The 72,089-nt window shown below is 39.4% G+C and overlaps 1 protein-coding gene and 1 non-coding gene across 2 annotated transcripts; one reads left to right on the forward strand and one right to left on the reverse strand.

Moving 5' to 3' along the window:
• The first annotated feature begins 4,881 nt into the window (after positions 1-4,881).
• Positions 4,882-29,818, forward strand: LOC146004243 (uncharacterized). The gene is made up of 2 exons (XM_083142928.1): positions 4,882-5,431; positions 25,293-29,818. Exons 1-2 carry the CDS (start codon positions 5,105-5,107, stop codon positions 26,505-26,507), a joined length of 1,542 nt encoding a protein of 513 aa, XP_082999054.1. The 5' UTR covers positions 4,882-5,104; the 3' UTR covers positions 26,508-29,818.
• Positions 12,137-12,207, reverse strand: TRNAS-GGA (transfer RNA serine (anticodon GGA)). The gene has a single exon. It is a non-coding gene; the product is annotated as a tRNA-Ser (tRNA).
• Positions 29,819-72,089: the final 42,271 nt, after the last annotated feature.

The raw sequence follows: 72,089 nt of genomic DNA on the forward strand, positions 1-72,089 counted from the left end.
TCAACAATTAATGTCTCGGACACAATAGAGTTGCAAAAAATGACATTTGGTGTTCTAATACAAAATGACCCTACACAGAACAAATTAATGCTATAGAATTTGGTTTGCTTTGCAGACCTCCGTGGCGGAGCGGTTAGTACAGTACGATCATCCATAGACTCTAAATATTAAAAATAGTAGTAACACCACGACAAACATTGCACGGCAACAGGAATGCCGTTAGTTTTGCATTGAATGACAGATGTTGGATGCAGGGAGTGTTGGCTAATCTCTCCAGGAAGTAAGCGCTCCGAACGAACCTGGAAGCTTCCCACAAGGAACAAAAGGGCGTTCGGAAAATTGGTTCCATGCTCAGAGTCTGTGAACCGGATGCCTTCGGATCTTAACGCCACGCAACGGTGCAGTCATCCCTCTTTTTGCATCTCCGCTCCTTCAGCAAAGTCACGGGATGACTTTCATCTCTGTTTACAGGACGAAATTGCCTTCTGGCACCTCTGAGCATCATCAAAGGAATCACAGCCTCTTCTTTCTATCATCAGTTCCACACCAAAGCTTTGGAATTGCTCATTCATTGCTGATGATGTTATATGCACATGGGGAAAAGTAGAATGCAAAAGACGAAGCGCCCGAGATTTACAATCGCAAGAGACTCGTTAGGTGGAAACTGTAACCAAGGGTTTCTGCAAGTAAGAGATGTTGGCTTTAAGTCATCTTAAATGTATCCTGATCACAGGGATTAGCTCGTTGAGGCTCTGTCCTGGTCGTCCTGTATATGGTTCATAAAACGTCTCGACACGAAGGGTCCTCCGATTAAAATAGCTTCTACGAAGTATTTTAGGCATGGCATCTTCTTACTCACAATAATCAAAGTTTACAAAGTTGGTTTCTCAAGTCCCCTTTATTCTCAAATAGGGTAGATTGGATCTACAGGGTATCCGAACGGCTTTTCAATGTGGCACCACCAGGAATCGAACCCAGACCCTATGATTACAAGACGATAACGTAGGTCACCATTAGGGACATTAAATTTACAATAAAGTTTCTTCCAATCAACACTCATTAACTGCAATAGAAGAGTGAGATAAGCAAAATAACTTTGAGAAATGTATTGAATGCGTGTCTTAAATTGTCCTTCCGCCAGTACACAGGAAGGTTAATCGGGACTAGGTTGGCACGTGTTATCAGAGTCGCTAAATTGGTGCCTCCTCAGGGAACCTGACACAGGGAACCATCATCACAATTAATTTTACAAAATCTAGACTAGACATCTTAAAATGTAACAAATTATTTTCAGATAACCAAAGGGTGTAAGGCAGTGGCGTTGACTACTGGGCCATGGGAGAGGCAACTGACCACCCACATTCGGCCAATTTTTACTCCCGCACTATGGCTAAACGTTGTCTACCAAGAGAAAGTAAGTAAACTGTCCTTGCCCCCTCCAGTTTTGGCACCTAATTGCCGCTACTGGTGTAAGGTGGCATGTTTTGAGCTGAAAAAATTGTGGCCACCCTCCCATCCCGAATCTCATTTTGTTCAGAAATACTGGAGGTAACAAAGACAACATATTCAGTAGCCACTTTCAAGTTTGATGCTTAGCAAAACTGGAATGAACCGAGGCTAGAATCCGAGACCTTTGACTATGAGGTGACCGTGAAATCCTGTCTAAATCAGGGAAATCTGCATGGTTCTACTATACCTGCAAAGAGACCACGAGTTGGAAGGAGGGAAGATATACGAGTATATCGGGAGCATGATATCAGCTGCTGGTGTTCGTGACCAACCACTTCACACACGACAGCGGCGCGTTCGCAGCCATCACCTTGTCTTGTGCATTCGTCCGCTGTTTACTTTGGCTGAAGTCATTCAATGGTTTCACCACGCTCGGCAAGAGGTGGCAACCAACCAGCGAGAACGGCAGGGTTTCCAGTGCGCGAGACAGGCTTATCATGTTGTCTGTTGCTGCGACGACGTTACCACTACGCCGTCGGAGAGGCCCTGTCGCTGGTGGTATTTTGCGTCGTGTGATTCTACCTATAGATTAACGGAGTCCAAGGTTCGATACTCAGTGAAGGCGCATAATGCTTCGGATGCCATTTTTAAACTGTAGGTCCAGTTCCGATTAGTCTATCTGTGCAAAAAGTGAACTTCAAACAAATTCAAGTTCAATCCTATAGATTAACAGTGTTTTGCTGATAAGAGAAAGTAAGGCAAAGCCTGTCCTGGCTTTGAATACACTACGTCTGTTTTTTCAGAAGCGGCATTTCTGATAACAGAACAAAAGTTTTAGAGTGCGTATGAGAAAGGGAAGTGATCTATTAACAAAAGAGAATAATAATAATTTATCGCCTGTGCAATAAAGAAATCCTCAATGAAATGACATCTATGTTACTGTCACATTGGCATGAGATGCGTAGTAGATTCGATTATTTCTGGCCCGACCCTGTGGCCGAGCGGTTAGCACATCGCGCTGCGACGCCAAGGGTCCCGGGTTCGAATCCTGGTCGGGCTTGGTTGTTTGTGAATGTCCATTCATCAATTTCATCCTTTCATCACTCATCCTCATCTTCGCAAATTAGCCAAGAGGCACAAAACGCGAAGTAAAATAAACTAAAATCAATCAATCAATCGATTATTTCTGATAAGAATATACATGTTTTGCTGATTCATTATTTCATTTGTTCATCATCAATCCTGATAGCCGCGATTGGACTAGAAAGAAAAGACTGACAAGATGTGTTTGAAGTTCACTTTATGAAGAGATAGACTATAACCAAAAAATGTAGGAAATATATTGATTGATTGAGTTGGTGTTTTAAGTCCACCTTATGCACAGTGAGGCTAATTGGGACTGGACCTACAGTTTAAAGTGGGAACCACTGTGTGCCTCTACCGGGTATCGAACCCGAGACCTCTTGATTACAAAGCCGACGACCCTACCGCTGCGCCATCGGGGAGGCCCGAAATACGTTGATCGTGCGACATTAAACATTTCGCTAATTTCATTTTTGAAAGGTTGTCATATACTTGTGTAATTATGAAATGCCGATTTGATTGCGTACAGCCCATATCAGTTCCTGTACGATTGTTGGGATCAATCCTCTTCTTCACAACCAAGTCCCTCTACAAGTACAGGAACGGTTCGCCCTATTGCGAAAACGGACGAACTTTTCTTGTAGTCGTAGAAGCACTTGTTGGTGGTGAAATAAGATTAGGGCTGAGCCGATGCCGATGTATCGGTATCGGAAAGTATCAGTTAGAATTTATTTACCGATACCGACCGATACTTATCCGCCATTTTGGTCTTTCACGGGCTCCACAATAATGATGCGCGACACTTTTGCGCAGAATAATTAGGTTGGAAATTACGTAATGTTCGAAGTTCCTTTCAATTTTGCATTAGTTTTGTGTGGAAAACTGAATTTTGTGATAACATGTAACTTAATATTCTGATGTAACTATTGAATATTTTAAAGCAAAAATTTTGGTAAATTGATGTATATAATTAGAGTGACACTTACATACTAGAAATCAATTTTTGAACAATATTTAATTATTACAATTTTCAAGTATCGGTATCGTTAGGAATCAGTGAGAACATCGGTATCGATTCAGCCCTAAATAAGATCATAACAAGTCATAATATCTTCTTACTGTTTCTGATTGAGCGATTCATTTGACTTATTTTATTTCGCTTTTGTGTCACTTTTAGTTAATCACGAAGATGAGGATGAGTGATGATATGATGGAATTGATGAAGGGACACTCACAAAAAACACCCATGCCCAGTTCGAGATTCGAATCCAGGACCCCTGGCGTCGTAGCGCGTTGTGTTAACCACTCCTCCACGGAAGCCGGTGTTACTGCTTCTGGACGCAGCCGAAGAGTAGATTGTTTCCTGTACTACGAATTTAATTGGATAAGAAAACAAGTGGCGTTGAGATCGTCACATTCTGAAACATGAAGTGTCACACGTTTTCGGCTACAACTACAACCATGTCCTCCCTTTACCCTCACTGCAGCCTTGTATTCGACATAACAAATACAGATAGTACTTATATCCCGCTTCAGATTCGATGTCGAGCCCTTTGTTCTACAGTACGCTAGGATGACTACTATACCCCTTGGGCTCTGTAGGTTTGTGGCTGTAGCTGTGAATAATAAACTATTTTCCATTAGTTATAAAATAAATATCCTAGTAGGTATGCAGCCTGCGAATCACATAGCCCTACATGAAGCTCTATATACAGTCACCGGCAATAAAAACGGGACACCTAGATCCTGAAATACTAGCTTCTTTGCAAGGCGTCATGCGTGTTGCCTTCCTCTACAGAGATTAATAGAAAATTTCCATGGCAACTTCTACCACCGCCGTAGAGTTAGAGTTAGCAACACAAATAACGCCTTGCAGGGAAGCTAGTATTTCAGGATCTAGCTGTCCCATTTTTATTGCCGGTGACTGTACGTATAATTTTATTATATGTATGTATGTTACGAAATTCAAGGTCCCGTGGCCCAGATAATTCTTTTACTGGTGCATCATTATAGGAGGTTTTCGTATTTTTCTAATTCTACGTCGACGACGATCAGAATAAACTGTTGAAGGGACAATTACCAAGGAATGCTCATGGCCTGGCCGGAACTTGAACACGGAACTTTCGGTTGTGAGATCTCAACGTTCGAAACTATAAACAAAGAACCTGCTCTCATATTGTATTTGCAGAGTTCTTGTGAAACGTTGCTTGCGCATATGTACATTTACTACCTACTGGCAACCCTGCAGCATACAAAACGTCAGGCTGAAGACCCCGGCGCTAGTCTAGCGACATCTGGAAGGTGTATACCAACGCGGAAGTGGCTGTGGCCTCAGTGTTGTGGTGCCGCGGGAGAGAGTGTGTCGTGTGTGAAAGTGCTCCGCGGAGAAGGGGTTCGCCTACTTGCATTTACCAATAACTTCCAGCGACCCCACAAGAAGCTCCATCGACAAAAGTGCAAGAGGAACACGTTCGGTGCTTCAGTGACCAGCCTCCCCTGAAGAAGTATTAATTTTTCTTTTGTGTATTCTGTGGAAGACGCCGCCGCCAAAATCGGGTGCGTACACTCCATTATGCAGCACGCGGCGGACGCTGCGTCTCTGGAAGATGGGTATAAACCTTTCCTTAGGCTCTGCGAGGTGGAGCGCCCGACCGCGGGCTCCTGCGGGTTCCACCTGAGCCGCACCCAGTGGGATCCCTACCCGTGGGTGACGGGCGTCGAACCCGGGTCCGCGGCCGAGGAGGCAGGGCTGCAACCGGGCGACTGTGTCCTGGAGGTGAACGGAGAGGACGTTCTGGGCGAAAGGATTGGGCAGGTTGCCTCCAGAGTGCGCGCCAGAGAGGACCGGGTTCAACTCCTGCTTTGGAACGCGGGGTCAGATCCACATACAGCGACAAATGTAAGTAGCTCTTCTTTATTTATGCTTTATTGACACTTGGGATTATTGGGAAGGATAACAAATACCTATTGCATCTGTATATGATTTATTTTATGGTTCTTTTTAGCTTATTTTAGCCAGTCGCGACGATATGTATTACATAAGATAGTCAGAAAAAAATGGACTGGTCAAAGGGTGACAGAGAGGCAGATAGGGCGGTATACCGAATACAAGAATTTCTCAGAAGTTCCAAAGAATATTGTAAGAGGTAATAATGATAGTAAAAAGGAGGGGGGGGTCCCGAGTTCGATAGCCGGTGGGGGCACATAGTGGTTCAGATCCCACTTTAAACTGTAGGTGCAGTCCCGATTAACCTATCTGTGCATAAAAGTAGACTTGAAACTCAATTCAAACTCAAACTCAAAATGGATTGGAGGAGGAGCCAGTCGCTTTTACAGGAGCATCTTCACCCCTCTCAGTGTCACCCCTGAGATGGATGAAGATACAATTATAGACACACATGGACACGACACAGAACACAAACCCCACACGGGGTGTAAGAGGTGACCCTTTCCGAAGACAACCAAACGTCCACCTCCATTCCGCGTAGTACACACGGGACATGCAGACTAACGTGGCTCTGGTGTCTTGACCCACAGCCAGTAATCCTCTGTGGGGCGGCTCGTGTTATGTAGTCCCTATATGCTTGTAATTGTCCCTTTACCCATCTCATCATATGGCCATTCATTCTCATCTTCGCGATAAGCCAAATTTGGCAGAAAAGCGAAATAAAATAAATCAATCAACAAACCCTGCACAGGATTTTACTGACTGTAGGTCCGGGCACCAGATCCTAGAGTGTTACGTGGAAAATAAGTTGACGTTTGAGTGCCTTCAGAAAATGTCGCCTTACACCCCTACAACACCCATATCAAATTAGCCTGGAGTTCAATACTTGAAATCATTTATACTGTCTTATATTCATGTCCCTTGTCTAAGCATACCAGAAACACACATTTTGTATATCTTGTTTTTAGGTTATATCAAAACAACTTTTCTAGCTTCCTACATTAATCGCAACAGTCAAAATGCAAGAGGAATTGATGAAGTAGATGAAGGCCATGCACATAAATGACTTGTCATCAAACTTAGAGCCGATCAAAACTACTTTATATGCAGATGACACGAGTATAGAAAAAATAAGCGAACACTTAAATCAAACATCCAAAACACAATAAACAGACTTTCAGAGTGGTTCAGCAGCAACAAACTAACAAAAAATAAAAACCACCCAAGAAATGAAAGCAACAACACATCAACTGTAAGCATAGAAAATGAAAACATTCAATTTGAAAATTCCATAAAATATCTTGGCATATGGATACAAGAAAATCTCAATTGGGATACCCATTATAACTATCTAGCAGGAAAATTAAGCAGAATCATATTATATGGCATAAGAATCATGAAAGACATAACAGAAAAGAACACAATAAAAACCCTATATTTCAGTCTATTCCAATCGCAACTAACATGTGGCATTATATTCTGGGGAAATGCAACGAACAGCACGAAAATATTTAGTCTTCAGAAAAAAGTATTAAGAATTATGACGGGAAAGAAATGGAATGGACCATGTAGGGAAATCTTCAGGGAACTTTGCATTCTACCACTAACCTGCCTATATATACTTCATTTGTTATGGCATGTAAAAATGGATCCGACAAAGTTCTCCAAATGCAACAGAGCATAACACAACAGAATAGGGCCTACATCACTACAACACGAAGGAATAACTCAAATCTCGCAGTTGCAATGCATAACACATGACTATTCGAGAAATATCCAAAATCCACAGGCATCCACCTATACAATAAGTGACCAGATCATATAAAACTTTTGAACCAATTAGCCAAATTCAAAAAGGAACTAACAAAACATCTGTTGTACCATTGCTTTTACACAGTGAGTGAATTTATAAACCCCTAATTCATCAAACACTTGTGGGTTCATGGATTGGAGGCTCATGGATTCATCGACACGAGTCAAATTGAAAATGTAATCAATAGTTTCAACATAGGCCTACAATAGGCTGGATGCCATCTCACATGTCATATCTGTTATGTTACACGAGTACAATTTTTAGTAACATTTTATGATAAGTCTTACCTTTAGATTATCTCACAATATTTCATTTAATCTTTTAATCCATTACAGAACACAAATATTATTTTTATATTGTAACCTCAACATGTTTTACTGGTGTTACTTTTATGAAATAGACTGTATCACTAATACGAGTACACTCCTTCCAGCATGAAACTGTAATAGGCTAAGCAGGGGTTCCCAAACTTTTTCGTTTTACTGCGCCCTTGGTGTTTCAAGATTTTCCAGCGGCGCCCAAGTCAGAATGCAGGCTTATCTAACACTTGCAACGCTCAGTTAGTATGGTTAGGTTGCTGCCTTAAGTTAAAAAATAAACACATATTTCAATTCAGAAACATTTTTATGTGTAAAAAGTACTAAATTAGCACATATTTGGAACAATCATATCATTTCAGTGAAAATATTGGAACATTTCGCGGCGCCCCTGTAAGCTAGTCACGACATCCCACGGCGCCCACTTTAGGAACCAGCTACGGTATCATTCATTGTATCAACTCACTATATTATATTATTGTAGATATTTCATTGTATTAGTATATTGCAATGTGAACACAAATTGGCATGTCCAATATCACAACATATAAATGCAAACATGGAAATAGTTTGAGCAACCGCCCGAAGACCCCCAAGTAAGGCATAATTATAATTAGATGATCAACCAGTGATTAATGGATGAAATATCTAATGTAATCTAACCTAACCGCCCGTGCCTTTCAGTATTCAAAGCCATGCTAACTTCATAGTGGGTTTCGCTAACCACTTCGTCACGGAGGCTTGGAACACGTTTTGTAGAAGACAAATATTTTGTGGTATTAATAATTGAGATTAATGAACTAGAATGGTTGAATATGAATGAATACATTGGCGCGCCATCTCTTTATGACATCTACTTAACGTTATCGTTAAATTTTGTCTGTTTATTACTTTCTGGCCTAGCTTGAAACATTATTCGTTATCATGATAATTCCGATTGGACTTCTACGATGGCGTAGTGGTAACGTCGTTGCCTTGTAATCACAGTTCCCCGCTTCAATACCCGATGGAGGCACATAGTGATTCGGATTCAACTTAAAACTATACGTCCAGTCCCGATTAGTCAATCTGTGCATAAAGTGGACTTATAAAAGAACGTTGACAAAATAAAACTTTGATATTTATGGTTAGTTTTTGTTTCTGAAGAATGTGGAACCAAATACATGGTGGTAGAAGTTGCCTTTGAAAATTTGCTAATAAAATCCACTTATCGCCGTAGAGATAGGCAACACACATAACGCCTGGTAGGGAAGTGAGTGTTTCAGAATATACGTGTCCCATTTTTATTACTAGGACTGTGATTGGGCACCCCCGAACACAGGATGAACAAGTCTATACATATAACAGTGCTTAAAAGTGAAAACAATTCATCATGAATCAATCATTACTATCGTGTATAGTTTGGGAAAGGCCAGTGGATATAGATGTATAAAAAGTGGAAATTGTTGCACGTTTTTGTTAAACTCGCAATATACAGCCTACAATAAAATGTACTTCATAAGCGTGAAAGCCCTTCAATTGAGGGATTTATGTACATATAAATTTGTATATCATACCACTTATAGGTTATGAGTTATTACCGTTTAAAAATATTAATACATCCTTGTCACAATTTCACTACCTTCACATATAGGTGTCACCCACGTCAAAAATACGTTTACCAATGTCTCAAATATCCAATTTTTTTTATTTATTTATTGAAAGTTGTGGTAGTAGAGGAGATATGTATAATGTATATATTATATATAATATATATGTATAATAAGTTAATTCCTAATCTCCTTGCATGTACAGTATGCACGCCACTGCATTCAATATGGTGAATTGAGGAAAGAGAAATTAAGGATTCTGTTAGTGAAGGCCAATGTCCAAACAAGGTGCTGGAGCTTTGGCTTTGATTATGATCTCTGTAAGCCCCTCCTCTCCAAATTCCCCAAGAGGAATAGATGTTTGTGTGCGTGTTGTTGCTTATGTCAATATTACCCTCCCAAAATATATTTGAAGTTGGCGTTACTGATCCCATCGAATATGTAGGAGTAAATTAAACTTATTGATTGTGGTTTCCAACAGCAAGCTATCTTTCTATGGAATATTCATTCTGAATGATGCTGCCCTCTCCAGTTTATTGTTGGCAGATTAAATAATTCATTGCATCTCAAGCGAAGAAAACTAACAAAATATTACAAGAGATTAAAATAAAAAAGTAAACAATGACAACGACTGGGTTATGGGAGAAACGCCTTTCTGAATAGTTGGGTACCTGCTTCCATCCTACATGATCCTTACGACTACCCAGTAACTTGCCTTGACTAGGAGATTAACATTGACCTCGAAATGTCAACCAACACATGCTCCCAGATGAAAGCCCTCTCCCATCTCACATTCCTTATCTCTCGAATCCTCCATCTCTAACTGGTGTTGCCAACTCATGCTACAAAAAATTCCCGTAACTCTTGAAAGGATGTCTATAGGGGGAAAATAAGCTAATACTAATGTGTAAAGTGCCTAACTAGGATGGTCCACAGATGGCCAAATTGTAACTTGAAACATTACGACTCTACTTTTGAATACAGAGGTTATCCTTCTCATCCTGCACGGGCAATCAGTGGAAGTACTTGAGGCACGAGTAAACAAACTCAAGGCAATAACCGTGCGTTAACCAGGATTTGAACTCCCCTCCTGCTTAGCAGCGTCTTCCACTCTGTAAATTTATTAGCAAATAGCAGAAAGCAGCAAAGAAATTAAGAAGTTCATTATAGACTTGTATCCAGTGTACAACTTGGATTCGCTAAAAGTTATGATAACACTCAACAAACTGATTGATGAGTTACGTAGATTCTCATGCTCATAATCCATGATGTGAAACAATACAATTATAAATGTGACAATTACCGACGAGGTAGTTTTCTACAGGGCGAAGGGTGAATGGATAACCGAAATGAAGTTCATAATTGATATTCTCAATCCTTTTCCACCACTACTTATGAGATGTTATTATTGATTTTCCTTGCTGTAATTGAGTCTGTAGCAGGTTATCTCTGATACTTTCTTACGGAGGGAAGAAAGGTTATTAATTTAATGTGTGGTGAATCCTCCAAACTCATGTGATATCACATGTCGGTTAACTTGAATTACGGGGGAGAGGGAGCATATGTCGCACATACACAACATTGTCGTGTTTTTTTTTTTGGCAGGCTCCCTTGTCTCCCAGATTTAGATGCATAATTGGCTGTCATTTTGATGAAGGTTGAAACGTGAGACAATATACGCTGTCACCGTGTAACTAAGTGGTACCAGATTCGATTACCGAGGACACATAACAAGGTTCAGACCGCACTTTAAACTGTAGGCCCTCCAGTCCTCCAATCTCAACTAGCCTATCTGAGCAAATGAACTTAAAAATAAACGTTCGATCCAAAGAGAAAGCTAAATCAACAGTTTTCCAAACGTTTTTCAATGAAAATGTCAGAAGAGGAGTGCTACAAAGACTTTCTCAGCCAGCAAGAAACCAAGGTTCGAGTCTTGGTCGAGGCTACATTTCCCTTAAATTTACACGCTCTCCGTGTGCCAAAAAGATTTGCAATATTCGGTCCCGAACTGGTAGCAGATGACGACCCAGTCTGGTGGTAAAGCCGTCCAGTTTGCAACTGTGTAACCCGGTTTTGCAAATGGAAGTGACATCATGGTCAAGAGCCACCCGCCCACCCACGCATGCGCCAACAGGTTAATGCACGATTGAAGATCTATTCTTGTCGGAAAGTTGACATGTTCCGCATTCAGATTGCACATATTCCGACCCATAAAGAGAGATGCGGCGGAGATGTTAAGTGAAAGAGGAAGAAGGAGGAGAGACGGAGCAAGAATAGCAAAAAAAGCAATCGACTGTTTCCACGGGACAGATCTGGTTTCCTGCTTTGCCAAGTATGGATCTGGAAAGAGGGATATGCTAATTGGGAACAGTCCAATCTCTGCATGCAGAAGTACTCACATGGGCAGGCAGGTGCCTCAGAGCGGCTACAGAGAGGGCGTGATATCACTTGACCCTTTCTGAAACAAGGAAAACATGCTTCTTTATGTTTCCCTTCTTTATTTTATCCCCCTTTCCACCTTTTGTGTTCCTTCCCTTGCATCTTCACCTTCGTTCCACTCTTAGAATGCATTTCTTCTTACTTACTTACTTCCACTCTTGTGAATTATTTCACTTTCTTTTCTCTTCTGTTCTTTGTCTCGTTTTCTCCTTTGCTCTCGGACTTCTCATTTCACCACTGAAATTTCCAGATTCGATTCGAGCCACGGCCTGGACATGGGTGTTCTTTGTAAGTATTCTTTCATCAATTTCATCACTCAACCTCATCGTAGCGATTATTCAAAAGTGACAGAAAAGCGACGTAAATAACAAAATGAAAATAAATGTATTTCTCTCCCTTCTTTGCTTGTTTTTCTATTTCTCTCTCTCCCCATATATATATATATATATATATATATATATATACATACATCACTATGTATATTTTCAGCGACAAATGCAGGCTCGACCAGGACTCGAACCCGGGTCTCTGGCAATCCGTGCCATTGCTCTACCACTGAGCTACCGAGCCGGCCTGGCTTCACCTGCATTTTCGCTGGCGCTGTTTTACCTGTGTGAAATCGTCTCTGCAAGTGCTACTGCAACGGGATCTGTTGCCTTTGAAACACTATAGACGTCGACGTTGCCTGGTTCCTCCCAGCGTAGAGATGTCAATCCATTAAATTAGGCACACACAGGAGATGTACTATGTAGATTTTCAGCGAAAAATGCAGGCTCGACCAGGACTCGAACCCGGGTCTCTGGCAATCCGTGCCATCTACATACGTAGTACATCTCCTGTGTGTGCCTAATTTAATATATATCACTGTCTCTCACACTCACTTGTTTATTTCTTTTGCATTTATTTTTTTCTCTCTCCTCTCTGCCCGTCTCTTAAACAGTTCTACCTTCGAACACATGGCACACAACCATGTACTGGAAATTTAAGAACACAGTTTCGATAGAGATATGTTTGTCGTTACAAAGAATTACTTTTCCAGTATGATTTCGGGTTCTTTCTGAATAACCCTATTTCAAGTTCCTCCATCACATTCAGCGCATGTTGTTCGATTCTTTAAAACTTGCTGTTCGAACGGTTGCTTGTTTCAGAAACGTGCTTCCTTTTTCTTTTGGAACCACTTTCTCTTGTCAGTTTTTGTCTTCTTCGCATCAGCATCCCAATCTGCTCTAGTCCGAGGTCATATACTATCTAGCCATCTTCACGCTTCTCGGCTGGATCTACTCCATCACGGTTGCTTTGACATAACTTTCTTTCTTTTTCTTAATGTGGTTGTTAGCTCCAAGTTAGAAGAGGAGGAGTATATGGAAAGGGCCAACAAGACAGGGAAGTCTCCGCAAAACACGGCAGGATCCTCTTTTGGTCTTCCAAAGGTGACTGTGACCAATTCCTTGCCTCCCAGCAGCTCCGCTATCCTTGAGCTCCCGGCACGTACTGTTTTCCTCCAGAATAGCCGGGTGGGCGGGTCCATCGAGCCACTGCAGGAAACACCAAGGCTATTCTAGTTTCATCCACTCGGCCAACCTACTGCCTTCGAACCAGTTAGGAATTGTTTCTATATTGGGTAATAACAAGGCACTCAACACTAGATTTTTTCCCCAATGTAACGCATTTATTTTATCATCGCCTACTGTTACAGTCCAGAAAGTACTCATTAGTATGTTGACTGTTCTGAAGTATGGAAAACTCGACGTTCGGGACGGAAGTGTTCAGAATTTTTTGCCACTGTGAAAATCTCGAATTCTGCACACCAATTCTCTCCGAACTGATTGTTTCTCGCATTTCTGGAATAAAAACTATCTGCAGTTGCCAAAAAAATCGCGACACTTAGAGTACAGAAAACGTAATGATTATGACTTCGAAATTTCCGAAAATCGGAATGGGAACCAGAATTCTTTTTCACGATCCTAGTACGGACATTTCATACACCCTTGCTTTTCAGAAATATAGTACTTTTTCTATTGTGGTTATATTTGGCTGCTTTTCTATCTCTTGGGTTAATGCTGACGATGAGGATGAATGATGGACTGATGAAATGGATGTTCGAACACACACACTCATGACTTAACCACGATTCTAAACTAGGACCTTCAAAACCTCTTAGAGCTTACCACTGATCACTCACCCACATGCAGTGACGGTGATTGGGTTACAAAACTGGAAAGGGGGGGGGGGCAATGGCAGTTTACTTTCCCCTGATACATAAGGTTTAGCACAGTGCGGGGGCAAAAGTGGCAAGAAATGGGTGGCCATATTGACCGCCACTGCCCACATGAGTGGACACTAATGAGTCAAAACTCTTGACTGTGTGAAAGGTTTGTGATGAATGAACGGTAGTTAGTTTCTGTTAACATTTAAGAGAAACGCATCGCTTTCTCGGTATTGCGGGAGAAAGAAAAGAACCATAGAAGATGAATTCTGAATCTTTCAAGTTATGTAGGCATTCCTTATATTGGTTGTGAAGTCTGCAAAAGGATCACATGCTTAGTTTATGGTCAAACTGTAAGCGTGCCTAGGGATAGCATGCAGACGAGACGAGGATTTGGCAAAGTCTTGGTCTTGTCTCGAAATATATAGAGCAACAGGCATACAGCATGCTAGGAAGCGCTCTTTCATATCGTGTAGAGATCATTAAGGCATTATTCTCGGATACAAAGTCTCAATCTCGCCGTCTCGACGGTCGAGCGCACGGGAGTCACAGGATTCGAATCTACGCCTGGGTTATGGGTGTTCTTTGTGAATGTCCCTTCATCAATTTCATCATTCATCCTCCTGTTTGAAAAAAAAAAATATTCCAGCCACATGTTTACTTATTGAAGTCCCAACAGGAATGCGTGCGTCACAATGCAACATGTTCACATCGATCATTGTTTTCAGCCCGAGATGCAGCAAACGTTTACCTCTCGGGGCATTGTAATTATGCTGTGGGCGCATTGTCATGACGTTCTGACCGTTATGGAAAGGTTACCGGACGTAGCGTCTCTGTTTATACAGAGATTCGTGTAATTTCGGACTCTTGTGTGCATGCTCGAGGTTCCAAGTTCCGTGTGCATTCGTTTCCCACGGATGTCGTTATCCCATCCCCCCCCCCCCTCTTGTCGTCACGCGCCATTTTCGTGACGATTTTACATTCTCCACGATGGAGTTGGTGACGTCAGGAACCACGTTAAAACGGCCTCGGAAAGATTCCTCTAAAACCTCAAGGTTCGGGGTCTTGTGGAATGCCTCAGCAAAGGCCTTTTTGCCAAAGTTCCTCTTGTTAAAAATAATAAAGTAGAACAATAATATAAACGTCTATATTTCACAAATGGATGTATTTCAATTCCTTCTCCATCATTCCAGAAATCGTCTTGATGAAATAGAGAAATTCTGTCGTCTTGCAATCAAGATATCCCGGGCTCGATCTCCGGTGGAGGCACAGTACATAGTTGTTCCGATCCTATTTTAAACTATAGGTTCAGTCTCGTTTAGCCTCTCTGAGCATAAAGTGGACTTTTAAAACCAAACCCTGAAGAACATTCATGAGAATCTTCGTATGAATTACACACTTTATTATCTAGATTATTTGTAATAGCTTCCTTGCCCCGTAGGACTCTTTTCTATTGCAAATTTCTAAACAACGGTAATTGCAGTCTGCACTAGATTTCTCCAGACTGTTACAGGAAACAAAATCTTTATTCAGTCTCCCTCAACCATTTAGCAGCGATTAGGCAGAGAAACTGAAAAGTTTCCAGAAGGAAAATAAAATATCCTGCAGGAGAGGTGAAAATGGTTGAACCATTGAGAGTAATGGTTCTTACTGGAATGATTGTTTGATCTAGTTTAAAGTCGCATTTGTGCCACTTTTGGCTAATCACGCCGTTTGAGATGAATGGTGGTAAGATGAAACTGGTGAAGGGACAATCACAAAAAGACAACATACATCTCAATGAGGATTATACTGGCTGAGAGTCCGGCCGGCAGAGCCTCGTCGGCTTGCAACATTACAGTTACCGGGGTGTGCTACATGAAAGCGATGTGGACTTTAGAGTGTATTCAGTGAAGATCGGCCTGGAATGATCGTGAAATGAAAAGGGGAAATAACTGCAAGAAAACCAGCACTGAAATAGTGCCCGTAAGTAAAAGAAGCGAAAGAAATACCAAAATTTCGCACTATGAAAGAAATAAACAGAACTATAATGAAAGTACCATCAGTACCGACAATGGCATAAAATGTTGTTCTCATGGTTGTTTCAGAAACATAGCTCTACGGATGTGTAGCATCGAGACGAGACGAAAACTGATCGAGTTCCTTCTCGCGCAATAGGAGATCTGTCTCCTGTCGAGTATCTAAGCAGGCTATAAGCAAAATAGCGCGTCAATGCACAAACCTTTGCAAGACAAGCGACTTTTAAAAAGGTTCCATGTTTTGACGCTCCGTTTCGATGCTACTAACTCTTGAAAAATGACTTTTTTCCTGAAAATTCAGCTTTGAATCCTTTCCACAACTCACCTGGTCGATGACCCGAGAGAATCCTTTCATCATTCGTCGACAGGGAAGCTTCAAAACTTACTTCGTATTGTATCATGACTAGGGATGGACGATATCGGAAATTTGATTTCGCGATATATCGTCAAGAAAATATCGTCACAGACGATACGATATTTTTTCCGTATCGTGATACCGGCGATATATAGTCTCCACGATATCGCCAAATATCGAGACGATATATCATGGCCATGATATGTATTGCCAAAATATGTATTCCCAAAATATCGTGACGATATATCGCCGACACGATATATATATCGCCAAAATATCGTGACGATATATCGTCTAGTTGATATCGCCTTGACGATATTCTTTCAATATCGCAATATATCGCACAACACTAGTCGCGACCGTATGGAACCACGCTGCACAAGTTCACCGTTGGTACTACTGAATTATTTTTCCAATTAGGATAAATATGTGGCCGCGGTGGCTCAGTCGATAACGCGTCTGACTACCATGCTAAAGGTCCCGGGTTCGATCCCCGGCCGGTTCAAATCCGGGAACTTTTCTAACGATGGAAGCGGCCCCAGCGCCCACCCAGGGGCGTGATGCTGATTACATCACCCCCACTCACGACCGGATCAAGAAAGTGTGGGGCGTTACCCCCACACCCCCTATACGCCTTCATGGCGTGGTGCTAAGCACAGGGGAACACTTTACCTTTACCTTATGTGACCTCACTATACGTATATAACCATGTAGATATGTTCTGTGGATTAAGCCACAGAGTAAAGTTACTAAAGTAATTTTGGTTTAGGTGAACATTTCCAAGTATCATGGAACGAACACATTGGGCGCAAAGTCTCACTCGGTCTTGATGCAATCCATACTCCGTTCAGAGGCAACGTCCTCAACCCCCCCCCCCCCTTTCCTTTCTTTGGTTCCGTTTGAAGTCATTTAGAGGCTCAGACGAGTCAGTGATGCAAAGTAAACTATTCGTGCGGGAGAAAATGAAGATGTGTCTATTGTCCGTGCCACTGGGAGCGGAGTCAACGACTCTCGCCTGTAGGTTCTCTGGACGTGTTTGACATCTTCAAGGTTGGAAAGGAGGGCTTCTGTGCAACCGCACAGTCACGTCTTCGGGCAGCAGGGGAGAATCCGTGAAGTTTTCTTTTCGTTCGATTGTCTTTCTCTCTCTTTGTGGGTTTCAGAAACCATACGAGAGGTCGTGCGTGGGCTTCAAACAAACCCATCTCTGAAAGGAAAGAAGTGGTGAAGCCATGACCGTATACTGTACTACTACTGATAATAAATAAATCGTGCTTAATAAACAAGTCGTGTTTCGACTTTGACGGTTTTCGCACCAAATTTTTATCGGAAGGAGGGAGAAAGAAAGTGATGAAATGAGAAAGATGGAGCTGTGCTAGAAGTGTGGAATGCTGGGGATGGCATCCCCAGTTAAGGAAATGTTAAAAAAGGAACCATCCTACCAGGTAGGTTAATTTGCATAAACAGACATCCACCCCACTTACTGCATTCCATTCTATCAATGTCAATCGATACGAACCTCTCGCAGCTATCCCCAAAGTCCTCTCCCCCTACCCCCCCCCCCGGTAGGAATTTCTATTAGAGCACTAACACAGAGAGTAATACATGAGTAATGAAATCGGTCAATAGAAGCATAATAATAGAAAGAAAATACATTTTTCCGACCTCGATGACGGAGTGGTTAGTACAGCTCGCCACGATTCCAGGAGTCCCGGATTCGAATACCGGCCTACTCATGGGTGTTCTTTGTAACTGGCCCTACATCAAATTCATCATAACATCACTCATCCTTATCTTCGCGTTTACCAAAATTGACAGAAAAGCGACGTTAAATAACAAAAATCAAATCAAATCAAGGAAAGTTTGGATGAGACATATGAAGAAGAAATCGTAAACCAAGTACAAAGTCAAGTCGATCCGAGTAAATCACAGCCAGTGTTAGTACCAAGCATGGACGTCTGGAAGGGGGGCAAGCCTTGGTAAATGTATGTCACCTAAAAATTATTTATTTCACACATAATTTCATTTCAGTCACACTTATTTATGTCAATTATTATAAGTACGTTGAAGGAACATGATAATTCCAGACTGAAACAATGTTTTTTGAGGGAGAATTACTATTATGGGTGGGGGGCAATATGCCTCCTTTGACCCTCCGGGAAAAAAAAATACCTTGTTTGCCCCCTTTCCTGGAAAAAAATCTTGCGGACGTCCATGATACCAATGTTTTTTCCCCACATGGAGATAATTCTTAACTGCGCACTGATTTTACACTTAAACTTTCCCAATTAATAAAAAAATAATATGTAGAGTAAAAAGGAAAGTGTATATATAATTTGAAAATACGCAAGAATCAGTATTACCTTGTTCGTTGTAAGATTATTGCAAACAATGGAGAATTTGACTAATGCAAAAGTAATGGTCTCCTTGACGCGACTTACTTCGGCAGTGGAAAAATATTTCTGTGGTTATTTCTTTTCCTGTGGACACACCGCAAAAATGTCGCCTGCTTTATCATTACCGACGAGGTCTATTTTGCGTGTTGAAATTTCGGTACAGCATAGCCTTCGGAGCGGCCCGTGTGTATCCTTGCGCAGACGGCGTTGCGACCAAACGGAGCGGAGACGCCTCCGAGACTTTCACCTTTTGCGCGAACAACCTTGTCACGTTCGCGTTCCCATCAGGCGTTCTGTCGACACCCACAGGTTTCCGGTGGTGTAACCTGAGTGGAAAGAGAAAAAGGAAGCAGCGCGAAACACGAGCTTCCATAGGAAACAATCACTTCCTAATGTACCTGATGAGAGAACCAGCATCTGAAAGTTCCACGGCTTCCAATTTCGAGATCTGAAAATTTTGGAATCATTCCCCGATGGCATAGTGGTAACGTCATTGCCTTTTAGTCACGGGATCCCGGGTTCGATACCCGGTGGAGGAACATGGCACAGTGGTTCGGGTCCCATTTTAAACTGTAGGTCCAGTCCCGATTAGCCTTTCTGTGCATAAAGTGGACTCAAAACATAAAATAAAATGAATTAAATCAAGAGAGAGAATCAGTGGCGGCGATATCGCATTTGGGTCCCTCTAAAAATCGCTTTTCGTAACACTGCATAAGGTCAGAGGTGCAGAATTTTTTTGATTTGAGGGGGTTACAAACATGACTTGAAATACACACAGACTCACACACACACATATGTATGCATAATTTGCGAATTTGCTATGCTCCCAATAGCAAAAAAAAAAACTATGAGATTTTATATATTTTTTTTAAATACTGGTATAACCCAGATAAGCTAGAAGATGCTCTCATTTTCCTTTTCCATTTCTTTACCTTTAAAATTAAGTCGGAACATGTTCTCTAGCTTCACGCGTTTTGGAAATTACTATTTCTTGAAACCTTCTATTCACAAATCACTATTTTCCAAAATAGTTCAGAGGTATACTTTCCTGATGGTAATTATTTATTTCTGGAAATAAGGTGAGCGCAGAAAAAACATGTTTTATATTACTAAAATCTACCTCAACTATTTGCTCTTGCCAGACAAATTTTTAGGACGTACAGTGTGGATTGATACAGTACCCCCTTCTAAAACCTTTTCCTGCGCCACTGTGGAGTACCACGCTACGACTACCTAATAATGTAATCATTCCAATAGGGTCTCTATACAGCAGTTCTAGCTTCCAATCGACACCAGGTCGCGTGGATCTCCCTCGTGTGCGGCTTCTTGTACTCGGAAAAGGAAAATGTACCTCTTGCCTTAATATGCGAGAAAATAGAGCTAATAATAATAATGTGATGATGTCTTACATACACTTTCTGTAGTAAGATAGAAAACTATAAATAGCCTTCTCACGTTTTCGATATTGTGAAACAAAACAGAAAAATTTCGGCATGCTGCTCATATTACAGAATATTGTATTGCTAATATTATGCTTTTTTATTAATCATATGGGTTTTTTGTACACTAGATAAACAAATTGAAACGTCTTTATCAATGGAAGATTCCCTAGAATCTTAATTAACCTTAATGATGCTTTAAACTAATTTTTAATCTTTGCACCTGCAGAAGGAAGTTTTATGCGGGAAATTTTGTGTGCTCATTCGTAACCATTTCAACTCAATCATTTGAGAAAATTTGTAATTTTAGATATACAAAAATGACCAATGGTTAGATCAAACGTTGTTCCTTCATGATTACGGCATGGAACCAACCATTTGAGGGGTTACCTTCAGCTCGCACCCCCTCTATACATCGTGGGGTCTGTGTGGCCCTTATCAACCCACTGGAGACAAGATAATATTCCTGAACTCTTCATTATCAAAATGGATTTCAGAGATTTATCCACAGTTTTTACCCTGAAAGAGGCGTGTTGTAAATGTAGTACCAAAATTACAGTAACTTAAGATTGATATAAAACTTAGGGCTTGCAGAAAATGTCATCAGAGGCTCTTCCTGAACAGCACAAAGTTCTCCTTCCTAAACGGTATTCACTCTGAAGGCATATGGCATGCATTGTTATGTAGCACAAGATATACAGTTTTGGTGGTAGACTGACTATCTCGCTATCGAAAATTGCATGTTCGAATCCTGGTCTGGACATGGGTGTTCACATGTGAGCGTCCTTTCATCACTTTCTTGCAATCGCCATTTCATCCTTATCGTCGCGAGTAGTCTAAGTGTCAGAAAAGCGACGGAGAATAAGAATAATGCAAATTCAACACCGAACTGTTTTTAGAACGCGTATAAAGACAGCCTTCTCGAAGCGGGATCCAGCATAACGTGTGATTTTGCATTCGTACCTTATATGAAAGAAATCGTTCCCAGTATTACCTGAATGAAAAATACAAGTGAGAGCTTGTGTACTAAAATGTATTTTAAAATGAGCAAAATTGATTCTGAACTGCTTAGTGCTTTTCAACTTTGAACGCAGAAAACTTCAAACAAGTTTCATATTACCATTTGATACTGCACTGTGTTAGTGATTCAAAATAATATCGTGACCACTTTTCTGTGTAAATATTTTTGTGTAGACCACGTTGCTGCGTTCTCCAGTTCAATAGCTTGGCTTATACCACTGTGACGATATTTTCAATCCGCAGCCTACTTCTGCACGTTTAGAAGGGAAGGCCTCGACATCCCTTTCTGTCAATTCCCACAAGTCAAGAGGAAAGTTATGGGCGAGGGAAAGAAAAAGCATAAAATAAACATTTTTCTCCTCGAATACCCTCGCTCCCATCAAGATAAACATTCCTTCCACCTCTTAAATCACGGTATGAAGTGAAACAATGAAAGCACTCAGGCAGACTTTTGTTTTCGTAAGAGGCCATAATCACTTTCTCCTTTGTTAGATGACAGGAGTATTCCTAAGTAGATCCCCTTTTTTAAAAAAGTTAAATCTTATCAAACATGACATTTCAGTAGCTAACCGTCGTTTGCTGGATCACCACATCCTTCTTCCAAGCTCTTACGCTCAGGTGGCGTTCAGAGGCTGTAAAACGAAGATTAGCTTACCAGGTAGGCGCCAAGCGTTGACACTTTTCCTTACAAGCCATTAATATGCAAGTCAGCTTGGAAAACGTGCCTCCTCTTTCTTTTTCTGAAGAGATAAAGCCGTTGCGTGGGTGGGAATATCAGCTGCAGTTATGAGTTCGTTACCCACTTCAGCTTCACACACTCCATCATGGAATTGTTGGATTCTGTTGAAAGTGGAAAGAAAGCGACGCGTTCACTGTCGGGTGCGATGAAGCAGCACATGGCAAGTAAAGGCGTTCGTATTATTCGTATTACAAATCTTATCATCCATATACAAATATATGTTCAAGGCGATCTAGTACGCAACGTTGCGTTAAAGTGTTTCGGGATCGCTTCCCTGTAGAGGTACAGTCACCGGCAAATGCAAATCCTGCAAGGCGTTACGTGTGTTGCCTAACTCTACGGCAGTGGTAGAAGTTGCCACTGAAAAATTGCTATTAAAATTCACGTATCGCCGAAGAGTTAGGCAACACACATAACGCCTTGCAGGGAAGCTAGTATTTCAGGATATAGGTGTTCCATTTTTAATGCTGGTGACTACATTTTAGTTCGGATCTCACCTTAAGGTGAATGTTTAGTTTGATATAGTACCAGGTGGTTATAATTAAAGTGACGGTGTTCAGAGTGGTACAGCACGGGCTGTAATGAGAGTAGCAGTCTGAAACTTCGTAGATATGCTAATGAACCAATGCGCTCGCGAATTATGCAAAAAAAAAAGTTCCAATTCTCGCCACCAGGGGGGTAAAAAATGGCGCTGTAAGCCATCAAAACGTGGAATTTTCCGTAACTCTGACGTCAAAGTCGGTGACATTGCCTAACCATTGTGTGAGCTCCCTGGTTGTTGTTGGTGACGCTTGTTGCTTTTTCCTGTAGTAATGTTCATGCAATTCGAATAGTGAAATTGTAGCGATATTTTATTACAAAGAGTATTGTTTTCTGCGATTTATAGTGCTTTTCCTGTAACTATACGAAGTTTTGACTGCTTACAGCGCCATTTTTTACCCTGGTGGCGAGAATTGGAACCTTTTTTTGCATAATTCGCGAGCGCATTGCTTCATTAGCATATCTACGAAGTTTCAGACTGCTACTCTCATTACAGCCCGTGCTGTACCACTCTGAACACCGTCACTTTAATTATAGCCACCTGGTATAAGTGCTCTTTACAGTGTCTTAGGAAAGGAGACTAAAAAATGGATATGTTTCAAGCAGAATTTATACAGTTTAAAAGATCTAATGCTAGTGTATTTCTGAATAACCGATATGTTGCCTTAACTTCATTGGCATTTTGATATTCTCGATTATATAGGATGATTCAAAATTGATGGTACAAACTGAAAGGGTACGATTTTCTTGCAAACCGTTCATTTGAGGACCCATGCGACTTTTTTGCTCCATCTAGCGTGTACTTTTCACCCTTACAGTTTGTAGCATCACTTTTGAGTCATCTTGTATATATTTGTGAAAATGAACTATAATGTGATTTTTTTAGGGAATTGTGTTATTTATTTGCAATTCAATGTATATATGCTTATTTTCAAAATCTGTTCCAACTTCCAACCCTTAAAGGAGCAAGATATGTTCGAATTGAAAAAAATATGACACTTTACAATCAAACTACTTGAAACTCAAATATGACATAAAGTTATATAAAATGTGTACATTCCTGTTGCAACATTGCCAATTTTGTTGTATCCTGAGAGATACAAAGTTCCTTTGTTGAAAATTTTGACAACATAGTGCAATGTATCTTTCAGGATACAAGAACAGAACATATATTTGTTTTCATTTATTCACAAAATAATACTTAGGAAATTGTTGTATTATTATATGCTATTGTAATAAAAAATATAGCCACAATAGCTCAGTCGGTAAGGCGTCTGACTACCATGCAAGAAGCCCAGGTTTGATCCCCGGCGAGGGAGAACTGGTTTCTTTTCCACCTGTTCAAGCGGCTCCAGTGCCCACGCAGCATGTATGTCCTTTCGGGCAGTTTCTACATCTACCCTTAGTGCCTTATTTTGTCCTTTGAGGCAGTTTCTGTATCTATCCTTCGTGCCCCATTTCCTCCCATGATCTAGATATCATCCTATCAGATATGAGCCAGTGGTCTCACAACGAGAGTGCTTGTGTTCATATTCTAGTTGGGCGTGATGGAACATCTTCAAGAGCTGGGTGGACACGTTTCTTCCTGTGTTCAATTTACGTCGAAATATCTTTAGCGGTTCATGCAAGCGACTTCCAAAAATTAAACAAGGGGACAACTAATATAGGATCAAGTCATTTGCAGCATCTTCACCTTCACTTGAAGAACTTCACAAGTCAGAAGTTCTATGTGAGGTGGAATGATACTCATAATTCTTCCTGGCTTCTAAGAGTCTCATGAAATATGCAAATTTGAATTTTCTAAAAATATGTAATGAATAATTTGAATATGAGAATTATTTTTGTACGCCTGTATGGTAATATAAAATCTTCCATTTCTGTGAACAAGTTCATTGAGGGGTCACCTCACTATCTTGCCATCAAAGGTTCTAGATTCGAATCCCAGTCAGACAGATGTGATCCTTTGAGTGTGTCCTTTTATAAATTTTATCTAATCATGAATCACATTCAGCACCATAATTAGCCAATATTTTTTTTCCTTACCTTTTCCAACAAATAAAAGAAAAGTGAATTATGAAATAATAACATCATTTTCTAATGTTCATAGTAATGTAAAAAAGCTTATAAATCTTATAATTGAAATTACCATAAAATATAATTTTGAAATAACTATTATTGAAAGATAGTGAAAAAATATGGTATGTGAACGATATTACATATATGCATTATAATCTGGTCCCAAAATCTAATTATGCTAAAGTGGGCAATGTATCTTCAATTTTCATTCCCTAAATTTAGCCTAATAATAGATCCGGCTCTATTTTTTTATCTCTTATGTTTTACAGCACATTTCTGCTAAATATTCAACAAAAAAGTATATGAAAATAGTATATGGAAATTACAAACGAAATATACCTACATGCATGCTGCAGCATGCTTTATTGTTATACACCATTTTGCAGCAAATAGTATTCCATACTTCCTTGTATGTTCTACAAAAAAAACAAAAGATGGCACCACCACTCACCAGTATGAAACTTTACATGTATCTTGTAAGACCCACTGCCACTCCTGCAAGAAATCTCAATATGCTGGCCGTATAGAAGCTCCTGCATTATAGGTATCTTGAGTTAACATAGAAAATGTACTCGGTCCTATTCATTTCAGCGTTATTGTACTTAAATCTTGCATTACTTCACTTACTATTTACAGTGAAAAAGTGTTACTATGTAGTAGTCTAATTTTAAAATGTCTGTTGCATTAGTTTTGACTACTAATATGCTGTGATGGCTTTACATTCTTCACATTAGATGTACGGCAGATCTATCCCCACCCTTTGAGTTCACCATATAAGTAAATAAACTGGATTCAGAACAAACCTAACGTTGTGATACATTAATTTGAATATCGTGAATAATGAAATCATTCTTCTGTACTTCCAGATCGCATCGAGCGGGCCAACCCCCGTGAGTCTCCAGCGACTATCGGCGTGCGTCCAGTCCATCCTTCTCCTCCTGGAATGTCCTGTCTGTCTGGAGACGATCCCCCCTCCGGCCCACCAGTGCTGCAACGGCCACGTCCTGTGCGGAAGCTGCAGGTTGAAAGCCGAGCGCTGCCCCGTCTGCAGGGTCCCCCTGGCGAGAGGCCGGTGCCTGGTGGCCGACAAGGTCCACGGGATCATCGCGTCCACGTTCACGACGCAGCCGGAGCGGAAGAAACGCGACGGGCAGGACAAGACGAAGTCGAAGCGCGTCGCGTGCAGAGACGCTAAGCTTTCGGAGAAGACCGTCCAGCTGCAGACGGCCAATGGCACTTCCATCTCTCCCCTGATGCACCTGAAGTCGCGGTTACTATGCAAGGCGTCGTCGGCAGACAACATCTGCACCGTGTCCAAGAGGTTGGCGCTGAACGTGGATGGTAACCCGGAAGCGGCATCTCCCTTGAGGACAAGGTCTTTCTCTACTGGTGAAATTTCAACCACCCACAGCAGGTTCCCGGCGCTCAACAGTCCAGACCCCATTCCCGAAATGTCACAACAGTCTGGAAGCGATGACAAGGACCTAAGCGAAGGATCCGATGAAGCTAGAAGCAGCGACGAGGAAGCTTCCATGGACGTGGCGGGTCCTCTTCCCTCTCACCGTGAAGATTTCTTCCACTGTCCCTGCGACGTGTCCTGCGATCACCTGGCCGACGCTCTCGGCTTGATGTCCCACATCCAAGAACACCACGATGGACCTTTGGTGCAGTACTTCCGTCCGAAAGTCACCCTTCAACTCCCGCCGCCCCAGGACGACACCTCGCTGACGTCCTTGACGAAGCACGGATTTCCCTTCTTCCTGAAAACCATGGCCGTGTCGACGGGAGCGGTGGACGAAGGCGTCAAGAGGCACTACGTTTGGCTGTGGATGCTGGGGAACCAGTCGGACGCAGAATCCCACAGTCTCCGGCTGAGCATGAGGACCGAGACGCAAGGCAGGCAAGTCACTTTCATCTGCCCCGTGTTCCCCCTGACCTCTTCGTGGTCAGACATTGCCGCTACTGGCAGGTGCTGCGTTCTGGACGAGAACTTCCTGCGAGAGTGTTCCAAGTCCAGAGACTACTGCCGTGTTAAGATGGATGTGGAGATTTTGACGGACTGTGAAGTGAAAAATGTCTGATCAATACAACTTCCTACTTAGTGGTGAAACAAAGTTAGTGAAGTGCCCGAATTTAATCGGATACTCATCTTAAGGCTCCCCAACGAGTAAACAAGCCTTCAGGCAAGTTCGCTCAAAGTAGCACTCTACAATCCCAAAGTTACTCCAAATAACACTCCTTGTCCGAGTACGACCCTAGTCTCTGTTTGAAATGTAAATGATGTCCTGCTAAGTGACACCATTTCAACTTCAATTGCAAAAACTTACACCTACATATGCCTGTACCACATACTTTAACTTCACTACCCTCAACTTCAGATTACTATATACCTCATCACTGTGCAAGTAAATTATCTTGTTTCTCTATTCCGTGGAGATATACATTTTTTTTCATGCAAAGGATATACGAGTAAAAAGTTCTGCTTCAAGTTGATCTCATATACCCGTATTAATATTGGATAAAGTAGTAACTTAAATCATTATTCGGTTTAAGTCCTGTTGCTTTAATTTAAATTACAATATAGGTAATTTCTCCCAATATTCTGTAAATAATTAACTATCCAAGGCAGAAAAGACGAAATATTTTTCTTCATTAAAAGAAATGAAACACTATTTGATCGTTTTCTGCTGGCATTACTTAGTATTGATAATCTAGTAGGAAATATGAAACTCAAAAAAACTGAAAATAGGGTATTTCTATGCACACAGTGCTTACTTTTGATCTCAGTCTAATCAATAATTAAAATTATAAATTATAATTCACAGAAAATATTAAATAGATATTGTCATAAAGTAGACCATCAAAGCAATGTATTATTTTAATACAGAAATTATTTGTATTTCTTGTATCTTTACTTCAATCTAGCTCAAGTGTTCTGAGTTTTTTTTCTAAATGTGATAAATTAGCAATAACGGTCACTTGGTGACAATATGCAATGGCAATAGAACACAGCTTATGATCTGAGTGCCAAACAAATTTCCGAAAAATATGCAAAACGCTGAAAATTATAAACATTACAGATGTTCTACGAATACAGGGCAATTTAAATCTGGTGTGAATTTAAATCCTCTGTTCTAAATGTTTCAGTTTTAATAATCTTCTTTCAATTTTTATGTTTAAAAATGTGGTATACATTGTATCTTATTATTTGTAGTACTGCTACATCATTATACTTTTATGTATTAGTTGCAATCTCAAGAGTCTAGTCAAACGGATCTTATTATTTACTAATGTACAGTGTGTTTGTTGTACTCATTAAGTGATACTGCAACTGACTATTATGGCTTGAAAGAGAGAAGAACGGGAAACATATATGAAAATGAGGATTTCATAACTATGAATAGTTCATACGTAAGAATATTTTTGCTGATTTTTAACGCATATGTTGGGTTTTTAAAATCATATTTTTCACGATATTGTATGTTGTAGTTATAACTCTTGAGCCAAATGTATTAACAGGTTCAGAAAAAAATGACTCAATGTTGTAAACTTTGAAATATATAGTTAATGATAACGAATTGTAAATAAATGTCACAGTCTTGTAACAATCATAGTTCATTGAAAAACAAGCGGGCTCGCTTTGAAATGAAAAGTTGTATAGCAATAAGGAACAACTTATAACAAGTTTGACCCTGAAAATGAGGAGAAAATTAGAGTGTTTTACTTCCGTTCTTTTCTTTTTCACTTTGTGATTTCCTGCATTGGTAACCTGTTGTCGAACTCATGTACAGAAAAGAAGTATTAGATCTCAAGTTCATGCATCATTATTACAATCGCGAATTCATAAAAGTCAAGTTAGTTATTTACGGTGATGCAAATGATAACGATCTGTTACAATTTGACATTAAATGTAGTAGATATTTGCTCATTGTGCAATGTAAAGGCCATCTTCAAGATCAATCCAGCATCAATTATGGCAGTTTGGAAGGAGAATTGTCAATATCATATCAAATCCCTCACCGTGGTTGTGCTGTCTAAGGGGTCAAGCTTAGGGCTCGGGGTACAGGACATGAGCTGGTTCGAGTTTCCTAGGGGAAAGCGTGATAATTTTTCTCCTGAGATTTCGAGCAGTGTATTGGACCGGTGGTCAGCCCCCCCCCTCCCCACCGTGAGGAAATTGGGGAGCTACGAATGAGTAGCGTAACATGGTCATGAAAAACTTCAACAACGCCTGGGGGTTCGTCGTGCTGACCACACGTCACCCGGTAACTGGTTTGGATGATCGTCCACCTCTGTTGAGACATGTGGGAGTGAGGCCGAAAGTCTGTAGGCAGGTCCTGACTCAAGGGAAGTTGCGCCACAGGTTATTTTTATTTAACTATCAAGACCAAGGATACTCTTTTAACTCTTTTATAGAAACATACACTATTCTGTGCCCTCAATGGTATTCACACTACTATCCACGGGAAGAGCTACGAACACTAGCTCTAATATTTTTGAGAACTGATAGTCTTGGAATATTTTTTTTATTTATGCAACTATAAGTTGTATGCAAATAATACCAATGAATACTTAAATACGATATAAAATCATTCCGAGGGCCTATTTGTGCTAATCTAATTAGTTCTTCCGCTTTGAAGTTCATCATGAAGTTTTTTTAGACGACGAACGTTGAAGATCTTCTATCGGAGGGTTGTCTCCAAACAATTTCTGGAGAAGAGTTGGACGTCTTGAAGATGATAGTAACGCTAGATCTGTAATACTTCGAATCCTATACAGAATTAAACTGGTCGATAACCCCAGAGTGTTGTGCCTTATGCAAATATTATGACTTGTGAATAGAAAGCTTTAATAAGAAAATCCCTATGTGGGTAACCAAACTTTCTCTTGTACTAGAAATGTTTATAAGCATTTAAATATTGAAGTTAGAAAGTAATTGGGATATACATTGGAACTTTTAGTGTGTAGCGTTTATTCTTAATGAATCAATCTTATAAGAACTAATGAAGTTCTCCAAATAGAATCATTTCTACTCATTTCATCGTTCATTCGAGATTCATGTGAATTTCTAAAAAGGGTTTCCGAAACCCTATTACTCGTAATAAAATGCTGGAGTGATTTCTCTCTTGCAGACGCAGATAAACCGTAGATCGTGAAGGCCAAGGCCTGCCACGCCACTTTTCGTTGGATGACGTGTGTTCATCACGTCGATTCCCATCGTTGCTTTACTCTGGCTTTTTCAACGTTGCAAACCGATTCAAGAAAAAAACAGAAATGCATGAATTATAAATGAAAGTTCGGGTTAAGATTCCAACCTGCCATTATTCATCGGGTTAAGATTCCAGCCTGCCATTATTCTACCATAATTGTTAATTCTTGCAGAATTTATAAACAAAGAGTTTGGTTTGGTTTGAGTTGGTGCTTTAAGTCCACTTTATGCACAGTAAGGCTAATCGGGACTGGACCTACAGTTTAAAGTGGGATCCGAACCACTTGTTCCTCCACCGGGTATCGAACCCGGGACCCCTCGATTACAAGGTAATGACGCTACTTATAAACAAAGAAAATGGAAAGGAAAAGAGCTTATGACCTTGTCGTGGCATGATTGAATTTTTCCATGATATAGTGAATGACGCCACTTAGGGAAACGACGTTAATTTTCCATGCTTTCCTACCATGAAAAGCTACTTTGATATTGCGTCTTATTTACATAACAAAAATGAATATCAATTGCAGCACTTTGCGAACGGAATTATACTGGAATCTGCCCACGTCCAGTGATAGAGAGGGAAACAACAAGAAATGTGACCCTTACCAATTGCGTTGTGGCTTACGCGCTTGTCATCTTTATCAAGGACATATACGGGTTCCATTTCCGATGAACCCCACTTTATGTCTAAAGTACTAAAGTGACATTTCTAAGTAATTGTCTTTGAACCAGAATGTGTTATTTAATTCTACATTTGTTTCAAATGTATTTCTAGACCACGATAGAGAAAAATCTGTAGGTATTTCATTCAGTTTAGTACAAGAACTTGTCACCTAAATGGGATTAGCTTCATGGACGTTTCTAATTCACCTAAGACAAGAGCGTTGGAATACATAACTGTAACATAAGACTGCAATGCAAATCCAATGTAAGAATTAAGTACAATTTCACCACTGTATTCCTGAGGTTAATTGATCGAAATGCACTTGTTATTTACGCCATTCTTCTTCCACATTTGGCTAATTTCGACGATGAGGATGAAATGGTGATTGATGAAGGCACACTCACAAGCGAATGCTCGAACATGGAGCCCTCTGTAGAGAGATCATTAATGTGTCATTCAACGGACCGGCCACCTATGTACTGCTTGTCATGTGTGAACATACTGTGTTGAGCAAAGTTTTTCCATTATGAGGCATAAAAAATTAGTTAAGACTTTCAAAATTTATTGCAATTGTCTCGACAATACCAACTGAAAAATTTCAAGTTATTAAAGAATGTTCCTAACCTATTTGTAAGTTGAAAACAGAGGCGTTACATTGTAATACATTGTATTTGGTTCTATAAAAAACAATGAGAGTGCCTGAATACACAACAGTTACTAATGCATGGTTACACTCTTCAAAGCAAAAATACACTGATCATCATTACGACTTCCAAGTTATTTATTTGTAAAATATGTACTGTATATCCCTTGTATTTATAATTAATGACCACAAGAAAACTCATTAATAGGTCTATAATATACAGACCGTCAGTAATATAGTTAACAGACCAAAAACAGTTTGTACGCTACACAATGATTGTCGATAATAAGTAAAGGTGAATTATTTAATGTATAGTCTTTAGTTAAATATAACTATTTGATACAATGCTATAAAACTGATGAGTATTATTATCATACTATTTTGTACTGACAGTTCTATGGTTTTATTTATAGATTATTTTATACTATATTATAATAATACAAAAGTACCAATAATTATTCATATTGTAAAATGATGTATACTATGTGTTTGTAATGATACTGGTGTAAATGTTGAAGTTTGATTAAAAATCGAGTTCAGTAAGTTGTCTTGTTTACATTTGCATGTACAGAATCTGCTATTTTAGTTCGTAGATTGACAAATATACTATCACTGATTTAAATGTACCTGTAGGAATCAGTGGTCACTTTGTTCCTCTATATCTTTAAGTTAATGTTAATTTACACTTCTACGTATATGTGAGATTTTTTTTAGCTCCATTGGGCCTACAAGATTTACTGCGTAACATACCCCATCTGGGTAGAACGTTACGACTGACAGTCAATATGTGTTTCAATCCTGAGAGTACATTTCCTTTCTTACCACCTACTGTCGAAATTTCAAAGGAAATATTACTTACTTGCTTAAGTAAAATATTTTAAAGAATAATATTGGTAACCTGTAATTTAAAATTAGGATAAAAAAAACAATTCTTCTCTTTTAAAAGTATACAGATGAATACCATTGTACAAGGTGGTTATAATTAAAGTGACGGTGTTCAGAGTGGTATAGCACGGGCTGTAATGAGAGTAGCAGTCTGAAACTTCGTAGATATGCTAATGAAGCAATGCGTTCGCGAATTATGCAAAAAAAAAAAAAAGTTCCAATTCTCGCCACCAGGGTAAAAAATGGCGCTGTAAGCAGTCAAAACTTGGTATAGTTACAGGAAAAACACTATAAATCGCAGAAAACAATACTCTTTGTAATAAAATATCGCTACAATTTCACTATTCGAATTACATGAACATTACTAAAGGAAAAAGCAACAAGCGTCACCAACAACAACCAGGGAGCTCACACAATGGTTAGGCAATTTCACCGACTTTGACGTCAGAGTTATGGAAATTTCCACGTTTTGACTGCTTACAGCGCCGTTTTTTACCCTGGTGGCGAGAATTGGAACTATTTTTTTTTTTTTTTTTTTTTTTTTGCATAATTCGCGAGCGCATTGCTTCATTATCATATCTACGAAGTTTCAGACTGCTACTCTCATTACAGCCCGTGCTGTACCACTCTGAACACCGTCACTTTAATTATAACCACCTGGTATTTCATAAACGGATTTCAGCGATACAGTGATGAGTAATATTAATGTTTCTGGTGTTTGGTCGATTCCTATCCACTGTAAAGCCGAACTATTTATGTAATGTCTCACTTCATGTTACCTTTCTGCTTCTTTAGACTAATCAAGTCGAAGAATGAATGATGATTAGATGAAATTCAAGAAGGGACACTCACAAAGGCATCAACGTTGGAGAAGTGACTGGCTCTTGAGTCCACATAGGATATTCAGAGAGAACGCAATTGTTTGCACTTTGGAAAAGATATGTCCGTTCAGAAATCATTTGATAGTAGCCGAAACATATTTACATTAAGATATTTTTGTTACAGTGTAAAATGTATCACTAAAATCAGTTTTATATGACGAAAACCTAAATTATTTTGGTATTGCTTGTTGTGTTCACTTTATGCTCAGGTGGTGCCTCCCTGATGGCGCAGTGGTAACTTCGTTGCCTTGTAATCAAGGGGTCCCGGGTTCGATACACGGTGGAGGCACAGAGTGGTTCGGATAACACTTTAAACTGTAGGTCCTGTCCCAATTAGCCTTACTATGCATAAAGGGGACTTAAAACAACACTCAACAATTTATGCTCAGGTAAGCTAACCGGGACTGGACCTACAATATAAAGTGGAATCGGACCGAAGCAATTTGCACTGCGTCTCTAGCAGGGATCGAACCCTCGACTCCTTTTTTACAAAATGATAACTAGACGTCGGATTTTAGGTTTTTAACTATTTTTCCCTTTCCAGGTATGTAAGAAATAATAAGTTATGTCAGCGTTTCGTTAAAAAAACGCAACAACTGATGGAAGTTTTATAGTGCGTAAAAAAACTATTTTGCTTGTTAGAACCTATTTTAGGTTTATGCGCGTAAATCAAGCCTTTTTTAAAAAGGTTTTTATATATTTTTAAAGCCTTTACAGGATTTTTATGTCACACAGAGGCATTTGCTTTGTTTGGTCACGAAAAAAAATCAATGACGAACGTGTTTGAAACGTATTCTCTGTCGATTTCCCTTCCTCCAAGTCCATGGTGATTTTTCAAAGCTGTAAACAAAGCAAAATGTCTGGTGCCACTGTTACCTGTACAGTCCAAAGTGCAAACTTCTGATCTGTGTGGTCTCGCTCACTTTCGCGTCACTTCGGCGCTTTGTGGCATTAACGCCTTGCAAACTAACATTTCAACATTGAAGTTTGCACCACTGACTATGTTTTTGTTGAAAGATTATTTTCAGCATATAAGATGATCCTCACAGACAAAACTGCGGAGTTTCACTGTGGATAACATGAAAAAAGATTGTTGCCTAACTATAAACCGAATAGTGGATTTTAATATAAAATTTCCCATCGCCGCCGTAGGGTTAGGCATCACACATAACGTTATGCAAGATAGTGCGTATTTTAGGATATAGGTGTCCCATTTTCATTGCCAGTGACTATACCTAATCAGTATTTTTCAGGAATTTTGAACTAATTTAAGTTTTTTTTTAACCTACTTCAGGATTTTTCGAGCCTAACAAGATTTTTAGGACCTATTTTGAGGTTTTCCGAACCTATTTTAGGATTTTTAGAGCCTATTTTAGGAACTTAAAAGCACACTTTTTAGAACCTAAAAATCTGAGATCTAGTGATACCGTATTCTTTACAACATCGGTCCACCCAGCGTACACATATAAGGAACATGGCATGCAAGTTTTGTTTCTATTTTTTCTTATTTTACATAACTTATTTTTCAATTTTTGGTTAATCGCGATGATAAATTGTTGTATTTGAATTTGAATTGTTGTTTTTTTTAGTCCAATTTATGCACACAAAGGCAAATCGGGACTGGACCTACAGATTAAAGTGGGATCCGAACCACTGTTTCATATGCCTCCACCGAGTATCGAACCCGGAACCCCTTGATTACAAGGCGACGACGCTACCACTACGCCATCGGAGAGGCCCAATCGCGATGATGGGAATTGATGAAATTGACGAAGGAACATTAACAAAGAAGCACCCTGTGATCAGGTCAGGAATGAAAGTTATCATAGTTGCTCTAGAAGTGTGTATTTTTCGATATTCTAAAACATTAGCACTTCTGCTCACGAGCTTTTTTATAGTGAAGTAACTATCTCTGTCAGCCTGTAGTCAAGAGGTTACAGGTATATTCTAGATCGAAACACAGCACCGGTTGGGTCTCATCTTACCATACCATTACGCCAGACCCTCGTTAGGCTGTAAAAATGTAGTCCAGCGTGGACTACATACGTTTTCTGTCGTGTTCGCCAGTGTAAGAGTTCGGCCGAACGCTGATCCAGTGTGACCATTCCCATAAACTATGTAGGCCTGTCCGAACATGAAATGCAGACTCGAAATAAACTAGGGAAATGAGAAGAGACCTAAGTTAGATTTTCTGAGATGGTATAATAAGTTTCCTGCGCCATCGGAGTCTCCTGAAAGACCCCCGTTCCATCGTTCCTTGAGGTTTGGCCGAAGTCCTTGAAGGAGAGTCGTGCTTACACTCCCGGAAGGGCGGTCACCACGTGCAAGCAGCTTGGAAAAATAACTCTGGTGGTACGACCTTGGATACACGCCTCACTGGTGATAGCTCTATGCTGCTCCTTCCTTTCTCTCCATTCCAGCTTGCAGATGCCGACAAAGGATACATAATCACTTTCTTTGTATTTTAGGACTTTAGTTGTTCTCTGTTCGTTGGCGTAGCCAGGCATGCTTCTCCCGATATTGTGCCGAACTGCACTGTTTTACAATGTAAATTTTATGGAAACAAAAGTAGCCATAATATATATTAGGACTTGTTTTCAGGTAAGGGCTCGGGAGAGGTTATTACCACGGGTAGAAGAAATTAAAAATAATTCAGTCGCGAGCCCCTTTTTGTCAAGAGCCGGTTTTTTTTTTCCAAACACAAGCTAAGAAAGCTATGAACTCAAATATAAAGATATACATTTTTAAATATGACCTTAAAACATTTAATTTATTATTAATATAAGATTGAATTAAAAGCAAGGTGGATTGATTTAAATAAATCAGGTTGATTTAAATCGCAATTTAAATCAAGAGCTTTTTTAAAAAAAAATCACTGATTTGAATCACTTTAAAAAATTAATTTCTAGAATAACGTACATAAGGATTTTGTAGATATCAGAATCACTTCTGGTGAAAGTACATTAATCTCGTAATCATTTAATGGTGTTTATTAGGCTCTAAGAAATGGAAATATATAAAATAAGATACATGTACTGATGGTGTGAAGTTCATTCGAAAGGAAATGTAAAAACACATTTCCCTCCATTATAAGTTCAATAATTTATATGGGCAAAAATAGCAATCATGTTGTGTATAAAAATATACAAAATAGTAATCATGTTGAACCATAATATTAAATAGTGTCATTATCATTAAACTGTAAATAAACATGGCAGCTGATATTTTTCAAACTAATAAATAATAATATCCCCAAAATGCAGCTACAAAGACTATAAAAATATTTAAGTTAATATTTTAAGTTACAGAGTACATCCAGAATGTTTTATTCTCACTGGAAGAAAACTTATTGGAATTATTATAGTTTCATTAATTCAATCAACGAACATTTTCATAGGTAGAGGTAGAGGTAATAGAAAGAGTAAAATGTATATTTACATATAATTTTTTATTTGCTTTAATCAAGCTATTCAAATATTTTACGGGTCGTTTACTAGAAAAAGCCCTTCTATTGAAAAATATACATCTATGTGTATGGTGCCAAAAACCACACAAGCAATTTTAAACTGTTTTAAAAAAATCGATTTTAATCAAAGAAATCCGATTTAAATAAAAAAATCAACAAAAAATATCACATCACCTCCAAAATGGCCGAGATGGAGAATGTGTTGGCCCTACCCCTAAATCCCCTAAATTTTAAATCATGATATGGTGCTATATGCACGTGGAACTTTACCATAGAATTATTTTTTCTTTTCTTTTTTTTCTTTACCGGAGAAGGCTCAACCGTTAACAGCATGAATAACTATGCAATGCATTCTAATTAATGTGGTCGACTCTACCATATTGCTGCAGATTTTAAAATTCCACTAGCAACAGCCCAAAAGTCTATACTGGAATCTTTATTATTCTGATTTACGTGATACAAAAAAATACAAAAACATTTTTTAAAAAACACATACTGTACTCGTTACTTTTTAAAAGCGAAATGGAAATGTCCATAAACGAACTCGAAGTATTGAATATATATTTTTTTAAGAACTGAATTTGAAAATTCAGGCTTCCTATATTTTTCAACCCCTGGTTGTTACCATGGACAAGACAAATATGTTTGCATATAGCAAATCGTTAAGCCTGACAGTGATTTGTACACATAACCTCAACACCTCCACTTTTTTTGGCAAACTACCTACATTTTTTACAAAATCATACCAAACCCCTGATCCCCACAACCTATTTTAGGCCGAAGTGCTCTAGCAAAGCAGAAGGGTGGAGATGGAGATTAAATGCTGGAGAAGAAAGACTGAAAGTAGGGAGGATTGAAGATTGTTCTTGGAGGATGCCAAGGCTAGCCAAGGACGCTAGAGTCAGAGATGAAGAGAGAAACCATACTTGAACCACTTGATTTTTTTTAAATAAATAATCTTCATGCAAGTATTAACTTCCAATTGTAGGGGTATATTGTAAAGTAGTTTCATAGGCCAAACCTGTTTCTCTCTTGACCAATTGTACCCAACCTAACTCCTTTACATTTTATAGGGGATGTTAAGGGACTTTTGAATCACCCTGTACAATCATCGATGATTGATCCTGGATCTCACAGGCAATATGTTTCAGACTTACCGTACACACTGTAATATGTTTTCTGATGATACTTGCATCAACTATTGCCAGACTAACCCATAGGAGCATTCTTGTACGCAAGATGCAAGAAGTCGCTAGGAAATTGAATTAAAAAATACGTGCTGATAGGACAGGCGACCAGGGGTTCGAATCAGTGAGCTTCCAATTACGAGACCGTTATGATAAGCAGGCATCAAATTCGTTGGGTCAGAGGCGCCAAGGAACCGTTCCGAAGAAACGGACCTCCTTGTGCAGAAGAGCATGCTCTCTCATGAAGCATTTACAAGCGACAGAATGGGTGTGCAAAGCAAGAGCGTGATAATTGCAGGGATCCAGGTCAGAGGAAATAACAACAGGGTCAGGAGACAGGGCACAGGTTGAAACAAAGGGTGTGGGTGAGCAGGAGAGGAGGAACGGAATAAATTAGAGTGAATGAGTTTCAGGTCACTTCCGCCAGCAGAAGAAGACAAAGAAATATCGATGAGGAATGAAAGGTTACATTGGTTAAGCAAGAGGGATTCACCAAGAACTAGGCCAGATCTTCAAGATGACCCCGTAAAGGAACGCGATTAGATCCAGTGCGCTTCCTCACCAACCAGGAAACGTCTAAAGATTGATAATGTCAAAAGTCTCTACTCTCGTGTCTCCAACGGGTATCAAACACGGGATCCCTTACAAGGCGACGACGTTACCACTACTCCATAGGGGAGGCCCATTGTGGTGAGCTGTGTGACGAAAATTGCTAACCGATTACACGTAAATCTTATTTCAGATATAGGTACATTAATTACTAAATTATTTCTGCTAATAAAGAGATTAAATACATATTTTACGCGTTAATTAATAGTTATTATTCTTATTACTTACATTGATAAGAGCGCTGTGAAGGACGTAATATTTTATATTTCGTATCTTTGTAGAACATTAAAACTTTCTGACTTCTTCAAGTGAATATTCGTTGACATTTTATCGCCAGTTTACAATTTTTGAATTATTTTATTTTGTGTGTATAGATTTTGAGATTTCCCCTTACCATTGTGCTTTTAAAGTAAGAAATTGGAAATTGATCATACACAATAAAATAATAATTTAAAAAATGTAAAATTGTTGGTAAAGTGTGAACGAATATCCAGTTGAAATGACAGAAAGTTTTAATATTTTGCAAGAAACCGAAATATAAAGTATTACGTTCTTTATAACATATCGGGCCTCATATTTCCTTCGTGTCCACATTCTAAGTATTTAAAATGTGTTCTTCAACTACTATAATTACCCAAACGTGGCAATTATCAATAACAGATAGAATTACCTGAATTACCTTTCCTCACTTATGTAGGTGGTAAAGTGCTACGGATACGGTCGGCGACAGATTTGAGGTTCACTAGAGTACAATAATGGCTTCAAAAGTATTATTATTATTTTGAAAGTTAATAGCTGGTACTATTAGTGGTTTGGATTGAATCCTTCTGAATAATCTGTGCATAAAGGGCACCTTCAAAATAACTTTGATTTCTGATGAATAAATTCTCTCGGGCTATCGACCAGGTCAATTCTAGAAAAGTTTCCGAGCCAGGAAAGCTTCAAAGCTTGATTTCCTGAATAACAGATTATTATTAAACTTTATCTTCCATCTAGTTGCATAGACAGACATGATCTACTTGGACCGATATACAAGATTACAATACAAGTACAAATCAAGTGAAAGCTAACAGTATTCATGCCGCATTTCACGCAAATATCTCCTGATTCGAAACACAGGAAGTGTAGTGCAATAGTGTTAAGATCTGACGAATTATATTTCCCTTACCAGCACTATAGATTTCCTCTCCACATCTCCGAAGCACAACAATCCAACCAGATCTGAAATTAAAATTTATAAATTAATCCCCTCTATAGGTAAAATATTCAGTATGATACGATATGACAGAGGAATGTAATAAATGAATGTTAAAAGTTTTGTGCATATAATTCAGTTAATTTGAGCTATTGAAGTGACTAAAATGTTATAATCAGCGGGATAGTCCACATTTTATTTAGAACTAAAATTATGGTAGTTTTAACGTTTTCCAACAAATAAGAAGTGGTGGTCCAGTCGGTATGGCGCCGGCCTGCCATGCGATAGACCCGGGTTCGATTTCCGGAGCGAATGATCTCAGGTGGGGAATATTTCCAACAGTGTCCCTGCAGACAAAGAGCGTCTTAAGGGTTCACCCAGGCTCTAATAAATGAGTACCCGAGGACACCCAGAGGAGTTAAGGCAGCCGGAACATGGTCCCCGAGATTGCGAATATGTGTGTGGGCCCCTACCTCCTCATATCGCACATATGGCTTTACGACATTTTGCATTGTGCGGAGTGGTTGCTTTACTATATTTACTACCTTTCTAAAACCACAGATAAACGTATTGTTTAGCACAGATAAACAATACGTTTATCTGTGCTAAAACTACTCTAATCGAAACTTGTTGGCCGAACAGAGCTTTGATGACCAGGTTCTGAAAAGTAGCTTTACATTGCTTGTCGCGTTTTCTGTGCATCAATCAATATGCGTCGTCGCTCTTTATTTTTCTACGTGGGAGCCAATTAATTAATTCTTCTTTTCAACTCCTCGCGCTCCTGAGTGAAAAATTAAAATTTTAGTTCTCTCATTGGATTTGAACTGCTCGAATCAAACGCGAGAGCACTAACCATTGAGTTACAAGGAAATTACAGCAATATTACAATTTGCTATGGGTTTATAAACATGCATAAAACACCACTAATGCGTGGTCACTAGCAAGTTCTTGGTTTGACAACAATATAGGCAATCATTTACTCATCGAAATGAGAGAAACAGTAACATTTTCCTGTAGTTTTTGGAGTCATCGGAAGGCAGATAAATAAGAGACTATAAATAAGAGACTTAAAAGTCCTTCAAATTGACTAAATAGCAGGACTGTTTAATATTTTGGCATAGTATTTAACATGTTAACATTGTGTGTGTAGTTAATGAAATGATTAGATGCTAACGTATTCCTGTAGTGCTTGCACATGAAATTAAACGTCGCCAATCCGAACAAAAGTTCCCAGGAACATTTTTTTTCTTTTCAAAAATCCGATACTTACTCGTATGAAGGACTAGGTTAATTTAAAAAGTAAACTAAAACCTGGCTCGAAACAAAATGTAGAAAAATGTCATTCAGGAATGCCATTTGTCGTTCCCTAAGGTAATCTAAACGGGAAGCACAATTGTTTGTTCAAGAAAGCTAACCTTCAAGGTTGTCCAAAGGGTACAAAGTTCATGACGTTCACGATGTCAGTGTGTAGAATTAGAAGGCAGAGTGGACTGTTACGAGACATGCATATCGTCTCCTCTTTCCTGCAAGACTGAAAGTCCAGATATTGGAGTAAAGGTCATTCAAACCCAGTGATATTTTGGTGACGTCTTCGATTTAGAAATTCTGTCACACCGAAGCTTCACTGCTGTCTTCTTTTCCCGTTATGATGCATCACAAACTACACGAATCTTCCATTATCAGAGAGAAGGTCAGTGAGTTTTGGCCTGACACTGCGTGTAGACTCTTGTTACCAAAGTAAATCCTTTGGTTTGTTTTCTCACACATCTGTCAACCGACTCATTCTTAGCGAACTCATTTTGTAGTACAATGTACGTACACATCTAGGTTAGCAGCCACTGCAATAATTAAGGATATCATCCCAGGGGACAGTGTTTGGAAGTAACGATTACTTTCTCTGGTAATGTAGTTAGTTTTTGTAATGAGACATTGTATCTTAAACCCAGTTACTTATTCAAGTAACTAGTAATGAAATTAAGAGTTCCTTTTACAGTTACTTTTTCTTCATGTAAGGAAATGTTCTTCAACCAGCTTTTTTTTTGCAATATCTTGAACCAAAACTTCGCTACAAAGAATGGTCGAGTTGATGATTATTAACATTGTGACAAAAATGTAATACTTTTATCCCAAATATTTGCAACTGCACTTGCTTTATGTGTGTTTCTTTTAGAACACCTGGGACATAAGAGTACATATACAAACGATATTGGGTCTCCCCGATGGCGCAGTAGTAGCGTTGTGGCCTTGTAATCAAGCGGTCACGGGTCGATACCCGGTGGAGGCACATAGTGGTTCGGATCCCACTTTAAACTGTAACCAGTCCCGATTAGCCTTACTGTGCATAAAGTACACTTAAAACACAAAATCAACCAATTAAACAATATCATACAAACATCCTCAATATTTCACTCCTTCTTTGTTTCAACGGTAATTAACACAATTATAGTTTGCTACAAAAATAAATAAAATGTTAATATTTACTTTTAGAATATAGGGGATTTCTTTAAATTTTGTAATTAATATATATTATATTTAAAAAGTTTGAGAATAATCATAATTTAATGATAAGTTAATTAATGTTATTTTTTTCCTTGTTATAGATATTAAAAGAAGACTGTTAACAAAAATGTAACTAAGTTACCTGCTGAAATATGTGAGCTACTTTGGAGCGGAATAACTGTAAGTCAGTTACATTTAAAAACAATAGCTTTCCAAACAGAGCTTGGGGGCTAGGGTTCGATTTCAGAGAGGGGAACAGTTTGGTTGTTACGATACAAATTTAAACTAGGTTAAGCCCCGATTAGCCTGTCTCTACATAAAGAGGATCAAGGGATAAATTTTGGCAAGGATTAAAATGGAATATCTTGCAGGACGGGTAGTTTCTTGCGAAGATTATTTCAGTCTTCCACGATGAGACAGACTATTCTAAAATTGCTATATGCAGGTTCTTTACCCGTTATTTTAGTTCGATTGGAGATTAGAGACAATGGTCCATATGAGCCCTAACTGGGTTACGAATCCTGGAGCCTTTGATGGTATGCGGGACAGAATCTTTTGGTTCGGGACGGAACATTTTTTAAATCCAGACATTCGGGACGGGAAAAATTCGCAATTTCCCGACTAAGTAGAGAAAGTTTCGGGACGGGAAGTGTTCGAAATTTCCAGAAACTCTGGAAATCTCGAATTCTACAAGCTATTTTCATCTTCAGTGATTGTTTTTGCATTTCTGGAATAAAAACTATCAATTTCCGATAAGTTCCAGACATTTGCCATGCAGAAAACGTCGAGAATTAACGAATTTTTAAAATGACCATTCGGTATTTTCCGACTGCTCGGATCCCGAAAAGTCGGGAAGTCATTTCCCGGAGTCGGGATTGGGATTGGGATCCCTATCTCGAGTTTTCGGGATCCCGCACAACCCCTAGAATTTACCATCCTTTGAGACCTTGATACTGTCAAAACATTGTCAGCCTGAAACAGTTCTTGCAGTCACGAGAAGAAACGATTGGCACTTGATCATACTTGAGCAAAACCCTTGTCGAGAAGATTTGAACAAACACAGCAATATGCTCCAGCTTTGTTTGGTAATTTTACGCTAAATCTTCCCGTTGTTTCTGCACAGGAAAGGATTGTCATTCTTTTCCGTCATCTTTGTCATCCTACACAGGATGTGAAATATTATATCCGGTTTCCGGTACAAGAGCACCACCGGAGGGAGAAAAAACCGTACTGGAAAATTCTTCATTACGACCGAAAGAGTGAATCCTATGGACTGGAGGAAGAGGCGAAGACAAAAGAAAACAGCTTTGCCGGTTCCTGTTTCTCGCAAGCGGTCGGATCCCGTTGTTTTTGTATAGGATTTACTATGTCATCGGGTGCACGGAAGGCGCGGCTGTTGAGAAGCGGAAGTCCAAAGGAGTCTTCCGCGTTTACTGGATTGCGGATTCCGCTCATGCCGAAGGAACTCGGCTCTTGTTGTTCTCCAGGTAATGATTCACTGTGTTTCCAGAACACGTAAACGCCCTCACGTTTTGAGACAATAGGCCGCTTTTAAAACTCTTGCGTGACCGTTGGTCGCCACCGACATGTGTATATTCTCATGTTGGGCAAGATACAAGGTTGCTGTACCACACGCTCGTGCAAGTCACTCTACAGTTAAGTCACAAAAATCGCTAAATTAGATGCTTTAAGTGGGGAATATAGGCACGGAAAACGAAAAATAGTCAGTTATAAAGACAACAAAGAGGGAAATAATAACATAAATTGTAGGAAAATAAAGAAAGTAGTGTGTAATAGGCAGAATATCATGCAGATGGGTGTATACAAAATTTTTAAGATGAATTCAAGAGGTTTGGAAAATCGGAAATCCCAATTTTTCAGCCTGAAGTGCCAGTACCGTACAGTAAACAATATGATGATTAATACAAGAATTCATATTCTAATACTGTTATTTATCCTTTGTGGCGGAGTGGATAGAACAGATTGCTACAACGCCGTTCTTTGTAAGTGTCCCTTCATCATTTTCATCATACCTTCTTCATCGTAGCAATTAGCCACAAGTGGCAGAAAAGCGAAGTAAAATAGACCAAATCAACCATTTTTTTGCACAAATTTCATAAATAGGCGAGTATTGTGGAACAAGACCTTTTTTAAGAATTTTTCACCTTCCATGATTTCCATTCTTTCATTCTAATAAAATCATGTGTATTGGAGATAATACACGATAAATCATATATTCCGTATTAAGATAGAACAAGATGTAACAGATATACAGCATATTGTTAATATACTAGGTCGTTCAAGTCAATCGGGGACTTTTTTTTAAAAAAATAGGAGAACAAATTTCAAAGTATGGTAACTGGATTTATTTTTCCACATAACCTCCTGCTACAGTTATACACTTATCCCAGCGTTTAACTAACGCCTGGAATGCTTCCGCATAGAAGGATTTATCATTACGGCGGAACCATTGTAGGACAGCATTCTTCACTTCATCATCAGTGTTGAAATGTTTTCCTCCAAGGAATTCCTTCAGGGGTCCAAACAGGTGAAAATCACTTGGCGCTAAGTCAGGACTATAAGGGGGGGTGTGGTAATATCTCCCAGCCGATTTCCTGGAATGTTTGGAATGTGTGTTGAGCGGTATGCGGTCGTGCATTGTCTTGCAAAAAGAGAACACCCTTTGTGATGAAACCCGGACGTTTCTTCCGTAAACTCTTATGCACATCACGCAGAACACGGCAGTAATACTCACTGTTGATAGTGACACCATGGGGTAAAAAATCAACGTGAATAATCCCCTGTTTATCCCAAAAGACACTTGCCATCACTTTACCAGCAGACGCAACTGTTCGAAATTTCTTGGGAGGTGGTGATTCCTTATGCTTCCACTGCATCGATGTTCTTTTGGATTCTGGAGTGAAATGGTGAACCCATGTTTCATCACATGTCCTGATGCGATTCAGAAAATCCTGGCCTTCCATGTCATAGCGGTCCTTGAGTTCTCTGCAGACTTCAACTCTTCTGTGTCGGTCAAAAGCGGACAGCTGCTTTGGGACCCACCGTGCACTCACTTTTCGGAACAACAAATGATCATGAATTATTGTGTTCACTGTTCCTAACGACAGATTACACACCCTTGCAATTTCACGACAGGTTATGCGACGATTGTCCAGGATCAGCTGCTCCACGCACTGAATGTTTCCAGGAATGATTGCCGTGGGCTGTGATCCACCACGACCGGGATCGTCAGTAATAGAGATACGGCCATCTTTGAAGCGCTTACACCATTCAAATGTCTTACTGCGACAGAGTGTCTCATCACCGTACTGAGCCTGAAGTCTTCTGTAAATTTCTGCAGGTTTTCTGTCCTCGTTCACTAAAAACTTCATCACAACACGCTGTTCCATGTAGACATTCACACTGTTGTCCGCCATCTTGAATAACGATCTATGCAGAAACGCGGGAAATGAGCGCCACCTACCAGTAACAGCACACAGTTGCCAGTTCCTACTGCATACAAAACCTCCAGCCTAGGCGTCTATTTAAACCTGGAAAAAAAAAAAGTCCCCGATTGACTTGAACGGCCCACGTATTATACACGGATTTAATATGCGTATATGTGTTTGTGTGAGAGGGAGACAGCGAGAGAGGGGGAGGGGAGAAAGAGGGATAGCGAGAGAGGGAGAGGATAAATAGAGAGAGAGAGAGAGCGTGCGTGTACAATGTACAATTAGATTTGCCGAAGCCATAATAAAGTATGAAAATCTCAAAATGAAAAAGGCCTGGTACAACAGCAGTGTCCACATGCCCCTGTAAAATATCCTCCAGTACTAGCAGTAGTGAAGTAGTTAACGTAACCAAAGCTGCTGAGCTGAGCTATCCGCACATTTGCATAAGAATAACTAAAATTCAAATACATTGCAAAAATTACTCTCCCACATTTTTTTTTTTTTTTGAGGTTCTCCTATTGTCTACATGTTAGAATGACTAGCAAGATTGTGCATATATTTTATGATCTACCGTAAGGCTATGCAGTCAAAGGAAAATATAGGAGTTGGAGCGGGGGAGGAAGCGAAACAAGTGAAAGTTACGGAAGGCAATAAAATATTAATCTAGATATTTCCCCAAATAATATTCTTTATGATATTGAGAAGAAAGAACAACTCTGTGAAATTATAGTGAGAGGCTGATTTGCATAATGGTGTAAATAATGGCAACCCTGTTGTACGGTGAAAGCAAGAAAAAACAGACAGAACAAATCTATCTTCCATTTAAAGAAGCTGAAAGTTCTTTTTTCTACCATTTCGCTGACAAGAAAATTGTAAAAGAACCTCTAGGTCAATAACACGCGAGCGACATCCGCCCGACATATTAGAATTAATGCAAAAGAAGAAACACTGCTTCTCCTCCCCCATTTTCTTTTATTGCTCGTGCAACCAGAAGAAAACAAATAAAAAATGGAAGTGCGGAAAGGAAAAGTCAACGTAACTTTCACGAAAACTTTCGTTATCTCACTTTTCTTGTACATCGTCGATAGAAAGTTTTAATAAATTACACAAGATATTCAACAAGACGAGAACGGTATGGGAATCACGGCTGCTAGTATTGTGATATGCTTCTGACTATTGCGAATTTTTCTCAGGACAAAAAAGCATTAACTTTGCTATTCATCTGAGAAAGTATGCTGGCAACCTGCGGTGACCTCGGTTTTAAGGTAACGATCGGTAAATCTTGTCCGTTACTCAGTAGTCCTTTCATGTGTGCACTTTCGTACAGTCAAGAGCAATAATACCGGGTGTTTTATAAATAATTAAGGGATCAGAAAAAATTATTGTAAGTAAAGTATTGAAATTACGTTAATGAAATCAGTCCAGAACGAACGAGGAACTCAAGCAGTTTTTTTGTACACCTACAAATGTTCATTGTGTGCACCACGGGTGACACAACACACATCGACACGATAGTCTACTTCTTGCCACACTCGCATCAACATGGGCCTGTGAATAGCGTCTATCGCTGCGATGATGCCTCCCTTAGGGCTGCGATATCACGCGGCATCGGTGGGACGAATACCCTGTCTTTGATGAAACCCCACGAAAAGAAGTCACACGGTGATCTTTGGGACCAAAACATTGCACAAAACACTGTGAGTGATGGTGATTTGAGTGTCGTCTAGCGCCAGGGATATGAATTCCCAACTTAACAAAACATACACGCACAAACTGTTTGCGTTCCTCGATCGTTCTTGACTGGTTTCTTTAACGTAAGTTCAATATTTTTACTCTCAATAAATTTTTCTAACCCCTTAATTATTTATGAAACACCCGGTATTTGGAGTTCTGAAATAAATCGCTTCAGAAAAGAGTGTTTTGCAATGTGAATTAATCCAATCCCAACAAGGCAGTGGCCGACTGGGATGGTCAAGGATGAACTGGAGAAGGAGTGTGGAGAAAGAGATAAGGGAAATGTGAGAGTCTTGAGCAGATCTTCACACGATGGCCAAGGAAAGGACCCGGTGGCGAAACTTTGTAACAACCCTTTGCTCCAGTAGGACACTTAGGACATAAGTCTACCAAAAGACATAACGAATTGTCTTGTTTCATAACATGTAAGGAGTTTATGTTCATGGTGACAAGTAGATCGTTGCTTGTTTCGTTGTTATTATTTACTTATTTCCCTATCCGCTTGTTTGTACCACAGCTAAACGTATAAGAGAAGAACAACAATAAAATATTTTATTTAGAGAATTCAAAGGAAAAAAAAACAAACTTAAAATCGGTTGAAAAATAGCCGAGAAACAAGGGATATAAAAAATATGATTTTGAATCCAATATAACGGCTAAGCGCCAAAATAAAACACAAGGTTTCTAGGCAACTTGCATGTTCTCTCTCCAATGATGCTAACAATGATCAAGTTTAGAAGTGTCAGTTTTGAGATATAGGCTTCTGAAGATGGGTCCAAATTTATGAAATAACTTTCTTTTAGGGGAAATTTAAGGATGTATAACTCAATAAATATTTGAGCAGACACGCCATTTAAGCAGCTTTATGATATGCTCATGGATCAGGCACGTATGTAGAAATGTATTTTCGAACAAAGTGTCTCAGGAATAAATTATAATTATGCTAAATTTAATTAAATGTAAATTAATTAATATTTTATTGTTTTGTTACGTGAGTACGTAAGAAGTAGAGAAATATAGCAGCACATCGGACGTGTTATTATCCCAATATAATATGTTTTCTTGCAATAAGTTCGATGGATATAAATAACTATCGATTACAACAAATGCTAAATATTTTCATTATTTAATTTTAGTACTTAACAAGATTTTTGGGGAGGGGTCCGGACCCCTGCACCCCCTTCCAAAATACGTTCTTGCCCATGGTCTATAAATTGAAGAAACGCCATCCTCTCAAAGCAATTTTTCAGTAGATACAGCTTGCTAAATTTTGAGGTGAATTCATCGTGACATTCGCATTTGCCGCGGCATTGCAAAAATGACCTTCACGGAGCCCAACCAAACTATTTATGAATCTGAAACTTCATGTAGTATACTTATGCACACCCTTTAGAAGTTTCGTCAAAATTGAAAGAGGGTCCAGCAGGGACCATATCTGAATTTAGGCCACTTGTCATGGAATGACCCAGTTCCTATTTTTTTTACAATTAAATTTCTTTATGTTTTCGGGCCTCCTGATGGCGTAGTGGTAACGTAGTCATCAAAATCATGCCGTCTCAGGTAAGATATCTAGTGGAGGCACATAGTGGTTCCCACTTTAAATTGTGTCGCTCGATTAGCCTACCTGTGCATGAAGTGGACTTAAAACAACTAAACTCAACTTTATGTTCTTATATGGAAATACATTTTTGGATTACTTCTAATTGTCTTATTTCTATGTTCAAACATATAATTTGTAATTTAATGGAAAGTAATTTTAATTTTAGATTCTCGTCAGAGAAAGGAAGAACGGGGCCTGACTGCTTGAGTTGGAGTTAATTTTTAGTACACTTTATGCACAGAAATACTAATCGGGACTCGACGTACAGTTTAAAGCGGGATCCGAACCACTATGCGCCTCCACTGGGTTTCGAACTCGGGACTCCTGATTACAAGGTGGCTATGACACCACTACGCCAGCGGGGAGGCACAGGGGCCTGATTGTAGTTAATAGATGAAAAACAAGTTATGGAATATAATTTGTCTGTCGTAAAGTAACTGTAAAAAGTAGCTTCTAGATATATTTAAAGTAACAGAAACTGTAGCCAAATCACTTTTCAAAATCAGTAACTATAACTGAGTTATTTTTTGAGTTACTTTCAAAATACAACTTACCAAAGGTTGATACAAAGTTAAATTTTTGGACTAATAAATAGAAAAGTCTAAATCCAAGTATTGTCGCGATTATTGATGTAACTTTTCGAATTTATATATATATTTTAATTTTACATCGCTTATCCACCTCATTAGGATAAACACCAGCAAAGAGAATGATGATAAGACGAAACTGACGAAGACAAAAAGTAATATATGGGCCTACTACTAGGCTGGGAGTCGAACACAGAACCTTCAGTGACGATAGAGTGTTTCCAGCACACAACACACTTAAAATCGAGGTGTTTAAATAACCTACAATATGCCAAGTAAAATATCACATAATGAAGCAGTGCACGAAAGGGAAAGTTTAAATAAAAACGCCGCCAGGGGGCACCGCTGAATAAGCAGTTGCAGAAACGGAACGTAATAATTATGGTGGTCGGCCACAGAAGCAAAGTGAGCTCGACCTTCGCTTCCCCCTCACCTTGGCAGAGCAATTACCACTTCCGCCTGTTTCCAATAAGGGTTGCTGCAATTAATTTAATTATGACGGAAACGCTTCCTCAAAATCCCAGTCCTTCCTCCACTGTATCACGATCTGCATCAAGAGCCAGCGATCAACACACACGTCATTTAATCTACGAAACCAAGGATTCGTTGTTGTTGTTTTTTTTTGGGAATGTGCCAAGAAAGTCATCAACATGATAGGAATTATCACGAAAAGCATTTTGTTTAAAAGCAAGTGGCACTCACTAGCAGAAAAAGCGCGAAATGGATAACCTACCGCTATTACTCTAGTTCGTGGCGCCCAAGCAATGTCTAAAAATTATATTTCGGGGGGGGGGGGTTAGAACCAATGTCTCAGAAATAATAATAATAATCTTTAAATTATAATGGTATTAAATTAAAATATTAATAAACTTAGTAAATTACTTAATATTGCGTTGTTGTTGTTATTGCATCAAAATATGGTATAAGAATAGAGATATAACAGCACGTATTCATTATCTAGATTGCGTAAATTCAAGATTGCCAAAATTTGAATAAAAGCAACTGTACTGGCAAGGATATTAATGTGAAATAGATAAAGAAATGAAAGGATGCTAGATCCAGTCGACGAAAAGTAAAGTTCCTGGTTAATATTTTGTGCATATAAAGTAGTAGTACGATAATAATAAGTATTCGTAAAGTAACCCTATAGCGCTACAGCCCAATATTGGGCCCTGGCTTACCTACCGACTGCTGGCCTCCCTCCCACGCGGGCCACCAGGGGGGCGTGGAGATCTGCAGCCAGACTAGGGGGACGGCTGGTCGGCCAGACCAACCCCCAGCCGTTTACGCTCACTCACTTGGAGCTCCCCAATTTCCTCACGATGGTCGAACCCATGCCGTCCCGCAGCCGCCGTCCAAAGCAAGGTGCCTTAGACCGTACGGCACGGAGGAGGACAACAAGTATTAGTATTAATAGTAATTAATAAGTAGGTTAGTAGTATGTATAAATCTTCTTTGGTATTGTCTTTCAAAGCCGTATGATCCCAATCCAAACCTTAGCTTCCTCCAGTAAGTTCAGAGGACATAAATAAAATCGATTACACAACAAATGCTAAGCAAGCGCAGTTTCATAATTTAATTTATGTACTTGCTAAGTCTTTCGAAGGAGTGGAGGGTCCGGACCCCTTGGAGCCTCCCGCTAAATACTTCCTTGGTGGCGCCAACAGCCCTTCGAGGTCAAAGGTCTCTCTGTCGATAGACGAGAACGAGACCGAGACCAGACACTTCGAGATTTTTCGAGACGAGAATGGAAACGAGACACGCCTCTGTAATGTCGAAACAAGAACAAGACTTGGTGTACGAGTCGCTCGGACTCATTCGACACTTTTGGGTGTAAGGGGCGATCTTCTGGTAAGGCACACAAAAGTCAACCACACTTCCACGTAGTGCAGGGGTTCCCAAACTTTTTCGTTTCCGGCGCCCTTAGTGTTTCAAGATTTTCCCGCGCCGCCCAAGTCAGAATGTAGGCAGGCCTATCTAACACTTGCACTTAAGTTGCTTGCCTTAAGTTAAAAAATAAACACATATTTCAAAATCGGAAACATTTTATGTGTAATAATTACTAAATAAGCACATATTTGGAACAATCATATCATTTCAGTGAAAATATTGAAACATTTCGCGGCGCCCGTGTAAGCTAGTCACGGCGCCCCAGGGCGACGCGGCGCACACTTTGGGAACCACTGACGTAGTGCAATGTTGCAGGTGAACGAGGCTCTGGCGTCTGGACACGGCTAATATAATCCTCTGTGGGGCTGTGTTGTCCTGAGTTTGTCCTTCTGTGTGTTGAGTGACCATTTCCAGCCTCAGCTTTTACTAGGTATAGTTTTAGCTCGTGTTATGAATGAATGAATTAGTTTTAAACAGAGATATTGTTTTACTTCTTAGAGGGTCTAGTTATGTTCTAGTTAAGTGAACATATCCCAGTATTGCGTGACGAGTAAATATAGCCTATGCGCTGAAAATCAATGAATCAATCTTTCGAGACTTGGGCGTGTTATTTGAAAATTTTCCAAAATGACCAGATTTCCTTCACCGTGCAACTTCTTCAGACATAGCAAGTGGATATCTACGTACATAGTAATTACTAAGCCAATCCATTTATAGAAATTGTTACGGTTGTTTTGCATGGTTGCATATTTTCAGGATGAAATTTCTGTTTCTGGAGGGTTTTGTAGTGATTGCAACGAGGCAAAAATGTTTTTTGCCTTAATGACCTTAATGACGAAAGTTTTGTGCGGTGATACACTGCATATGTTGCTTACACTACACATGTCAAGACCCGACATAAGACCGAGACTTGCACTTTGACACTAAGACCGGAACGAGATGGATATTTATAAATGGAGGCGAGACCGAGAAGGAACAGGCATTTACAACTCATAACAAAACCGAGACTATGTCAAGTCTCGTCTCGTCTTGTCTCGATACCATATTATAACATGAAAAAGAAGCCACTGATTTATTAAATCACTTTAAATAAAAAAAATATATAGAATAATGTACACAAGGATTTTATAGATATCAGAATCACTTTTGGTGAAATTACAATAATCTCGTAATCATTTAATGGTGCTTATTACGCTCTAAGAAAGGAAAATAAAGGAAACAAAATATATGTACTGATGTTGTGAAGCTCATACGAAAGGAAATGTAAACACATTTCTCTTGATTTAAAATTCATCATTTAAATTTTTTTTAGGAAAAAATAGAAAACATTTAGTGTACAAAAATATACAAGCTACTAATCATGTTAAACAATAAATAGTGTCATTATCACTAAACTGTAAATAAACATGGCAGCTGATATTTTTCAAACTATCATTAAAATAATCTCCAAAATTCAGCTACAAAGACTATAAAAATATTTAAGTTAATATTTTAAGTTACAATTATAGAGTACAGAATGTTTTATTTTCACTGGAAGAAATGTTACTGAAATTAATTATTAGTTTGATTAACACACTCAACAAACATTTTCATAGTAGGTACAGTATCAGAAACAGAAAAATGTATATTTACGTGTATTTTTTATTTGCTTTAATCAAACTGTTCAAATATATTACAGGGCCGTTTACTAGAAAAAAAGCCTTTCTTAAAAATAGAAAAAACACGTATGGTGGCAAAAATTAAACAAGGAATTGTAAGCGTGTTAAAAATTAAAAAGATAACAAAAACGATTTTTTAAATAAAATAATGATATTTCTTCACCCTGCTTAGCAGTAACGTCGTCTTCTTGTAATCATGGGATGTCGGGTTCGACAGACGGAGGTGGAACATAGTGGTTCGGATCGCCATAAACTGTAGGTCCGGTCCCGATTAGCTTATCTGTACATATAAAGTAGATTCAGAACAAAAAACTCAAACTCTACTCGGATAAAGTGATGTCAGTTGAGTTCCATCACAGCTGTTATTAATTAAATATTCTTGGTCGGAGCCCTCAATTATTTATCATAGTAAGAGACCAGTAGGAGGCCAGGCCTAAAATGGAACGACAGTGTTGAGATAGATCTGAAGGAAATTTAGCAAGAATAGTCAAGTCTGGATTGATTTTGTCCAGGATAAGGACAAATGGGAAACTTAAGTTGCTGCGTGAATACATCTCCAGGTTTAGGGAAATCGAGAGAGTTTGTTACTTAATTTAGCCCTCTGTTTCATATTTTCTTTTCTGTTATCCTTACGATGTTGAGCCAATTTCAAAATTTTATGGTTTCACCCAGGAATTGAATAAAGGACTGTTTACGCCAACGCAGATGGAGGAATGGCATGCTTGAATTGTTAGTTTTTAGGTTCACTTTATGCACAGATAGGCTAATCGGGACTGGACCTACAGTTTAAAGTGTGATCAGAACCACTACGTGCCTCCACCGGGCATCGAACCCGGGACCCCTTACAAGGTGACGACGTTACCACTACGCCATCTGGTAGGCCCGATTGAGAAATAGCGTTTGCGACCGTAATGAATTGACACAAAAGTACAATATATGAGAACCTGTATGAAAAAAGTAGTGGAAACGGTGAAAATATTTTTTTAAAAAAATAGTTTTAAAAAATCAAGTTAATAGGAACGGGAAATTGTAAACATATTATTAGTAAAGTAGAAAGGAAATAAGTAGCCTGTAGTAAAACAGAACAGGAAAGACACATGAAGAACAAAAACCTACCAGACTACAAGGAATGGGACAAGAAAAATCTTAATAGCTGGCAAGACAATGGAACAAAGCACACACTAAGCAACCAATCAGCATTAACAGGAGACATTTTTTTTATCGTCTGGTGCAAGAGTGCTTAAAAGATTTAGTTACATAAAACCAAGGATACTGCGCCGTTCTCTCACTGGACACAGAAGCTAGATTTTCAGAGCGTGACATTTTTTGCCTTGCATTCCTCTGCCACAGTCGAGAATAATACTGCTATATGGAGTTGCTTAAGAATTGAAGAGCATGCACTCAAAAGCACAGAAGGATTTTAAAACAATCTTAATGTTTTCAAAGTTTCAGCATGAAATGTCTTCAACGTCTTTGCTATGTGTGCTACATGTTTGGTCGATTTGGGCCACACATTGAGACAAAAACAGTACACATTATTTGCTTCTTACTTAAACTGAGAAAGATTTCGTAAAAGTTTCTTAGCACAGACTTTAGCTTACCAACATGAACTAAAACTAAATTCAATGTCACAACAGCACTGTTAGATGCATATCCTACTAAGCGACTTTTCATTGGGTGAAATGTGGTCAGCTCATCGAGTCCCGTCGCCGCTGTTTTCTGACTTTCGAAACCGGAGGCCGCGTCTTCTTTTCAAGTAGGTCCCCAGTTGTTTCTGGTCAACACAATAGTTTTAGGGCCTCCCATCGGGGTTCGAACCCGGGACCGCTCACACCAAAGGCGAGAGGTAACCATTTTGGCTACGTGGGAGCCCCTGCTAAGGAACATAAACATTTACATCATAGACACTGGCCGACTCGGTGTCTCGCCACCGAAATTACAGAGTTCGAATCTCGTCTTAGCCATGGACGCTAATTGCAGGACACATCAATTTCACCTAATCATCACTCATCCTCATTGCCGCGATTAGCCAAAGGCAGTAGAAAAAACGACTTTAAGTAACAAAAATACAAATAGGATAGGACACGAGTATGGACACGGTAGAAAAATGGAATTGAATTACTTGTAGTAAATACTTGTGTACATGTACTTATGTATACTTAAATAAATAAAAGTTTGTAAATGAAAGCGATATATCTAGTGACACAAAGATTCACACGAATGCTCTGAAAGGAATTCGAATTTTTAAGAATTTGAATATCGTGGTGCTTTCTCGAAAAGAGAGAAATTTTCAAAATAGTATCCTGAGACACGTGCAAAAAATCTTAGTCATAATTAAATCCCCCATGCTTCTTCATGAATAGTGTTTCAAGTAAGAAAAATAGATTCGTTTTACTAAAAATGAAATGCTGACCCGTAAATGTTTTTCAAAGCTGATACAGCGATATTTTATTGCCACTCAAAGAGCCTAATGAGAAATTTTCCGATTACACATCACGCACGGAGGGATGTGACAGACAGAAATGATGAGAGAAAAAGTGATAGAACAAGGTAGAGAAAGTATTACACACGAAGAGAGAGAAATGGTGAGAGAGGATGTGATATAAGGAGATAGATAAACAGAGGAAGAAGGAAAGAAGAGAAATATAAGGAGAAAGGAAAACAGAAAGAAATATATAAGTTTTCAGAAACAGAGGAAGAAAGAATGGGAGAGAGAAAGATGAATGAGGGAAACAGAGGAAGCGGGAGAGGGGGAAGGATGAGGGGAAACAGACGAAGAAAGAAAGGCAATGATGAAAAGAGACGAAGAAAGAGAGAATGAGGGAAAGACGAATAAAGAGAAAGAATGCTGGAAACAGACGAATTAAGAGAGAGAATGAGGGAATAGACGAATAACGAGAGAGAATGGTGGAAACAGACGAATAAAGAGAGAGAATGAGGGAAACAGACGAAGAAAGATAGGGAATGAGGGAAACAGAGAAAGAGGAATAAGAGAAACATACGAAGAAAGAGAGACAAGAAGGAATGACAGAAACAAGAAAGAAAATGAGGGAGAGTGAAAGAGGAGATGTAAGAAGAAAGAGAGGGAGGGAAACAGAAACTTTCAGGTGATACATTAATTCATGCACCTTCGCGGCCACTCGAAAGAAATTCTCTGGAGACGCCACTGAAGTGTAATCCTGCAGCCTCCGTTTTGAAAATTGGGCCCCGATCCCGAACGCGGAATTGTGATTATCAATTACATCACTGGTCAATCCCACTGACCAAGCTGGTAGAGCGTGAAATTTCCTACAAGAAGTGTCCGTTTGCATTTTCTCCTTCGAATGGCAGCCATTCTGAAGGCATTGCATAACTTTCCATCTTCGAAGACGGGATTCCTTGCAAACTCGCATTCAAATTGAGAACGATATGATGTTCTTAGTAACCTCTATATGTCTGTGTGTGTGGAAATGAAGATGAACATCTTTTTTCGCCAAATGCATCAGTTTTATTGCGTGCTTAGCGAGTCATTACCTTCCCATTAGTTAGTTCCCTTGGTGCAATGTCCAGAGGGAAAGCCTGGCGACTTTGAGCGAAGCGGGTCACGGGCGATATGAATTACGCGTCATGGTTATGGCCCGCTCCACGCAACGACAGCCAAGGAAGGGGAGATCGAGGTGCTTGCGGCGACGTCAGCTGCTGGACTTGCAAATTACATCGAACTTGTTGGCAAGTCCCTTCACCTTGGTCGTTTTCGGAGACTCGTCGAAAATTCAAGAACGAATTCGAAGATTTTTGAGTGATTAATTGATGTGAAAATTCTGGGTGCAATCCGTTACATTTATACGGGGCCAAATCCCTTACCATAGTTAAAAATCGACAAGTGTCTCTGAGGCTTAAAATCTACTTACTCGGGTTAAAAGCTGTTATAAAGGCGAATTCGGCATATTTAAGAACAAAACACAGGATAACATACAACCTTACACAGGATTATATAGTATGTCCAAACGCCAGAGTCCAAACCCTCGTTGACCTGCAGAAATGCAAGCAAACTGGAAGAAGAGGGGACGATGACCACTCTCCCAAATCGATGAGCATCTGAAGCATATTCGTTCCCATTCAATAAGTCTAACATAAAGAGATGCCGCTGGGGACGATTCTAAGAGCTGATCTCTCTTCTCTATACACTATGGTATTATTAGTACAAATATTTAGGTAGGGCAGGCCAGAGTTTGGTCTTGGTCCAAACAACACACAAACATATACACTGGCGTATTTAAGTGGTTCTATCTGGTTTGAGCTCCATCGAAATGTCTTCTAAAATCATTAACGTTACCATCAATTAATTTTGTCGACCACTACTCGCATATGGTGACTGATGATACGTACGTACACTTCTGGGTTTTAGGGAGCAATTGACTTCGAATGGGGTCATTACATCCCAGAAGTGTCCGTGACCGTATAAGTGAGTGTGCAGACTGACACCCATGAGTGAACTGAATGGGGTTATGGAGTTAAGAACCCCCCCAATTGCATTAGATTTACCTATCCATAATTGCAATTCAAAATAGTTTTTCAACACTCGACCATCCTCTCTTTAAAAAATTCCTGGGCTGACACCACTAAAGAATTGTCATTCCATATACATATATGGGTGGGGCATTCCCTGTCAAAGTGTTCCTGAATCTCAAATTTTAAAAATAAATTCAATGCTGTAGCTTTATTCTTTCTTGCGACTGAACAATGCAAAATTGTCATTTGGATAAAATTTTAAGTACTACGATATAAATATTTAAGTTAGAATGTAGAAGGTATTTTACATGTTCTTCATTTATTTTAAATTTTTGATTTTTTTTGTGTCCCACCCCTTTACACCAAAAAAACAATTAATTCCCCCTTCAACTCCTCTAGAATGGTAAAAAGTCAATCGCCTTCTCTCATTACCTTATACAATTTATTTTTCATCATTTGAAAATTCACAGACACAAATATTGTAAGAGTAGTTATGTTTAATAAATAATAACAGTGTCTAGTTTCGTAATTCATTGCACAGAAACTTTAAGAACAATGTTTCTTAACCAGTAGAATAGCTACTTTAATGTCATAAAAGGGAGTATGTGTGTCCCCCCAACCAATAACAATAGACAGCAATGATTTCCTTTTAAAAAGCACGGGTTTTTAATTCGTAGTAAGATTTAACAAGAAAGCAACCTAACGAAATGGAGACTTAATATTCAAGCAATTAATTATAAACTTTCGGTAATTTTTGTATTGACACAATAAATTTATATCTTAAAAAACTAAGCTCCTTGCTGCAACAGGCCTGTCGAGACCACGGCTTGTCAAGAGTCTTTTTCATAGTAGCCAGCTCATCGAGATCCATCGCAACTGTTTTCTGCCTATTCAAACAGGATGCCACTACTTCTTTTAAAGTAGCACCCTAGTTGTCCGCACGATACTGGGTGAGCATGGAAATCATTTTATTTTTTAAAAAAATACACCTAATAATGTATGCAACAACAGGATAATCTATTGCAAATCTAATATCACTTTACTGTATATAAGAGTAAAAAAAAGGCCTAGCTTTGTTTCCTTCCACGCACTGTCTCAAGTATCTGCATAATCGGAAGAAGCACAAAAGGCTTCCTTCCGCCGGCTGGGAGTGGCAGCGGTGAAAGTGACGATCGGGAGAAAGTGCGTGGAAATCTTTCTCCTGAGAGGATCGTGACTCTGGAGGCCAGCGTAATCCACTCGCGCCCTACTTCTGCCGGCAGGCTCGGCTGTTGGGTTACGTGCGGTGTGTGGCAACACAAATGCAATCGCGGAGTTAGCATTCATATGCGCTCTCGGATTAGAGCAATGCCTCGAAAGTGTATCTCTGAGAGAAGTTAGGACAACTGACACGATCAGCCTCATCATCGAACACGCGTGGGCGTCGTTAGCTTAATTTGTCGACTTTCGACACTCTCGCCACTGAAATTCTCGGGTTCGAGTCCAGAAAATCTTAATACAATCATCATTCATCCTCATCGTCGCGATTTGCCAAAAGTGACAGAAAAGCGACTCTAAATAACATAGAAGTACGACCAGGAAAAAATGTATATTTGTTGTATTATTACATAGAATGCCCTCACAATAACTGGGTATCGAAGCTTATGGCTGCACATCTCGGAATCTTCCAGAAATCAAGTAAAAAAGAAAAACAGGTCAGTAAGATTTTGGATAAATCGAATATTGAAGGAGCAAATTCGATATTCATGGCTCTGTAGTATCAGAATTTATGTAGCATTTTGTACATTGTATTGCCTTATTTGAATTGGATGTATTGCCTTTTTAGGCTAATGATGAATTATCTATCATTAGAGGAATTTGATAAAGGGACATTCACAATGGAATACCAACGATTGATTGATTGATTAACTTTATTTTACTTGGCTTCTTGTGCCACTTTTGATTATTTGCGAAGATGGGGATGAGTGATGATATGATGAAATTGATGAATGGACACTCACAAACATCCATGCCCAGGCCGGGATTTGAACCCTGGAATACCAACAAGAACACCAGATCTCGAACCTGGATCCGTCGAAATCGTAAGTCCTGTACTCAATGCACTTGGCCACCGAGGAGATATACGTATACAGATATACGTAATCCATGTAGCAAATCCATGCTTCTGCATATCAATAGCAAACACCACGATTCGAATTAAATATTTGCAGATGCAATTTGTTAACTTAAACATTTCGTTTGGACTGAGATACATGCTGTGATATTGGATTTGATTCTTGGGAATACATTTATCTGCATGTCTCCTGTTTAAAATATTCTTCCGTGGTCAAGTGGAAGAGGGGCTAAGGCGGAGATGAAGCATCACGCTTTGAGGAAGCGAAGGGCGCTCTGGAGGCTGGAAGCAAGAGGTCAAACGCGTGTACCAGGAATCGTTAATTTTGAACTTGAAGAGCTGGCTCACGTTATTGCTCTGGGCTAAAAGTAGGCAGTCGCCTCCGTAGACGGTGTGCAGACACGGCAACGATTGGGTTTTCGCAATTCGAGGAAGCGTAAGGAAAGTTCTTCAGAAGAGAAGACGACGCAAAAATAGACACGGAACAAAAACGAGTGCTTGTGTTTACTCTTTATCTACGTTGTTCGTAAACCTCTGTCCTGCCAGAAACTTCTTCAATGGACCAAAAAGATGGTAATCACTGGGGGCTAGGTCTGGGCCGTACGGGGGATGCTCCATAATCTCCAACCCCCATGACTGAAGTTTGGCGATTGTTTTTTTCGCCACGTGTGGTTTCGCGTTGTCATGGAGGAAGACAACATTGCTCACTTCACGAATACCCTGACGCCTCTTCGTAATGGCTGCTCGCAGATGGGAGAGTGTGCGACAGTAGCTTGTCCCAATACACTGGCTCCATTTCCCTGTGGATATCTGTGGCTGTTTGTCCTTTGCACCATAAAAAAAACTAATAACACTTCGCTGCTCATATGGCGTGGACTTCCTGAGCACTCCGGCCATCTTTGCCAACTGATAACAGCTCCGTGCCGTGGCGGAAATGTGAAGTTACAATAGGGCCGTTCTAAGAATAGCCTACTGCATCGCTCGTATATCTCGCTTTTGTAGTAACACTTATAACAAGCTAGAAAAAAATTAAGCGCAAGAACTTTTCGATTTGCCTTCGTACATCACCATCGTTCTTCCATTACTTTTGACGACGTTGATTCACAAGCAAACGCTCCTTGACCTTTGCTACCTGGAGGTTTGAAAACCTAAATTTCATTTGTCTAATAGCAATTTCTATGTATCGATTGTTCGACGAAGTAGCTAGATAAATGAAATGGCAAAGGTAGAATATAAAGGTAGCGTAGAGATAGGGTGAGAAACATTCTCGATCCAAGTCATAGTGGATGTGATGTCATCATCACTACGCTCCGGACGCCTTGACCCCACGGTGATCACTCCATATACAAACTGTTTAGGGGCTGGGTGATCATCAGAGCTGCACAATGCAAAGACATTCCAGCCTGAGATGAGCCATCCCCGAGAATAGAAACCGAGCTGGTCATGCTAGTGTGGACAGAGAACTGTATTCCGGTACATATCAGAAAAATGCATGGCGCATTACAGCAACTATTTTATCGAGTTATCTCTGCGTGTGAGGGATAAAAGACGTTGCATGTGCTAATTCTACCTGCACTCATGGACGTCCGGAAGGAAGGAGCAAGGAGGGCCACGCCTAGCCCCGCCCCCCTGGAAAATTAATTTCACACACATAATTTCATTATTACAAGTGTGACTGGAACAGTTTGTCACAGGGACACCATAAGTTCGAATTTAAGCAGTGTTTTTTTGTTTGGAGAGCAGCACTTTTTTTCCTAGCCCCTCCTTGAAACAAAAACCCTGCCTCATGGCTGTACTCGTGGTTCTTCACATGGAATCGGTGACGGGGATGAATACTCTCGGAACAGCTATATTTACTAGTGCGTTCAGCGGTGTCGCCAGAGAGGGTGAGTGTGGTCTCTGGCCCATCGTGAAATAGTCTCAGCCCACATTCCTGCCCACCCAGGTAGCAATAGAAGAATAAAGAAGGAGGAAAAGGTAGATAGAACGAGACGGGAATAAAAATAGAAAAAGTAAGGGAAACAAATAAAGTTTGAGTTTTCAGTTCTTTTTCCTTGTTTTGCACAGAAAGGCTAATCGGGACTTAACAAACGATTTAAAGTTGGATCCGAACCAATAAGCGGCTTCACTGGGTATCGAACGCGGGACTCCTTAAATACAAGGTGACGACGTAAAACAGATAAAGGATGAAAGAAAGAGAAATAAAGGAAAACAGAGGACTGAGAGATAAGGATCGAAATGGGGAACAGAGAAATAGAGAGAGAGAGAGAGAGAGAGAGAGAAAGACATATAAAAGAGAGTAAAAGAGAGACTAGGGAAACAGAGGAAAAAAGAGAGATAGTGAAACAAAGTAAAAAAGATGAAAGAAACAGAAGAAGAAGAGTAGAAAAAAGAGAGCAAGAAGAGAGGAAATCTTAACTTACAGCCCACACGAAAATATTTTATCCAGCCTTGAGCCCTCCCCAATGAAATTCTCTGGCTACGCCACTGAGTATCTCACAATCGCATATATAGAACTTAAAAAAACCTGAAACTTTAAAACAAGGAAGCGCGTGACTGTCACGCCAGCTGTAAGGAAGCTAACTAACTCCACTTGTGTCCGAAGTGGCTTCCAGTCAGGAAAGGAAACTGTCCACGGGCAATGTATTACAAGTAGCAGGACATAACGTTCGTCAGCTGCTTAAAGGTCGTTCATTACGTGTTTCCACTCCAGAGGGAGCCATGTGCAGTGTATATATTATCAACACAAAGGAGAGTGGATGCTGGTGTTACGCACACATTTGCCTATGGATAGCGTTGGCTGACGTGTAAAATGGCCTTCGAAGTCGGTGGTTTTTAAAACTTCCGGATGGCAAAAAGAACCCACCAAAGCATAATAACTAACCAATAATTAACACATTTGTATGGACCGGTGGGCATTTATGGCCACTTGTGTGAAGTCAAAGTTTTATATATTTATACACAGAAACGCACATACACAGGCCCGGATTAACCTATGGGCAACTGGGGCAATTGCCCCGGGGCCCCCAATAAAAGTAAGCTATGAAGAGCCTCCAACCAAAAAAATCTTTTAACCAGCTGGCTATGCTTGTGAAAAATTACATAAGAAGTTGTATTTGAAAAAAAAATCAATATTGTCGTATGTCTACACTCTTCTGGATCCAATCAATCCAGTCAATCTGTTTGTAGATATCTGAAGCTCAGTATACACCATGGATTGATTTGGCTGTGGTGTGGAAATAAGGCACACTTATTCAAACAATCAATTCTCAGACACATAACTTTTTTCATTAATAAGAACCTATTAGAACTGAGTTTATCTAGGGAAAAAAATTGTGGAGATACTAGCGCTCTCTCTCGGTGGATCAGTGAACTACGGGACACCTAACTTTAAGCAGAGTTTTGTGAACCGCGCTAGCATAAGCTAACGGAGGGCGGAATGAGTTGATTGTTTCCTTTCGTCTTTCGGCCATTGAGTACTTTTCTCAACAGTGTGTGACTTACGTGTTATTGTTGATTACTGACGTACAACGGCTTTATGTGTTCTTCACAGCATCACCTCACCGTTATCAAACATCGGTGGATAAGTTAAGACAAGCAGAAGGGAAATACTATGTTCCCAAGAGTTTAAGTGAGACTCTGTGGTCATGTAGAGCAGATGCCAGAAAGGCCATGGTCCAAGGTTACGAAAAATTTAAGAAAGCTCTTGTCGAAATAGGCAATGACAAAGAAAAGAAGGGTATTGTAAGAAGTGAAGCGAATGGGCTCTCACGGCAGATGTCGTCCCTGGAAATCGTATTGTTAGCCATCTTCTGGAATAACATTTTAGAGAGATTTGATGCTATGAGCAAAACACTCCAGGATCCAAGGTTAGTTCTTCGGTCTGCCATTGACATTTTGAGATCTTTAAAGAAGTTCGTAGAATAAAAAGGAACTAGTTTTCTGAATATGCGGAGATAGCCAGAAGAAGAAGTGGCGCAGAAGAGTACAATAAGGAACACTCACGTCAGCGGGTGAGAAACGTCCGACTGAATCATCTTGACTATGAAAATGAACCTCAAATCCACTTCTCGCCTAGTGAACATTTCAGAGTGGAAAGTTTTCTACCAGTGATTGATCAAATCACCTCGCAGACAGGATTTTCCCTATGAAACTGTCGCAAAGAGGTTCAGTATTCTAAATGAACTTGCAGGGGCAACTCCATCACAAATTACATCTGCAGCTCGCGAGCTTGTGAGCATCTACGAGGAGGATCTGGAACCCTCGCTAGAGAATGAGCTGATACAGTTTGCACACCTAGTAAGCAGTAGCAATGTCAAACATCAGGAAGACATCCCAATGGAACTGTCTATGTGTAATATGGTATGTGAGGATCCGTTCCGCAGTACATTTCCCAATGTCAAAATTCTCCTTAGAATGTATTTGGTCTTAATGGTAACAAACTGCAGCGGAGAAAGATCTTTCTCAAAAATGAAATTAGTGAAAAACAGGCTTCGTGCTGCCATGGGACAGGATCGCTTATCCAATCTTTGTTTATTAAGCATTGAACATGAACTTCTTCGTGAATTGGACTTCGATGATATAGTAGACGAATTTTCGGCGAAAAAGGCAAGAAAAGTGTGTCTACTATAAGTGTTAAGCCTTTGGGAATTTTCTTGAAGAAAGTGTAGTTACTACAATTTCCACAATGAACCTGTCGGTAATTGTCCAGTAGATGGACCGTGCATATGTAGTGACATATTTACTCTAAATTGTAAATAATATCATTTATAATAAATTATGCACGTAAGTACAGTCTACTGCTCAGTTCTCTGTTTCCGTCTGAACCCCCTTAGTATTTACTATATATTGTAGTTACTGTGTTCACTCTTCATAATATACTGTAGACATTTAGACGCAGTGGCGTACGCAAGGGGGGGGGGGTTACGGGGTTTAAACCCCCCCCCCTTGAGCTTGTGAAATATTATGAAAAATGCTGTGGAAAAAATTTTAAATGGCCAATTTACCACAGTCAAAGATCTGGGACAATACTATTACTATTACTACATCTACTACTACTACTACTACTACTACTACTACTACCACTAATAATAATAATAATAATTTGAATTATTATTTCCATGTAGCATGGAGAAAAGCACAGCATTCCAAGCACACGCGTCTTTCAGAGTGATGCCTTGAAAATAAGCACAAGTTCTTGAAAGTGAAATATGAGGGTAACTATGATTTAAAAGAGAAATAAAATGTTTTGTATTTCAGTTGCAACAATGTTCAATACTCTGGCGTACGCAGTTTTTTTGAGGGGGAGGGGCCGGAATAGCAAATGTGGATAACACATGGCTTCGTTTTGGAGGGCAGGATGCATAATAAAATATTTCGTATTTTTGGAGCTTTTCAGTCTATTAAAATTGTATTCAAAGACAAAAATGGTAATCGGGACTCACTTTAAAAGAGGTTTCGTATTTACACATTTTGATTTTTTAAAGCTCTTAACGGATTTTTATTTGAAAATTCTGATTTTCTCAAAATTTTGGTAGGGGCTGTAACCCCATCAGCCACCCCTCTACGTACGCCAGTGTTCAATGAACATGTATTTTTTTGTGTGAACAATGAGAATTAACTAAAGAGAGTTCTTGGTTCGTTGTTACAGGCTAATGTATAGACAAAGGCTAGGCGGACAAGAATACAGTCACCAGTCTGCCTTCCCATTGTATTATTTACCGCAGCACGTTTGAATGTTTCTCTTTAAAATGTCTCACCTTGTTGACTAGACAATTATTCAAACGACAATAAGCTTAACTATTGGAAAATGTTTTGTTGGTAAGAACAGTGAGACAATCCAGATGTGAATTATCGGGGACATTTATGCGGGGAAGAAGCCGGAAAAATTCCAACCAATTTCGGGAATCGAATCCGGATCTCCCGCATAATTGTCAGATGCTCTACCGACCAGACCACCGCAGCTTCTTGGATGAGTTCCATACTTTAATTATTTCAATTTATTTTAATATATTTTCTTGTTTTATGGATTTTCTTCACCCTTAAAATGTATCACCTCGTTGACCAGACAAAAAACAAAAACAAAAAAATGCTCCCAGGATTTGATAAAAATTGAATGATTAGAAAGTAATTTCTTTCTATTTTTTTCATAAATGGTATATTTATGTAGATCTCTACTACATAATAGTAGTAGTGGTATTAGTAGTATTATTAGTAGTAATTCAGCTAATTAATTAATTATAAGTATTATTAATTAATTGTGATTATTATTATTTAATTAAAGTATAATAAATCAAAGGTAATGTGAATTTGGAGAAAGTTTTAGAAATAACCCCCCCCCTTGACGAAATCCTGCGTACGCTACTGTTTAGACGCAGAATTTTACTACTGCTACAGGGAGGGCTACAATTTTCGTCCTGTAACTATTTTACTGCGCTATTCTCCCTGCAAACCTATCTGCGATATGTTCGATTGTGAATGACAAATGATTCTAAAATCAGGCCTACCATTTCAACTGCTGAAAATTGGTGGTTAACATATTGAGCTAATAAAGCTCCTAGTAAAAAATAATTAAAAAATGGGGGGGGCACAAAAAAATTTGCCCAGGGGCCTCCACAAACCTTGATACGGCCCTGCACATACATTATAGATGGGTGAGATTAACCAATAAGCTATGGGCATCGACCCAAGCAGTAACGGCGTCAGAGACGAGGGCAGGAGATGAACGCTTCCCCCCTCCTCACTCTCCCCTAAAGAAACAAGAAAGAAAAAAGGGGGAACCCCCGAAGAATGTCCTCCTCCATCGGCATACATTCGAAGGTATGCGCTATAGTCCCGGTGCTTTAAATTATACCGGAACGTCAGTGACGCGAAATAATTGCACGATTCACCCATTTATCTTTGGTCTTTATTCTTTATTTGTATTTTTTTAATTTTTTACATATAGGTATGATTTAATATCATACCAGAAAATGGACCAATTATTATTCGGAGACCAGAATAATCATTGGTTTACATATAAAAGTGTAAGTATGGTTAAAATGTTATTGTGTTAGATCTACAATTATTGATTATTATGATCTTAATTTAGAGAGAAAGGTTAACAAACGGAAAGTTAATACTAGTGTAAAGTGTATGAAATGGTATTTAAAAATAAAAATAAAAAGTTAAGGATTTAAAGTTGACACAGTTACTAATTGGGGGTGGTAGAAAATTTAAAAGCCTCTATTTGTTGTTAATTTTTATCTGTTGAAAGTTTTTCATCACCATGAATTAGTAAAGGTCTAGTAAGATGTGTGGAGATTAGTAAATTCGAGACGATAAAGGGCGGAGGGGAAAACGGTGTCTTACTGGAATCGTAGTAGGAGAAGAACAAGAACTTGGTCTTTGCTAAAAATATGAATTTTGTGTATTGTGTGAGTGCTCTCCCCTCCACCTAGAAAAGATTTCCACCCAGGGGCGTGGCCAAAAAAAATCTGGAGGGTAATAAATGGTACGTTCAAGATAAAAATATATACAACTGAGTTGCCGCCAAAAGTGGTGGCATCTTTGGTGTCTTGTTACGACCGGTGTTTCACAACACATAGTGGCAACTCAGTTGCATATTTTGTATGCATTTGTATGTGGAATAAAAGACTAACATTTTCAAGCAGCACTTTCATTCAAAACAAGTTTCTTGATCTCCTTCTTCCTGTCTTTCACTCTTTTACTTCTGTTATTTCGACTTTCCATGCCAAAATCGCTTATATATTGAAAATATTATGTTTATTACAAATTAATGAAAATTAATCTTAGTACTGAGAAAACAGTACACTTGCAGCTCATTAACATGTATATCTCATTAATATAAAGTAAATATAAAAGTTACATTTACTTTTTAAAGTCACAGTACCTGCTCATTACTTTTCGAAATAAATAACTGTAACTTTGAACAAAGTACCTAACAACAAGAACAACAAGAACAACTGTACCTAAGTTAGTATTGAAAAAAACTTTCTGAATACTGTAACTGAATTATATAGTTTTCAGCGTTGAAATCCATGATACATCCTGCCGTTTAGAACGGGAAAAACCAAGGGGAAAACCCCCCAATTTTTACATAAAATATGACTCCTACAGCAACTTTAAGTGTATCGCGGAACGTACAGCGACCCTTCCTTTCGTCTTGCTCCACGAAGCCAATGATCACTCATTAAAATAAGCATGCGGGTACTTCATGCAACCGGAAGTACCCTGTGGTAAAAAGAAGAAAAAAATTACCTCCGCCGCTGCACGACTATGCTGGTTTTTTATCTCCTCACATGTTGTCGGCTGTTACAGTTCATGCACAGCTCCACCACCACGATAAACATTTTGATAAATCCAACTCAGGTTTTCTGACAAGAAAGGGTAAAAAAGTTTCGTTTCCGCCCCCATATTCTCTCCTGCGTGATAATCCCTTCGGTTGCTATCAGAGCTTGGGCCAGTTCCATTTCACTCTGATAAACAAAGAGTTACGATTTAGAAAAGAGGGTAACTAAAAGCCAGGGGCGTACAGAGAAGGGGGGAATGCGGTTTCAACTATCTCTGAAAATAAAATTAACTTTCTTTGACCACTTCATTTATATCTGCAATATTTATGCGAAGCGCAAAACTCTGATTTTTGCCGACAGATGGCGCAGAAGTGTTGGGTAAATAACTGAGTGTACCATGTTGTAACAAAAAAAATCTTAAACTTTAACCCAATCAAGTAATTAGAATGTAACTTGAAAAGTTCACATGTTCTCATACAAAGTAAATAAAAGCTAATTTGATTTCCAGTGCAAGTAAAGAGGCGAAATTCCGTCACACATTTCAAGTTTTTGCAAACCATTAAAGGTATGCGGGATTCGGACATTTTGGTACTGGAATCGGGAAAAAAATTTTCGGCCATTATTCCGATTTCGTGAAATCATTTTCTGATTCTCGGGATGATGTACAGTTCGAAAGGTTTTATTGTCGAGAATTGCTTGGAAATATCCGTCTTTCTTTTTTCTACATACATGCGAAAAAAAGAAAAAACAGAGAGAAAAGATGTTTAGAAGTAGAGATTTATATAATCATATATCTACAGTTCTGAAATAATAATAGCTACAACAGGCATTTACATTTATGGAAAATATGGCCTGTGAAAACTTCTGACGAATTTTATGTTCTTGGACACGCCCCTGATAAAAGCGTTATCACAAGAAATTATAGCACGTTAGACCAGTGATTCATAAATTGGTCCTCTAAAGTATCAACATTTGACAGTGGGCAGTGTCTCATAAACTTGCATGCTTTTTCTGTTTTCTATCTTTCTTAATTATTTTTTTTTGGAAGGAGGAATCCTGGCCCACCGTAAATATGCCATTGGGTTAACAGTAATTGTAATAAAAAGATAACACTACCGAAGTTCCCGGATTCGAATCCGGGTTGGGCATGTTCCTTCATCAATATCATACAATCATCACTCATCCTCATCGACGCGATGAGCCAAAAGTGGTAGAAAAGCGACGCTAAATAACGAAAATACAAATAAAAAATAAAGGCCTGCAGCTGGAATAAGAAGAATAAGTTAAAATTATGAAAAAGACAACAGTTGTTTCTTTCTACGTCCACTGTGTGTCGATCACCACTTTTCCCTTCCTAAAATAGCAAGTCTGGTGAAATACAAGGGAACTCGAATCTACATGAGCCCGCCATGGAGGTAGACGGTAGGTCAGCATCCTCCGGGTGAAAGACCTTTCTCCAATCCAGCTGGACCAAACGCGAGGTGCCCCTGTGCCAAAACAGGCTCAGCTGTTCGGCAGAGGTAGCTAACGGTTCTTTCGCGAACAGGTTTTCGATCCGACGAGTAGGTGGCAGGCAGGAGTGCTGTTTTTGTTTTCATCTTCCAGAGGTTCTTATTTTTTCAGCTGCTTATCTTCTCTGCAGACCGCGTGCAACCCGGTTTATCTGCTTCCGCCAAAATTAATCATAGCCGTAACGTTTGAAAGAAGCTCCTTTGTCCACGTGACACGTCCACACCACAACAGCTGTAGCCAGTTGGTGGCAATGTCGCATGTTCTTTCTTTGCCTCTCCCTTATTCTGTAGTTCTAAAGTTTTGTTGCAGGTTTACGGTTTTATGATGGTCATAGTTGGGCAATTGCGTGTTAAAAAAAAAAGTTTTGTTTGACATGTAAACTACTTAAGGTTAAAAAAAAGGTAAAGTTTCCCTTGCTAGCACCGTGCCATGAGGGCACATTTAAGGGCTGTGGGGGTAGGGGTCCACATTCTCGATGGTAATTTTGGAGGTGAAGTAATCAGCACCACGCTCCGGCCGCCTTAACCGGGGGAGTGGGGCTCAAGTATCCATTGATTTGAGGCTGGTTGAGTCCCGGGGCCGCTTTATGCACGAACAAGGGCGTTAAAATTTCGACCTTACATCACCTACCCCGCGAATCGAACACGCGTGGAAAGTCAGGCGCCCACCGCGGTTCCTATTTTAACCCAGTCGTGCAACATAAGTAGAATACGTTTAAAAAAAAAACAACATGTTAAATGTGTAAAAAGAACGTAAAAACCTACATATCCACAGATTGTAAGATGCTTCCTTATAAACTAAATAATCCAGTACACAATCTATTATTCTATTTGTATTATTTAACTTCGTCCCATTACAAAAGGAAAGAAAGTATGGTGTAGTCTAACGAAGATTGCAGATTGTGTTTAAGATTCTTGGCATATTCTCACCACCCTGGCGTAGCGCAGTTTATTCTGATCCACCCGAAAGGAAACATGAGGGCCCCTTGAAAAAAAACAAAAAAAAAAAAAAAAACAACTTATGCGTCGAAGGATGCTTCTGGAAATCAATCAGGATGATATGAATATCTCCATAAATGACTGGAAAACAAAATTGTAGATATTATATTTTACTTCAACGCACTGGAACAGGTAGAATTTCTTCTTGAGGTTCATGTGGCCAGAATTTCTCTTATTATGTTACCTGTCAAATATTTCGAAGATCCGAATCCCTTGGACACCCCTCCCCTCTAATTATGTTCTTGACTGGAAACTTTAAACCATTTTAAACTACGCAAACTTGCAATCTACGGCATGTCACTGTACCTAGGTAACAGAATAATGAATTCTGATTTGTAAGAAATCAAACTAAGACCTTCCCCCCAATAGCGCAAAACTAGCGATGTCAATGCAGTAAAGGATAATTAAAAACCACAATAACGTATTATATTTGAATAGAGTTATTTTGCCTCCTTTTCGTCCATGTGATTAAAGTTGAAGAGGAAAGTCAAGCAATAACACCTTTCCCCCCCCCCCCCCCAAATGCCAATGTAGCCTTCTTATTAAAGATAAACTTCAATCCCACACTACCAATGTTCTTGTTCTTGACGATATCTTGCTATATATTTAACTCAGAAAACCACACATAACAAGCTATTCGGTAGCACTCGTTAGGGTTGGGTTGCTTTATTCCGGTCAGCCCAACACAACCAAAACGTACAACGAGAAGTGTATAATGGGAACGTGAAGTAAGAATGAACTGTTCCTTCCCAATTCTAAGCATATTGCGTTTGGTTAACGAATTAGATAGTTTAAATCATACAACGGTTTACTCGCAGAAAATTGTTTCAAAACAATTTACGAGTTTTCTTGTGTGTTTACGAGATATCTAGCGTTGTTAGGTCAATGTTTCTCTCCAAATAATTGTGCAAAGGCACATTAAGCGACTGCAGGTAAACCTTCCCCCGAACGCAATAAGAAATCCTATAAACGTTTGCAAATGTTCGATATTAGGTACTGTATTACAGCATATTACTTATGATCAGAAATTACCAAAAATAACGTCGTTTCAATTTCCTGTCAGTTGTTCTTTTATAAACACGGTTGACAAAATTTGAGTACTCAATTTACTCAGCAACCAGGCATAGGACTAAATGTGTCTTTGAACAACAAAATATTACGTCCTTGTTTTCTCTATCAGAATACACCTTCATTTATTGTGAAAGATAATTAGCAGATAATGAATTCGAAAACATTTAACATTTTTAAACTGTAATACATACCACATAATACATGTTGCTCAGCTAAAAATTACGAACAGTGAACGTTGTACTTACATTATCTGACGTTAGTGTTGAAATAATTCACATAAATGCTAAGCTGAACTGAAATTTTAACTCGATGTACAGATGCAATCTTGCAAATATCTAGTCAGCAAATTCACTTTTCAAGGGAGCAAATAAAAACTTATTTTTGCTGGTGATTCAAATCAAATTTTGGTGCCTTCTTTTACCTTTACGAGAACTCGCTGTCTTAAATAGACGCTAGAGCCATCTAACGGCTGCAGGTCACATTATCAGAGCAACCGGCGTGACATGTTCTGCCATCTCCAGGAAGAATTGAACAACATTTCAGATTTTCTCTCAGCAGCTCTAGCTTGACATTTGAGTGATTTCTCTTCAAATCAGCAGGTGTTGGACTCTTGGCCTCACGGATTTTGACCATTTTTTTTTGAGTGGGTGTAGATCCTAATTTTATGAAACCCCTGCAAGGGGTTTGGATTTTAGAAAAATCAAATTTGCGCGATTTTTTTTAATGATTACTTACAAAATACGGTATTTTCTATTGCGTGTATCTCGGGAACGAATAAAACTAGGTGGATGAAATTGGTCTCATTTTGAAGGTAAATGAGTAAATATTACAATATATAATAACATAACCCACAGCTCTACAGCACCTTGGAGGGCCTTGGCTTACCTACCGACTGCTGGTCTCCCTCCCACACTGTTCTTCCGTCACCTGTTATAGCGTGGAGGTCTTAGACCAGTATTGGGGTGACGGGTGATCAGCCCGACGAACCCCCAGCCGTTGTTGTAGGTCTTCTCGACCGGGTTACGCTC

The sequence above is a fragment of the Lepisma saccharinum genome, chromosome 1, assembly GCF_977018435.1.
Source record: "Lepisma saccharinum chromosome 1, izLepSacc3.1, whole genome shotgun sequence".
Lineage (NCBI taxonomy): Eukaryota > Metazoa > Arthropoda > Insecta > Zygentoma > Lepismatidae > Lepisma > Lepisma saccharinum.

What these genes read in the sequence shown, in the direction of transcription:
- LOC146004243 (XM_083142928.1), top strand. Translation starts at nt 5,105, where the DNA reads ATGCAGCACGCGGCGGACGCTGCGTCTCTGGAAGATGGGTATAAACCT. An exon ending in ATCCACATACAGCGACAAAT is followed by an intron (nt 5,432 to 25,292) that starts GTAAGTAGCTCT and finishes CTGTACTTCCAG; the next exon opens with ATCGCATCGAGCGGGCCAAC.